The 72,089-nt window shown below is 45.2% G+C and overlaps 1 protein-coding gene across 2 annotated transcripts; it reads right to left on the bottom strand.

The window, feature by feature from the left end:
• Positions 1-29,428: 29,428 nt before the first annotated feature.
• Positions 29,429-69,245, bottom strand: n4bp1 (nedd4 binding protein 1). Of its 2 annotated transcripts, none has more exons than XM_056282145.1 (12): positions 68,759-69,245; positions 55,252-55,479; positions 54,142-54,309; positions 53,352-53,860; positions 52,735-53,092; positions 51,452-51,781; positions 49,947-50,173; positions 35,166-35,296; positions 34,776-34,872; positions 34,455-34,562; positions 33,482-33,583; positions 29,429-33,203 (listed from the first exon to the last, which is right to left on the bottom strand). In XM_056282145.1, exons 1-12 carry the CDS (start codon positions 69,068-69,070, stop codon positions 32,774-32,776), a joined length of 3,000 nt encoding a protein of 999 aa, XP_056138120.1. In that variant the 5' UTR covers positions 69,071-69,245; the 3' UTR covers positions 29,429-32,773. The 2 variants fall into 2 exon arrangements, with proteins under 2 accessions (XP_056138120.1, XP_056138121.1); XM_056282146.1 differs by having other exon boundaries at positions 29,429-33,200.
• Between the last annotated feature and the right edge of the window lie 2,844 nt (positions 69,246-72,089).

The raw sequence follows: 72,089 nt of genomic DNA, 5'->3' as shown, positions 1-72,089 counted from the left end.
TCCTGGTCCTGAACGAAAAAACAAAACAAAAAAAAACAACCTCAGACCACTGAAATTATCCTTGACTTCAGAACAAAACAATCAATTAAAGCACCTATCCTCATCAACAACCAATCAATTACAATAACCGACATCTTCAAGTTCCTTGGTGTGACAGGTTGGAGGGATGAATGGCGCATTCACAGTCTGTTGCAAATTAGCAATACAGTAGGTTCATGTTCATCGCTTGCTTTGTTCTGTTGTGCAATTTGAATGGTAATGGTGTTTAACTGTGATTTACAGAGTGGTCTTGATCTGGTAGTCTTAGATCGATTGCTTCTGTCTCCACCCACTACCAAGGGGAAGTCGCGGTGATTTCCTCATTCAAATAAAATACTAATCGAGGAAGCACCCGTCTTATCACTTTAGTGATTATTTCACACCTTTTTCAGGTATGTTGTGGATCATAAACAGTTAATGTGACTTTAGTAACTTGCTAACATGTTAAAAGTGTTCAGAGATTGTTATTGTGATATTCTGAGCAAATTAGAGCCGAATTTTGTCGCGCTTAGTTAAGTGTCTGTATGTGTGTGTGTGAGAGAACGCGCCCCCACACTGTAACAAAGCAACCTGTTGTTTTGCCGGGTGCAGACGCCGTTTTGTGCCAAGACTGTGGATTCATATGTTGTAATACATTTGCAGTATTATCCGTGTAACATGGTTGATGCACTTTAGTGCATTTTGGTGAATTTTATGAGAGTTACTGAGCTTCAACTGTTTTTGGTAAAATATGGTGTGTACTGTCTTACCTCTCTACTTACCTGTAGCTATGTTATTTTGTAAATTGGTACTTTTTTGTGAAGAATTGATTCCAATAAAATACTCATCCAGGAAGCACCCGTCTTATCACTTTAGTGATTATTTCACCCCTTTTTCGGGGGCGTACCATTTTGGAGGCACCGCTGGGATACGCTCTTCAGATGTCCGGTCCCCACAGCCTGGCGGTCAAATTCTGAGGCAACTAAATCCCCCCCACAATACAACACAGGCAGGCTGCAGTGAGGACATCGTTGCTGTTCGAGGGGAGTTGAAAGCTGGTGGCTGAGTACACGTTACCTGAGACCAGCCAGAGATCATTGGGTAAATTGAAGGCCATTCAGCTCAGAGTCAAATCCTGCACAGTAAAGGTTCCTACTGTCCTGTCAACATGATGACAGCCCTAGGAGAGCTACAGGAAGAGGTAATAGTAGAGTTACATACCCTGACTAGAGACACTTTGCTTGGAGTTTGTGATTTCCTTAACATATCAGGTGATCAAAGAGCTGATGTTGAAGGAAAGTCTTGTATATCACTAGTGATTCCTGTGATGAAATGCCTTGAAAGAGAAGAAGCAACGGAGTTAGAAGATGGAGGCATGGCAGCATTGCTGCTACTGAAAGACAAAATTGCAGATTTGACCACTGGCACAGGCAATGGAGCAGCACAAACTGAGGGAACGGTGGAAAGGACAGGGACAGAGCGAGAAATGGAGAAACAAAGAACTGTAAAGTCTCAGCGCCAGTTCCAACCTATGTTACAGGCATGTTAAGTGTGTTAACCAGGTGGCCATGACGATATATCCGGTATGTGTGTGTGTGTATATATCTGGTATGTGGGGAGTTCTTGGATTTTCAATAAAAAAAACTTTTGAGCTGAAACATGGTGTCAGAAGCGGTTTAGCTACCAAATAAACTAATAAATCCATGCCATGGCGAGTAATAGCATTCCCGCACCCGAGGGCATGTACATGTCTGGGGATTTTGCAAAGAATTGGGAAGTTTTTCGAGCAGAATTCGAGGATTTTTTTGCTAGCAACGGGTCTACCCGAGAAGCCGAAAGATGTGTAGGCAGCCTCGCTGAGACGGCTAATGGGTAACGAGTGCCATCATATTTACATGCACAAGCTCATGTTGACCCAGGATTAAAAGAAAGACTCAACTGCTATCTTGGATGCTTTGGGGGATTACTTTGAGCTGGTGAAAAATATAATCTACGAGAGGTACGTGTTTGGGTGTTGCGAACAAGAAATGGATGAACCAATAGACAGTTTTCTAATGAGGCTAAGGGAAAGAGCAGTGTCATACGAGTTCAGAGGGCTAAAAGATGAACTGATTTGAGACAGGCTCATGTGAGGTGTTGCAGGAGAGGACATCAGGAGGTGCTTGATGTGCGAACGAGACCTGACGCTAACCGCAGCAGTTGAAATTTGTCAGCTTGTGGAACTGCCAGAGAAACGCATGAAAATTATGGAGGGCCCACAAGTGCACACAGACAGTGTGAATGCCATGGACAAAACTCAAAGAAAATGGTTCGGGAGAGACCCATATTGGACCTGTAAATATTGTGGAAACAGTCACAAGCGGGGCAGAGAGCAATGCCCAGCATATGGTAAGACATGCCGAGCATGCGGCGTTTCAAATCACTTTGCTTTAGTATGTCAGGCTAGAAGCAAGTCCTACAAAATAAAAAAAGTGAATGTGCTTGAAGATGTTGAACAAGGGGAAAGGGACTCAGATTCTGATGATAGACTGTTCCTAGCCACTGAATGCATTAGCACTGTGAAATCCCAGGGGCTCAAATAGTTTGTGCATCTGCATCTGAATAAGAAAAGGCAGGCATGCCAGATAGACACAGGTGCCACTTGCAATGTTATGAGCAGCAAGATCACCCAGAACAGCGTTACACCCAAGCACAACCAAGCTGAAACTTTATTCTGGGCAAATTATGCCATCACAGAGGAGATTCCACACAGATTGTGTCATTCGAGGAAAAAACCACAGCCTCGTCTTTGAGATAATTGAAACCAAGAAAGAGCCTCGCCTCTCTGGGGCCACATGCGAACATCTGGGCCTCATGAGCTTCACAATCCCAGATGAGCTGAATAAAATAGAAGCAAGTCAGGGTGGGCCTCTTACAAAAGAACAGCTGTTAAAAGACTACAATGATGTCTTTAATGACCCAATCGAGTCAGTCCTGGGCGAAACACACTTTGAGCTGGACCCTAATGTAACTCCAGTACAATGCACACCATTTAGTTGTTCAAAAGCAGTGGAAATTAAAGGGTGGGGGTACCTGTTGCGAAAGGTGATCTCGTTGAGTCCTCTGTAGTCAATGCAAGGCCGCAGGGTTTTATCCTTCTTGACAACAAAGAAGAACCCAGTGCCAGTGGGAGAGGAGGAAAGCCGAATAATCCCTGCAGCCAGGGATTCCTCAATGTACTTTCTCATGGCCTGGGTTTCAGGAGCTAACAAGGAATACAGGCGACCCTTGGGTGGTGAAGTTCCCGGGAGCAGGTCAATGGTGCAGTCATAGACCCGATGCAGAGGCAATGATGTGGCACGGGCCTTGCTAAAAACCTCCTTAAGGTCATGGTAGCAGATGGGAACCCGGGAAAGGTCGGGAAACTCTGAATCCAGGCTGGGGGAGTTCTGGGAGGTGTTAGGAGGTTGAAGCTCTGACAGGAAAGGTTGAGAGGGTGAGAAACAGTTCTTCGCACAAGTCTTTCCCCATGAAATTACCTGCCCTGTTTTCCAGTCTATATGGGGGCTGTGGAGTGTGATCCAGGGGTATCCCAGGATAAGTGGGTGCTGAGGAGCTCGAAAGACATGAAAGCTGATTCTTTCAGTGTGAGAGTCGGGAAAAGACAGGTGCAGTGACTGAGTGCGATGGGTGACCTTAGATAATAGCCTGCCGTCCAGGGCACTGGCATCCACGGGCTGGTTGAGGAGGAAGGTTTTGAGGCCCAGCTTCCTGGCTAGATCAAAGTCCATTAAGTTGGCATCTGAGCCGGAATCAACTAGGACTAGATGCTTAAGAGAAAACGCAGGGGAGATGAGAGACACTAGAGGTTGCAAACGAGAGGGATTAGAAACAGTCAAAGTACGGCTCACCAGTGCCCTCACCTTCACTGGTGAGCCCGATCTTTTAACGGGCAGAAGGCGATGAAGTGGCCCAGTTGGCCACAGTAGATGCAGTGACCCTCTGAAACTCATCGCTGGCGTTCCTCTGGGGTCAGGCGGGTTCGACCAAGCTGCATAGGTTCCTCCGTGTTTGGGGGAGGCGCTGTGATAGCGTCAGCAGGAGGAGTGCATCGCCAGGAAGAAAAAGAAGAGCTGCTGACCTGTTGCCTCCGCTGGAGCGGCGGGGAACTGCAGGGTCTGGTTCTGCCTCTCTCTCTCTCATACAGACGCTTGTCAATCTTTATAGCCAGGGCTATAAGGGAATCCAGCTCTGCAGGTAGGTCCAGGGGGGCTAACTGGTCTTTGAGAGTGTCAGAAAGTCCATCAAGAAAAGCATCAAACAAGGCTGGCTGGTTCCAATCACTCTCTGCTGCTAGAGTGCGGACCTCTATGGTGTAATCAGAGACCCTCTTCTTACCCTGTCGCAGTCTCACCAGAGCTCAGGCGGCCTCCCGTCCTGGGGCTGTCTGCTGGACGATCTGGGTGAAGGTCTTTGAGAACAGCGACAGTGAATTGCAGACAGGTGATTTCCGACTCCACTCTGCCATCGCCCAGGCCTCCGCTCTCCCAGTCAGGTGAGAAATAATATATGCAATCTTTGAGCAGTCAGAGGGGAAGGCAGCAGCCTGAAGCTCAAAATGGAAATCACACTGGGTTAGAAAAGCTCTGCAGTCATGCTCTGGTCTGGAAAGATGGAGAGGCAGGGATGGAGTGGCGGGCGCTGGAGAAGCAGCATCGGACCCAGAACCAGGAGATGCCACCGGTGTCGATTCGTCAGAGCCCGGCGGGTTCTGCATCTTCCGCATTTGGTCAAAGATGGTTGAGCTGGGTTCCGAAAGCTGCCAAGAGGGACTCCTGACGGTCTGTCAGCTCCTTCACTTCATGGCGAAGAAGACTGATCTGTTCCTCTTGACTCTGGATCTTATGAACCTGTGCCCGGAGCACAGAGCGTACTGTATCTGAGTCCGCTGAGTCCATGTTATGGCCAGTTCATACTGTCAGTACTGAACCACAGGCTTGAACTCAAAACGCAGACTCAGTCTCAGTTAACAAAAATCAGTCCTTTTAATTGGAAAGAGGTCGGTACACAGGTGGTCAGATAACAAGGCAACAGTGTCCAAATCGGCAGGCGAAAGGTAGGGTCGAAAAGGCAAAAATCAGGTCAGGAAACTATAGGGCTAAAGAAACTCACACAAGGGAAAAAAATGCTGGAACGCTGTCACAAGGAACAAGATGAACTGGCACAGAAGGAAGAGAACACTAAGACTATATACTCTGGAGGAGGGGAGACAATGAGACACAGGTGCAACACATTAGGGCAGGGCAGGTAATCACACAGGAGGGAGACACGTGAGGGCAGGAAGTAAAGGACTATCCAGACGGGTCGTGACACTTCCAGTATCTGGGACATTCTCTTTTGGTAGTGTTCTGGTGCAGAAGATATGCTGAAGCATAGGCAATTGAAGCAGAACCTCCCGAAAGGTGTGAGAAACGTTGTGAGAAGGGTGGACTCCTTGGCTAAGGGAATTTGCCAAAACCCTGAGTTTGCGTCGATTTTTGAGAAAACTTTGCCGCCCTCTAGCTGCGCGAGTGTGTGCTCGACTGACGGAAGCATGTGTCTTTCCCTCTTGACTGAATGGTTTAGTTTCGTCAAGTCTACACAAATGCGCACATCATCTCTGCCCGGCTTTGGTACAGGAACCATGCAGGCACACCAATCTGTGGGTTGCTCAACCCTTGAAATCACACCCGGCTCTTCCACGTGAGTGAGCTCCTGTTTGACTCTGGGCATGAGAGGCAATGGAATATGTCGTGGAGTTGATATGGAAAATGGCTTGGCGTCTGCCCTAAACTCGATTTTGTACTCCCCCTACAGTTTACCTAACCCTTCAAATAATTTAGGAAACCACTGTTTCACCGACTCCGTAGAGTTTAGGCACACAGACTCTACCCTGGCCACTAAGCCTAGTGTCTGGATAGCTGGACATCCCAATAAGCTATGCTTCAGACCCGGAGGTACAAAGACGTCTTGCACTGTGCACTTACTGTCTGTTTTCAGTGTGGCAGTGAATTGTCCATTCACTGTAATGGGAGTCTGACCTGGTCCCTGCAGGACTTTTTGTTTTGTTTTCTCTAGGTTTTGAAATGGCCCATTCCGAAACACCTCATCTGGCAAAACTGTTACATTGTAGCAGGATGAGGAAAAAACACAGGAGACGAAGGAGAGTTTGCTGTTTATTCCTCAGCTCCAAAACCAAAACTACAGCAGGAACAACCCTGCACCAGCAAGCCCGGGAAAGTAAACCACGCCCCCAGCTCACAGTCCTGCTGGGTGAGAGGCATAGCCCCTAGTGTCCGCCACACAGCGCCCCCCCGAACACCCAGAAGGGACTCCTGGAAAGAAAATTAGTGTCTCACTGGAGGCTTAAGCAGCCTGCCATAACAGCTGTGCCATCCCTCAGTCGAAACAGTAGGTGAAACACAGTCCAAAGTCGGCTGAGAAGCAGAACGCTGAACCCGTGAAGACACTGCCGGGGTCCTGGAAGGAGGACGACCCCGACGGGGAACTGGGCCGGAAACACAACTTCGCCTGCCATCCTGTGCGCCGGTTTAAGCCTATCAAGCGTGACACGCTCCCTACGCCCACCCATATCCAGCACAAAACCCTTAGGACCTGTCTCAAGAACCCGAAATGGGCCAGCATATGGGGGCTGGAGGGGCGAGCGGTGAGCATCATGCCGTACAAAAACAAAACGAGCCGACATGAGCTCCGCAGGCACGAACGACCGCGGAAAACAATGGTGAACGGGGCCTGGAACTCGAGTGCTGTCGGACAAAAAAGGATAAACGGCCGGACGGGGTCGAGGAGCGGAACTCCCAGGCAAAAATTCCCCAGGGACGCGGAGTGGCTGCCGAGCACCAGCTCAGCGGGCGAAGCGTCGAGGTCCTCCTTAGGAGCCGAACGCAACCCGAGCATAACCCAAGGTAAACGATCCACCCAGTTACTATCCGAGAGCGCAGCACGCAGTGCTGCCTTGAGCGACTGGTGAAAACGTTCACACAAGCCGTTAGCCTGAGGGTGGTACGCGGTAGTGCGGTGTACCTACACACCCAAGGATCGCGCAAGTGCCGACCAGAGCTCTGACACGAACTGGGGGCCCCTGTCTGAGGTGATATCTGACGGAGCGCCGAAACGGGCGACCCAGGAGGAAAGAAAAGCGCGTGCAACATCCGAGGATGTTGTGGAGGACAGAGGGACAGCCTCTGGCCACCTGGTGGTCCGATCCACCATTGTGAGCAGGTGTGTAAAACCCTGTGAAGAAGGTAGAAGGCCCACCAGGTCCACATGCACGTGGTCGAAACGTCTGGCCGGGATCGGAAACGGTTCGAGGGGCGACTTAGTGTGCTGGTGGACCTTAGCGCGCTGGCACGCTACACATGCAGTGGCCCACCCCTTTACGTCCTTGCGGAGGCCAGGCCAGACGAACTTGGAACCGACCAACTTCACCGACGCCCGAACTCCAGGGTGCGAGAGGGGAGTGAATCGAATCGAAAACTCGACGGCGCCAGGCCACTGGAACAACGGGGCGGGGACGGCCGGTGGAGACATCGCAGAGGAGGGCAGGACTGCCTTCCTGCATCACAGCGTCCTCCAGCTTGAGGCCGGCATGCGTTGACCTAAGGGCAAGGACGTCCGGGTCGCTGGGCTGGTCGGCAGCCATAGCGGAGAAATCCACACCGAGGTGCACAGGACACACAAGCACACGCGACAGACAATCAGCAACAGGTTTGGACTTCCCGGCCACATGCTGAATGTCCGTTGTGAACTCGGAGATTGCCGCTAGGTGGCGCTGCTGACGAGCAGACCACGGCTCAGTCACCTTGGACATGGCGAAAGTCAGTGGTTTATGATCCACATAAGCCGTGAATGGGCGACCCTCCAGCAGGAAGCGGAAATGCCGGGTTGCAAGGTGCAGTGCCAGCAACTCCCGGTCAAAAACGCTGTACTTGCGCTCGCTATCTCGCAGTTTGCGGCTAAAAAATGCGAGTGGCTGCCACGCATTCGCCACGCGCTGTTCAACCACAGCCCCCACGGCTATGTCAGACGCATCGGTTGTTAAAGCTATGGACGCCTTGGGTGTGGGATGGGCGAGGAGGGCAGCGTTAGCCAGGGCGCACTTAGCTCCGTCAAAGGCCTGGACCCGCTCGGAGTCCAGTCGACAGGGTCGTTAGCCTTCTTAAGCTGCAGGGCTTCGTAAAGTGGCTGACGGAGGTGGGCAGCGCGAGGGAGGAAACGGTTATAGAAATTCACCATGCCCAAGAATTCCTGCAATGCCTTAACAGAGACCGGGCGGGGAAATTCCGCCACCGCTTGCACCTTAGAAGGCAACGGGACCGCACCTTAGAAGGCGACGGGACCGCGCCTTGCGGTGAAATACGGTAACCCAAAGAAGTCAATCACCGGCAGTCCAAACTGACACTTGGCCGGGTTGACTATCAGGCCGTGTTCGTCCAAACGACGGAAAACCTGTTTCAGGTGCGCCAGGTGCTGTTCAGCTGACGGACTGGCCACTAATATGTCGTCGAGATAAACGAACACGAAATCAAGGTCACGCAACACCGAGTCCATCAGCCTCTGAAAGGTTTGCGCAGCCCCCTTCAAGCCAAAAGGCATGCACATGAACTCAAAAAGCCCAAATGGGGTGATCACTGCTGTATTGGGCACATCCTCTGCGCGCACGGGAACCTGATGATAGCCGCGCACCAGGTCCACCTTAGAGAAAATAGTGGTACCCGCCAGGCGTATGGAAAAGTCGTGTATGTGCGGGATGGGATAGCGGTCATTGGCAGTGACGTTGTTCAGGCGGCGAAAGTCGCCGCAATGCCGCCACGACCCATCCGTCTTGGGCACCACGTGAAGCGGCGAGGCCCACGGGCTGTTGGAACGCCTCACTATACCCAGACGCTCCATGATGGCGAACTCCTCCTTGGCTGTAGCCTATTTTACTGTGTCGAGGCGCCGCGCGCGCGCGCAAAAACTGGCGGTCCCAGAGTGGGAATGAAATGTTCTACCCCGTGTTTAGTAACCGCGGTGGAAAAGGCAGGCGTAGTCACCGATGGAAAATCCGCCAGCAAACGCTGAAAAACATCCCCTAATGCTAAAAAGTTAGCGTGTGTTAACGGCCCGGCTCCCCCTGTCTCGCACGGAACAGTGGCGAAAGACACAGCATCAATTAAACGGCGGTTTGCAACATCAACCAGCAGACCATTAGCACACAGAAAATCCGCGCCGATAATAGGAACAGTAATGGCGGCCACTACAAAGTCCCACTCAAAATGGCGCCCGTGGAAACAAACAGTCACCAACCTTGTGCCAAACGTCGCAATGGACGAACCGTTAGCTGCACTTAACTGTGGGCCGCCGCCTTCGGTCGACCTGTCTGTCTTAGCAGGAGGGAGTAGGCTCTTTTGCGAGCCAGAGTCCACCAGAAACCGTCTTCCTGACATCGTGTCCTTAATGAAGAGCAGCTCACTACGTCCGCCAGCGTCCACAGCTGCTACTGAGCGCTGGCCCTGGAGTTTCCCGGCGCCTGAAACGTGCACGGAGGGACGCAGCGCCTCGCCTTGCCGCCGAACCGCTGGTGGAAGAAACAGAGGCCTCTCCCGCGCCGTCTCCGGGCAGTTACTCCAGCCACCAGCGCCGGGTCCGCATCCTCCGACGCCGGCTGCAGAGGCTCAGATGCCACACTCCGCACAGAGAACCGTCTGGTAGCCAGCAGGACCCGATCGGCCTCCTCAGCCAAACCTCGGCAGTCACCAGCGGCCAGACACGGGGAGTTAGCCAAAGCCGCGCGCACAGGAGACGGAAGCTGGCGCAGGAAAACGTGCGGGAAAAGGAATCCGCCTTCGTCCGAGCCTAGCAGCGACAGCATATTGTCCATGAGATCCACAGCCGTCCCGTCGCCCAAACCGGATAGGGAAAGGATTCTATCTGCCCTCTCTGCGGCAGATAGGCTGTACCTCCGGAGCAGAAGACGTCTGAGGGCCACGTATTTATCGTGTTGCGGAGGGGGGCGCAACAGCTGCATGGCCCGGCGTGTGGACTGCTGGTCCAGCGCAGCGACGACCAAATAATATCTGGAGTCGTCCGCGGAGATTCCACGCAAGTGGAACAGCGCCTCGACATGCTGGAACCACGAAGCCGGGTCGCTCTGCCAGAACTCTGGGAGTTTCACAGCCGCGGCGAGAACGGCCGGCTGTAAGAGTTGGGGCGGCGTGGTCGAAGCGGATTCACACTCATCTTCTGCTCCAAACATGTTCAATTCGGGGTCACCAATGTGGCAGGATGAGGAAAAAACACAGGAGACGAAGGCGAGTTTGCTGTTTATTCCTCAGCTCCAAAACCAAAACTACAGCAGGAACAACCCTGCACCAGCAAGCCCGGAAACGTAAACCACGCCCCCAGCTCACAGTCCTGCTGGGTGAGAGGCATCGCCCCTAGTGTCCGCCACAACATCTGTATTTATTTTGAATACTACTTGATAGTCATTTACTTTCAGTGTGGTTAGCCAGGGTGTATCTGTAGCTTCTGAGTTAATTGTGCCTAGGAATGATATATCCTCATTTGCTGTGTTGACTTCACTAATCGTCCCGGACCTGCACCCTTTTGCATAGTCCTCTTCTATTACATTGATTGCATGTTGCGTCTTTAACTAAGCACTGCGCTTTACTGTGTGCTGGTTTTCTACCACACCACTTGCACCGTGGGTGATTACCTGGCTTTGACTGGTATGTATGTTTGTCTTTCGTTCTAACTTGCGCTTTCTGCTGCCTTTGTTTACTTTTATTGAATTTCAGTTTCGTGTTAACACTGTCCACATTTGTAGCCTCTGCTTTGAAATTATTCTTCAACATGTCCTGTTGCTTTTTCACTATTTCACTTTGACGCACGCGTGTCACTGCTTTATCCAGTGTCAGCTCTGGGTCCATCTGAAGTTGCTCCGACAATCTTTTGTCGCGCAAGCCTACAGCTAATCTGTCCCGTATCATTTCGTTGTGCAGTTGACCATAGCCGCAATGCTCCGACAAACAATAAAGTGCTGTTATGAAACTATCAACAGTCTCTCCTTGTTCCTGTTGTCTCTGGTTGAACTTCGCTCGTTCGCATTTAACAATCCTTCTGACAACGAAATGTCAGTCTAGTTTTTCTTTGACACCGTCATATGCACTCGCCTCCTCCTCCGTCATGCGAAGTGAGGTCCTTACATCCTCCACCTCATAAACCAATAGAGTAGATTAAAGTGTTCACCTGGTTTCCCTCATTCATGCAAGTTGAACCTGGAAGTAGCACAGCAATGTGATGGACCATTGATGATAATAGTGGACATTTCATGTAATAACTTTTAATTTGCATTTTAGTGCGTAGTTTAGATAAATGGGCTAAATTGGAATTGTTGAAACATGTCTTACACTCGTATTCAGTTGCCCAGTAAAACACTGTTGCGAAGGTGAGTCCAGTGTTGGTCCTATGTCCAGGATCTCCACAATGAACACGGTAGCCACTTTTTTTGAAATGATAAATTTCAAAGACTTTTCAAGCACTTTTCAACGACAAATTATTTTTTTAAGCTGCCAACGGTTTAGTATATGGGTTTGAACATATACACGGAGTAATACGGCGGTGAGCCTATACTATAGGTAATACGACGAGAGGCCAGTAGGCGTGCTCTCAGGTGGATGTAGTGAGTGGAACTGAAGTCGGTTAGGATACGCATGCGCGGTTGTTGTTCTTTGTTCCTGAATAAAATGCACAAAAAAAAGACTACCCGCCAGTGTCCTCATCAGTATAAACCACAACATGGTATCAGAAGTGGCGGCTTTTGATGTTTAATCGCCGAAGAAGACGAGAGACCGAGAGAAGATAGTGGTGAGCTTGTTAAAAAGTCCCAGTGACTAAACGTAAACGTGTTAGGTCCGACGGCGCTAAAGTCAATAGTGTTTAGGGTTACGCTAACGTGGAAGAGAAAACAAAATGGAACAATTTAAGTCACCTTCTCCGTTAGCATTAATAGGCAACATATGTGAAAACTGGCGCAGATCGGAGCAAATATATAGGTTGTACATAACAGCAACTGAAATGTCGAAAAAGAAAAAGGAGGTGCAAGTGGCAATATTACTGCACACGCTAGGCGAAGAAGCGCTCGAGGTGTACAACACACTTGATATAGCCTGGGCCGAGCCTGAAGACGTGCAGGTGGACTACATATTGCAGGCTTTCAGAGACTACTGTACGCCAAAGAAAAACGTGGTATTTGAGAGGCACCAATTTTGGATGTACGCCATGCAATAACCAATGCACATTAACAAATTTGTCACAGAGCTAAAACACCGGAGTAAAGACTGTGAGTTCGGTATAACCGAAAATGACATGCTGAGAGACAAAATCATTTTCAGTGTTACAGATAAGCATCTGAAAAAGAAACTGCAGAGAGAACCTAACCTTAACGAAAGCCATTGATATTTGCAGGGCATCAGAGATAGCCAAGGAGCAAATCAGCATAATGGTGTGTGCAAAGGAGGAAGATGAGGCGCATGCAATAACAGAGGCAACAAGACCAATAAGGCAAAATGAAGCTAATGTCAACAAAACAGTGTTCAATGCTCATCATAAAAAGGAGAAATATGTCAACCAAACAAAAGTATGCAACATATGCGGAAAGACACATGGCCCAAATGCATGTCCAGCATATGGAATGAAGTGCAGAGCTTGTGGGAAGGGCAATCACTTTGCCAAGATGTGCAGAATGAAAGGAGTGCAAGCAGTGCAGACAGTGGATTCACTATTTGTGGGCAGTCTGGAGTGCACCCAGGTAAATGCACTGAGTAAAGCTAGTGATATGCCGTGGCGAGCTACTTTGTCAATTAGAGGAGTGCCCATTATCTTTAAACTAGACACGGGTGCTGACGCTAGTGTTCTCCCTCTAGAACAGGTCAGAAAACTCCCAGGCAAAGTACGCCTTAGTCCCACAAACACAGTATTAAGAGCTTATGGAGGTAACCAGATGAAGCCAGCTGGTAGCACCTACCTGAAATGCAGTACTGAGCGAGCAGAGTCCAAGCTCCAGTTCTATGTCATTAAGCAGTCAGCATCTCCAATTCTTGGAAGAGCAGCATGTTAGGAGTTGAACTTGGTCAGACGTGTTGATGAAATCAAGGCGAGCTCACCTGCAACCAAAGAAGAGCTGGTGAGGCAGTATCCAGAGGTGTTCCAGGGGTTTGGGGAGTTCCCTGGTGAGCATCATATTCACATTGACCCAGAAGTGACCCCCGTGATCCATGGCTGCAGAAATATCCTGTTTGCCATCATGGGCAAACTGAAAAAGACAGAGTCAGCTGGAAAAAGCTGATGTAATTACTCCAGTAACACAACCGACACAGTGGGTGAACAGCTTGGTAATAACTGAAAAGAAAAATGGCTCACTCAAACTTTGCCTTGATCCTCGAGAGCTGAACAAAGCCATCAGACGACAGCACTACTCCATACCGACACCTACAGATGTCCAAAGCAGACTGTTAGGCAAGAGAATATTTACAATACTCGATGAAAAAGACGGATACTGGCAAACTAAGCTGGACAGAGCATCGTCACTGTTATGCACCGTCAACATGCCATAGGGGCGTTACAGGTTCAAGCGTCTCCCATTCGGTATAAAATCAGCCAGCGAAGTCTTCCAACAGAAGAACAGTGAAACATTTGGTGACATTGACGGTGTACAGGTGATAGCCGATGATATGATCATCGCTGCAGGTGATGAGAAGGAACATGCCGAGATACTGCACAAGGAAATACAGAGAGCCAAAGAGATGAATGTTAAGTTCAATGCAGACAAATTGCAGTACAAAGTGACGGAGGTGAAGTACATGGGACACGTGATAAACCCTGAGGGAGTACGGCCAGACAGTGACAAAGTGAATGCTATTGTACACATGCCAGCACGAGAGGATAGAAAGGGTCTACAAAGGCTACTAGGTATTCCAAGATGGCGGCACGCTGGACGCAGCGGCTACTGCAGTTCCCTGTTCAGTGCTATGTTTTCTTTGTTATTCACACGTTAGTTTTAAGTTTACTTACAAGTGTAGGTCATGCACTCTTCTACAACTGTCAGGAACTTTTAAACCTCAGAACGGATTACTCTCTTCCCTCCACCATCACGGACAATTTCCCCATCCATATTATCCGCTCACCGGTCTCGCAGTGGAAACGCTGCCCCCGTCGGCAACGTAAATAGAAGAAAGGGAAACGTGGCGGGTACATGCTAAGCTAAGTAGCGCTCCCTTTAAAGTTTCCCTCGCCAGCATCTTCATGGCTAATGTCCGATCGTTAGCTAACAAAATGGACGAGATAAGACTCAGGCTGTCCTCTCAGAAAAGGCTGCAGAACTGCTGTCTGCTGATGTTTACGGAGACTTGGCTCAACAGCAACATAGCCGACTCGGCAGTCGAGCTAGCGGGCCGCACAGCCTTCCGTGCCGACAGGACAGCGGACTCCGGCAAGATCTGCGGAGGAGGTTTGAGTATTTATGTCAATAACTCTTGGTGCAACAATATAAAGATCGTTGAAAGGCATTGCTCTGCTGATCTCGAGCTCCTTATGATTCGGTGCAGGCCTTTTTACCTGCCCAGAGATCTAATGGCCATTACCATCGCCGCTGTATACATCCCCCCACATGCTAATGCTAAGATAGCATTTAAGCAGCTACAATGTGCCATCAGCAGACAACAGACCAAACACCCGGACAATGCCTTTATTATAGGTGGTGATTTTAATCAGGCTAACCTCAGGGCTGTATTGCCCAAATTCCATCAGCATGTCTCCTGCCCCACTAGGGGACAAAACACCCTGGACCATCTCTATACAAACATCAAGGACTCATACAAAGCTACTCCTTGCCCTCATCTGGGGCATTCTGACCACCTCTGCCTGTTCCTGGTCCCAGCCTACAAACCCCTAATAAAACGGGTCAAGCCAGCAGTAAAGACAATCACTGCCCAGCCAGAAGGAGCAGTCTCTGAACTCCAGGACTGTTTTGAAAACACAGACTGGAGTATTTTTGCACATTCAGCTACCCATTGCTCCCATATAGACATTAATGAACAGACATCTGCCATACTAGCCTACATTAACTTTTGCGCTGAGAGTGTCACAACAAAAAAATCAGTCTGCATCTTTCCAAACCAGAAACCCTGGATGACCAGTGAGGTCCGGCAGCTGCTGCAAGTCCGGGATGCAGCGTTCAAGTCAGGTAACTGTGAGGCCTACAGCGCAGCCAGATCCAACATCGAAAAGGGCATAAGAACAGCCAAACATAAATATTCCCTACGAATAGAGGACCACTTTCACAATAACTCTGATCCCCGGCGAATGTGGTAAGGCATTCAGTCCATCACAGACTACAAAAGCTCCAATAGCAGTCCCACTGTCCATGATGCTTCCCTGCCAGACAAGCTAAATCATTTCTATGCCCGCTTCGACGAGGAAAATACTGACCCAGCCACAAAAATCCCCAGCCACCCAGAAAACCAGGTGCTCACTCTATCAGTCGCAGAGGTCAGAGAATCACTGCGCAGAGTGAACACACGGAAGGCTGCCGGACTAGACAGCACACCGGGTTGGGCCTACCGGGAATGTGCCGACCAGCTGGCTGAGGTCTTCACACCTGTATTTAACCTCTCACTATCCCAATCTAAAGTCCCGGCATGCTTTAAGACCACCTCTATCATTCCTGTCTCCAAGAAACCAACATCCACATGTCTGAATGACTACCGACCCATAGCACTCACCCCCATTGCCATGAAGTGCTTTGAGAGACTGGTTCTGGCTCACATCAAAAACATTATCCCCCCCACATTCGACCCACATCAGTTCGCCTACCATCCCAAAAGGTCTACTGAGGATGCCATTGCCACTTCCCTGCACATTGCTCTGACCCACCTTGAACTTAAAAACACATACATCCGGATGCTGTTTATAGATTACAGCTCTGCCTTCAACACTATCATCCCCGCCAAACTAACCACCAAACTCCTCTCCCTTAGCCTCAACCCCTCCCTCTGTAACTGGATCCTGGACTTCCTGACCAACAGATCTCAGTCTGTTAGGTTAGGTGACCACTCCTCCTCCACCCTGACTCTCAGCACAGGTGCCCCTCAAGGCTGTGTTCTGAGCCCCCTCCTCTTCTCCCTCTTTACCCACGACTGCCAGCCAACTCACCCTTCAAATGTTATAGTTAAGTTTGCAGATGACACCACAGTCATTGGCCGTATCACCAACAATGACGAGATGGCCTACAGAGACTAGATTGAGCACCTCACATCATGGTGTACTACCAACAATCTTGTCCTTAATGTGCAGAAGACAAAGGAGCTGATTGTGGACTTCAGGAGGTCTAGAAGCTGCAGCCACTCCCCCATACACATCAATAGGGTGGAAATGGAGCGTGTTTCCAGCTTTAAATTCCTTGGAGTCCACATCAGCGAGGACCTTTCGTGGACATTAAACACCCAGGCCCTTGTGAAAAAGGCCCAACAATGCCTGCATTTCCTGAGGAGGCTGAGGAGCGCCCGTCTACCCGCCAAAATTCTCACCAACTTCTACCACTGCACCATAGAGAGCATACTGACCATCTGCATCTCAGTGTGGTATGGCAACTTCACCTCATTAGACCAGAAAGCTCTGCAGCGGATCGTCAAGGTGGCCCAGCATATCACCGGTACCCAGCTCCCAGCCATAAAATACATTTATCACAAACGCTGCCTTCGAAGGAGTCTGAGCATCAGCAGAGATCCCACCCACCCCAACCATGGACTGTCCCCCCCCCTGCGCTCTGGGAGGCGCTACAGGAGCCTCAGAGCCCGCACTACCAGGCTCAAAAACAGCTTCTTTCCACAAGCTGTTGCCCACCTGAACCTGGCTACCCACTGAATGTCTGTAGATATTTTAAATATTTTGTACTCCAGTTCTTTTTTAACTTATTTTTAGCTTTTGGTCTTCATGTGTGTATATCTGATATTGTGTTTATCACACACAGGGGAGCCCCCTGTGTGTGATATGTGGAGACAAAGCTGTCTAATAGCTTCCCATCCACCCCTGTATCCTGTATGTTTGAGTCATGTTTATCTGTTGTCTTGTTTCACCGCCGTTTATTGTAAAGCGACTTTGAGTGTTAGAAAAGCGCTATATAAATTTGATTTATTATTAATGAGTCAATGAAGCCCTCAAAACTGCTTCAGCACTTCGAGTCCAAGCACCCTGCACTTAAAGACAAACCCGTGGAGTTATTTGGGCGAAAACAACGCGAGCAAGCGGGACAGAAACAGGCGCTGAGAGCCACCACCTCTACACATGCTGCTGCTCTGAGTGCGTCGTACTTAGTGGCTAGTCGTGTTGCTAAGGCTACTTAATGGCTAGTCGTGTTGTTAAGGCTACTTAATGGCTAGTCGTATTGCTAAGGCTACTTAGTGGCTAGTCGTATTGCTAAGGCTAAGAAGCCTTTCACTATCGGCGAATAATTGATTCTGCCTGCTGCCAAGGACGTGCTGTGAAGTGTTGGGGGAAGCTGCAGCTAACAAGGTGGAAAAGGTTCCTCTTTCAGCTACCACAGTTTCAAGGAGAATTGATATTTTGTACTCCAGCTCTTTTTTAACTTATTTTTAGCTTTTGGTCTTCATGTGTGTATATCTTATATTGTATTTGCTGTGTTTGTCTGTGTCTGTCTTGCACTGTTTGGTGAAGCCACAGCCTTCATTTCATTTTTAACATGTGCCTGCACATTGTTTTTAATGACAATAAATTGAATTGAATTGAATTGAGGTATGACTAAATACCTGTCCCAATACATACCTAATTAAGCAGCAGTGACAGCACCCTTACGGCAGCTACTGAGGAAAGATATGCAATGGCTGTGATCACATGAACACGATGCTTCCATGACCAAACTCAAGACAGCACTAACCGAGGCTCCAGTTCTGAAATTCTTCGACCCAAAACAGTAGATAGTCCTCCAAGCTGATGCATCGAAAGAAGGGCTAGGTGCGTACCTGCTGCAGCAAGGACAGCCAGTGGCATATGCATCCAGAGCCCTAACACAGGCTGAGCTGTTATGGTCTGAGTGTTTCCCCCTCCTCTCTCTGAGTACCTGCAGGATGGGCTGCGACATGGAGGCGTGGCTGACCTACTTCTGGGCAGAGTGCAGCAAGGCACACCTGATCCCCATGTGCAATTACCCACCTCTCCTCCATAAAAGCCTCGTTTAGTCTTCACCATTTTGCCAGATAATTCCGTCTCATCGGTAGTGCCTGCATACCCTATCCAGAAGAAGTTTCCCGAGAAAGCGTTCTCGCCGTTTGTTTGTTTGTTTCTTGACCAAACTCTCCCCCTTGCCATTTCCAGATCCAGGACCTCGTTGCTTCAGCCGAGATCCCGGGAAGGTGCCAGCCTGCCTTCAGGCACTGTCTCCTGCCTCCTTGGGTCCGCGCGTTCGCCTAAGCCTTAACAGAATTATCTGGCCAAGATGGACCCAGCAGAGACAGAACATCTGAGAAGAGCCCTGGAGACCCAAGGCGCAGTGGTGGGTCAGCACGATTCCACCCTTCGACAAATCATGGACAATCTGCAGTGATTAACCACCGGTGTGACACAACTCACCAGCAGATTGGATACCGTCGCCAGCCAAGTCTCCACTGTCTCCCACACCTGGACCAGCACCTACCCCGACACCCCGGGAGCCCTACATTCCCATTCCTGTGAGGTATTCAGGTAACCTAGGGACATGTGCCCAGTTTCTCCACCAGTGTTCATTAGTTTTTAGTCAGCAACCAGCCACCTATTCAACTGATCAATCAAGAACTGCATTTATTATGAGCCTCCTGTCTGACCAAGCTGCAGCTTGGTCTCTAGCCTATCCACTCACTCACCCAGTATCTGTTCAGACTATAACACCTTCACTCAGGAAATGAGGAAGGTTTTTGACCACCTGGTTAAAGGCAAAGAGGCCACAGCACAAATGCTAACGCTAAAGCAAGGATCACAGCCAGCCTCACAATACGCCATCGAATTTCGCATTCTAGTCGCAGAAAGCGGCTGGAATGATACCGCCCTACAGGCTATTTTTCTCAAGCGCTTAGCAGAAGAGTTAAAAGATGAGCTGGCCTCTAGAGACGAACCCACTAGCCTAGAGGACTTGATAAGATTAGCCATCCGATTAGATAACAGGATGAGGGAAAGGCGTAGGGAAAGAGCCCTGGGACAGAGATCCCCTTCTGTCACCTACACGCTACCCAACCTGTTTGAATTCCCCTCATCTGCCCACTCCCCTTCACCTGGCCCTCTGGACTCATGTGCCAACCCTCCAAGTCCTCTGGCAGCAGAGGAACCCATGCAGCTGGGACGGGCCAAGCTGACACCGGAGGAAAGACAGCGATGACTCAGGAGCCACCTCTGAATCTACTGTGGTAGAAAGGGACACTTCCTCGCCCGGTGTCCGGAATGACCAAAAGGCCAGGCTCATCAGCAGTAGGGAGGACGCTGGTGAGCTGAACCTCCTCAACCTCCTCCCATAACCGAGTCCAAGTGAAAGGTATGATACACTGCCCTCCTCAGACATTCCCAGTCCAGGTGTTACTTGACTCTGGAGCTGATGACAACTTCATAGACGTTGAATGTGTTAAGTACCACAAGCTCCCAGTTTACGACCTGGACACCCCCAAGAAGGTATTGGCCATTGACGGAAAAATTATTGAGAATGTCACCCAGAAAACCCAGCCCATCAAGCTAACATTGTCTGGCAACCATCACGAATACATTAAACTCTTTATCATATCGTCACCTCTCACTCAATTGGTTCTCGGCCTGCCCTGGCTAAAGATGCACAACCCACACATAGACTGGCCCACCACGTCCATTCGCAGTTGGAGTAACTACTGCCACTGCCTGCTGTCAGCCACTCCTGAACAGCCTCCTCACACCGCAGAACCCACCGAGGACATAGACTTATCCAACGTCCCCCATGAATACCATGAGCTAAAAGAGGCTTTTAGTAAGGACCGTGCTCTCGCTCTCCCCCCACACCAACCATATGACTGTGCTATTGACCTGCTCCCTGGCTCACCATTACCCACCAAAAGACTATACAACCTCTCCAAACCAGAGAGAGAGGCTATGGAGAAATACATAAATTACTCCCTTGCTGCAGGCCTCATCCGTCCCTCCTCTTCCCTAGTAGAAGCCGGTTTTTTCTTTGTGGAGAAAAAGGACAAATCTTTGCGACCCTGCATTGATTACACAGGTCTAAACAGCATCACAGTCAAAAATAAGTATCCTCTCCCACTTCTAGATTCAGCATTCACACCACTTCACGAAGCAGTAATTTTTTCCAAACTGGACTTAAGAAATGCATACCACCTGGTCAGAATCCGAGAAGGAGACGAATGGAAAACTGCATTCAACAGACATCTGGGACATTTCGAATATCGAGTAATGCCTTTTAGTTTGACTAATGCCCCTGCTATTTTTCAGGCCCTAGTCAACGATGTACTCCGAGACATGTTGAACAGGTTTGTTTTCGTGTATCTTGATGATATCCTGATTTTCTCCCGCAGCCATGAAGAACACCTTAACCATGTGAGACAGGTGTTGAGTAGGCTACTCGAAAACAAACTGTTTGTCAAAGCTGAAAAATGCGACTTCCACACTACCACAGTAAGCTTTTTGGGGTATCTGGTTGAAAAGGGGCAACTCAGACCAGACCCAGAAAAGATCAGGGCTGTTGTAGAATGGCCAGTTCCAGCCACTCGCAAGCACCCCCAGAGATTCCTGGGCTTTGCAAACTTTTACAGGAGATTTATCTGTAACTATAGCAGCATCGCTGCCTCCCTTACCCAGCTAACCTCTGTCAAAAAGCCCTTTGTTTGGTCACCTGCTGCCCAGTCTGCTTTTGACAAACTAAGAAGCAGGTTCACAAGTGCTCCGGTAGATCCAGACCTCCAATTAATCATTGAGGTTGATGCCTCTGATTCAGGAGTCGGGGCCGTCCTCTCCCAGCGCTCCCCTGCAGACCACAAACTTCACCCATGCGCGTTCTTTTCCCACCGCCTAACCCCAGCAGAAGGAAACTATGATGTGGGTAACCGAGAGTTGCTAGCGGTGGTTCTGGCCCTCCAGGAATGGCGGCACTGGCTAGAGGGAGCGGCTCACCCATTCATCGTCTGGACAGACCATAAGAACCTATCCTACCTCCGAACTGCTTGCTAACTCAACTCACGCCAGGCCAGGTGGGCCCTCTTCCTCAGCAGGTTCAATTTTACCCTCACATACCGGCCTGGTTCACGAAATGTCAAACCAGATGCCCTCTCCAGGCAGTTCACCCCAGAGGGAGAGGGAACCCCTAATGAGACAATCCTTCTGTCAGCCTGCGTGGTCGGAGCGGCCAGGTGGGAAGTGGACGAACGTGTCCAGGAGGCCCAGCAAGGACAAGCTTTGCCGGGAGAGTGTCTGCCTGGACGACTGTATGTTCCATCGTCTGTGAAATCCCCTGTGCTCCAATGGGCCCACGCATCCAAGGTGGCGTGTCATCCCGGGGTCCATCGGACCATCTTCCTGCTTCAACAGCGCTTCTGGTGGCCGACCATGGCAGCTGACACCCGGGAGTTCATTGCCGCCTGTTCAGTGTGTGCTCGCAACAAGCCTTCTCACCGGGCACCAGCTGGACTCCTTCAACCCTTACCCATTCCCCATCGCCCCTGGTCACACATAGCGGTGGACTTTGTCACAGGCCTGCCCCCGTCAGAAGGGAATACCACTATCCTAACAATAGTTGACCGTTTTTCTAAGTCTGTACACTTTGTCCCTTTGCCCAAACTCCCATCAGCCTTAGAAACTGCTGACCTCCTCATACAGCATGTTTTCCACTTGCATGGCATTCCCCAAGACATCGTCTCAGACAGGGGCCCTCAGTTCACCTCCCAGGTATGGAAATCCTTTTGCCTAACCTTAGGTATCACTGCCAGCCTGACGTCGGGGTACCATCCACAATCTAACGGCCAGACAGAGCGAGCCAATCAGAGCCTGGAGTCCTCCATGCAGGGCGTGGCATCACGTCTTCCAGCCTCCTGGTCCACGCACCTGCCATGGGTGGAGTATTCCCACAACTCCCTGATCAGCTCCGCAACCGGTATGTCTCCATTTATGGTCACTAATGGCTTCCAACCACCACTATTCCCCAGCCAGGAAACAGAGGTGGCAGTCCCATCAGTCCAGGCCCACTTCCGCCGAGCTCATCGAGTGTGGCGTGAAGCCCGGTCCGCTCTACTCTGAACCGCTGCCCGGAACCAACGGATCGCTGACCGACACCGAACCCCTGCCCCGGAGTACAAGGTGGGCCAACAGGTCTGGCTTGCCTCTCGGGACCTCCCCCTCCAGACGGAGTCTCGAAAGATGGCTCCTAGGTACATTGGCCCTTACACCGTGGAGTGCATCGTGAACCCCAGTGCCATCAAACTGAGGCTACCCGCAGCACTCAAGGTACACCCCGTCTTCCATGTTTCCCTCTTGAAACCGATTACCGACAGTCCGCTGAACCCTCCGGCCGACCCCCCTCCTCTCCCCCGTCTCATCGATGGCCACCCGGCCTTCACTGTCAACTGCATCCTGAATATCCGCAGGCGGGGCCGCGGCTACCAACATCTGGTAGACTGGGAGGGGTACGGCCCCGAGGAGTGCTCTTGGATCTCACGCTCCCTGATCCTGACCTTTTTCTTCTTATTATTTATTTCTAGTTTTTCCCCTTATCCCACCCGATTAACCCAATGGCATATGGCCGGAACTCTTGTCGAATAACTCCCCTGGCTCACGTTTCCACAGGAAGGAGATAGCCATAACACCAGCTTCCTTCAAACTCGTGTCGGCTGCTCGCTATTTTACACGCTGAAGCCTCGCATGGATTGCATCACCTTCAAGCCGCGAAGGAGGCGTAGGGAGAATGCTTTCAGTTGCTTGGCTGCAGGCGCCCGGGTGGGCCAGAGGGGTCGCTGGAGAACAACGAGTTCCCGAACACTACACCGATCTACACCCACTATCCCTCGGGTAAGGGTGGCCGAATGAATGCCTTACCCCATGGACGCTCTGGCCGTGACCGGTTACAGCGAGTCTGGGATATGAACCTCCCAGCCACATGACGAGCGGGTTGCAAGAACGGCGGTTTATTCCACTCGGCCACCAGAGTGGCAGATCCTGACCTTTGGACTGATTTTTATAACAGATTCCCAGACAAGCCTGGTAGGACGCCAGGAGGCGTCCATGGGGGGGTACTGTTATGGTCTGAGTGTTTCCCCCTCCTCTCTCAGTACCTGCAGGATGGGCTGCGGCGTGGCTGACCTACTTCTGGGCTGAGTGCAGCAAGGCACACCTGATCCCCATGTGCAATTACCCACCTCTCCTCCATAAAAGCGTGGTTTAGTCTTCACCACTTTGCCAGATAACTCCGTCTCATCGGTAGTGCCTGCATACCCTATCCAGAAGAAGCTTCCCGAGAAAGCGTTCTCGCCGTTTGTTTGTTTGTTTCTTGACCAAACTCTCCCCCTTGCCATTTCCAGATCCAGAACCTCGTTGCTTCAACCCAGACCCCGGGAAGGCGCCAGCCTGTCTTCAGGCACCGTCTCCTGCCTCCTTGGGTCCGCACGTTCGCCTAACCCCTAACATGATCGCAACTATGTGCAGATGAAAAAGCATTGCTTGCAGTCGTGTTTGAAACACGAAAATTCCACCAATACGTGTATGGTGCACATGTGTTGGTGCAGTCAGACCACAAGCCTCTGGAGGCTATATTCATAAAGCCATTAGGACAGGCACCTGCCAGACTACAACGAATGCTGCTACAGCTTCAGCGTTACGATCTCCACATCAAGTACACGCCTGGAAAGGAAATGCTAATAGCAGACACTTTAAACATAAGAGGAGTCCATGACTACAGATGAAAAGGTAGTCTATGCCATGGAAGCAACTGAGGCTCTGGGAAGAGAGATACACGAGAGGCTTAAGATGGTAACTGAGGAGGACCGGACCTCGCAAAGCTACTAGACATTCACCACAGAGGGTGGCCAAAGCACAAAAAACAGATAGATGCTGAGCTTAAAGTCTATTGGCCAATCAGAGACACAATCACAGTAAATGGGGGGTCCTGATGACAGGAGACAGATTCATTATCCCGAAAAAGTTGAGATCAGACATGCTACAGAGACTGCACATAGCCCACCAAGGAGTACAACGGACCAAAGAACAGGCACGCAAGTATCTATATTGGCCAGGCATATTGGCTGATATAGAGCAAATGGTTGGGAGCTGCCCCACCTGTCAACAACACCTACCGAAGGATCAGAAGGAGCCACTAAAATGCCTTGCCAGAGCTACCATGGTACAAAGTAGGTGTGGACATTTTTGAGCTACAATGCAAATCTTTCCTCCTCACAGTAGATTATTTCTCAAAATATCCTGAGGTCCAACAAATGCGTGACAAAACAGCAAGCACAGTAATAGCATAGTTGAAGGCTGTGTTTTCCAGACATGGTGTTCCGAAGGAAGTGGTGAGTGACCACATGCCATTCGCTAGTGCTGAGATGAGTCAGTTTGCAAGTGATTGGGGCGTAACATGGACATTCTCAAGCCCAGGCTATCCACAGTCTAACGGGATGGCAGAACGCACAATAAAGACCATTAAACTCATGCTAAATAAGGCGGAGCAGACTAAGACAGACCCCCACCTGGCTCTGTTGACTTTAAGGAACACTCCTGTGACTGGACTTGCTTGAAATGCTGATGGCCCGGGTCCTAAGAAGCACATTGCCAGTAGCCAGTGCTGTGCTCAAACCGAGGCATCCGACAAGAGTCAAGCAGAGGCTACTTAACCTGCAACAAAGACAAGGAGAGTACTACAACCAACATGCAAGACCTCTCTCTGTGCTCGAACCAGGAATGGCTGTCAGTATAGAGACTCCACAAGGCTGGGAACCTGCCCTGGTAGAACAAAAGAGACAGGAGCCGAGGTCATATAATGTTGTGACGGCTGCAGGACAAAGGTACAGGAGGAATAGGAGGCACTTAAGAACAACTCGGAATGACACACATACTGAAATAGAGGACGGTAATGTTAGTGTCACCGAGCAGCCACCTCCAAGTGAGCCTGCAGAACCACATATACATGACGCGACAAGAAACGTGGAACAACCAGTCAACTGTTCAGACACACTGGTCCAACACACCAGAAGTGGCAGGCTGGTAAAGCAGCCTACCAAATTCAGTGATTTGCAAATGGGCTAGCATTAAAGGTTATTCTCCTACCGAGGGTCATGTGCTAGACACTTCTGACCCTGGTGACAGTGTACAAAGACTGGGTACAAAGAGTGTACAGAGTTCTTAAGAAAAAAAAGAAAATGTAATGAAAGTCTAGTATGAAGAATGAATGTATGAAGAATGTAACACTGTACTGATGTTAAGAATAGATATAGTAAGCATTCAAAACCAGACTTTTAAACAGTTCATAGTGGTCTTGTGGACAGTGTTATATCTCCATTTTGATATATCTCCAAACTGATAGATAGTGAAACAAACAAGTCTATATGTGATTGTTTTGTTTTTTGTTCTGTGGAAAAAGGGGGATGTAGTATATGGGTTTGAACATATACACGGAGTAATACGGTGGTGAGCCTATACTATAGGTAATACGACGAGAGGCCAGTAGGCGTGCTCTCAGGCGGATGTACGTAAGTAGAACTGAAGTCGGTTAGGGTAGGCATGCACGGTTGTTGTTCTTTGTTCCTGAATAAAGTTCATAAAAAGGACCACCCACCAGTCTCCTCATCAGTATAAACCACAACAAACGGGACGTAGCGCGTGGGAGGATCACGCTAACAGGCGCCCCACCGACCAGAGGAGGAACTAGTGCAGCGACCAGGACACATACCCACATCCGGCTTCCCACCCGCAGACACGGCCTGTACGGACGCCCGACCAAGCCCGATCCCCGTTTTGGTAGGCAACGGAATAGACCGCTACACTACCCGGACGAATTATATCAAAATTAAGGGCCAATAATTCACATAGATGTACCAGTCTAACCCAGCACAGCTCGGCATTACTCTTGGACTTGCTGGCCTGATTCTGGCAGTTGGAACCGCTGACCGCTGCTGTGTGGACACCACAACATGGCTGTATTGCAGAGCTAACAGCTACTTTGGAAAAGTCTCCCCTGGAGTTTTTGTAAACATCGAACAACTGATCTACAGTTCGGCATTACTCTTGGGCCAAACACTTAACTGTAAGACTACCGAATCATATTAGTAACGCGTTTTAATACTTAGTTACAGCTAAAAATAATGCATTACTGTAACGCGTTACAAAGGCACGTTAATTACCCCTAACAATGAAAATAAGCTAGCTAGCAGCTACATTAGCACAGTTCAACTTTGTGGATATAGTTAGCCAACATGTTGTAGTGTTTTTATTCTACGTTAAGTACATTGAGAGAGCCACGAAACCGGAGTCAAATTCCATGTTTGTGCAAACCTGGCCAATAAACATGATTCTGAAGAAAGCTAAACACGGCACATATAACAAATACGTAACATTGATTTAGACTAATAAAAAGTGTTAAACATGAATAGATTTGCTGCATATCGTCACCTTCTTAAAACAATTGCCTAAGTCATATTTTCAAGTTTTTCAAAAAACAGAATAAACTGACAAATTTTGTTTCAGTTTATTCCATGTCTAGTTGGTACCGCTCCACCTTTAGCACCAGCTCAGACTCCTTCCCTGCCAGAATAAACTGACAAATTTTGTTTCAGCTTCAGTTTATTCTGTTTTTTTTTTTTTGAAAAACTTTAAAATATAACTTGGGCCATTATTTTAAGAAGGTGACGATATAAAAATGTAACATAGCTTACCATTTGTACGTCCTCTGCATGCTTGTATTTTTATCTTTTTGCATGGATTTTGAGAGGATTCACCCATTGTCTTCAGATTAACATATTTTTTTGCAGACGCTGCATTTTGCCAAGTATATATATCATTTGGGACTTCTAGTAGCCATTTGTCGTTTGGGTTGAGAAAACAGGTCGCCTGGCAGCCTGTCCAGGGTGTCTCCCCGCCTGACGCCCAATGACTGCTGAGATAGGCTCAGCATCCCCGCGACCGTGAGAGCAGGATAAGCGGTTCGGATAATGGATGAATGGATGGAAAACATAAGTCATTGAACCGGAATTCACCAGGCATGTTGGGCAGTGCTCGAAGTAGGGGGGGAAAGCGCTCCCGTTACTTTTGACGGGAGGGAGGGGTGCACGCACCTTGGGCCTAGCCTTGATACGAGACACAAAAAAATACTAAATGCAGTGCACAATGTTGATGTTTTCCCCGGTAAACAACCAACAGAACCCAGCGCAATTAGCTATAAGCTATCACGAAATGTAAGTTGTAGTCCCTTAATGCTACATACATAGAGAACGTATGTACAAATAATTAAATTTAGATCTGAACTCATTGCATAATTAATTATTTCAACAGTGAGCACACACATTCATTCATTATTTTCTCCCGATAGCTGGTTGCGCCACGGCCGCCACCGCCAGCTGTGTATCACCCAAGTTCAAGTTCTTTATTGTCATATACAAAAATACCATACCTTCAAATGCAGTGAAATGCATATGCCCTGGCTCTCACAGCCATTAAAACTGTAAACAAGGAAATAAATAAATAATAACAAATAAGATAAATACGAAACCAGAAATCCCACAAAATAATAAATCAATAAAAGTTATGTAAGGCGCCTACGGTTCATTATTCTGACCGCCGGGGGGTAAAAACGGTATTTTTTACTGTTCTGAACCGGCGGTGGGGGGGCGGGGCGGGGCAATGCGGGTTATCTAGGGCAGGGATCCCCAACCTTTTTTGCACCGCGGACCGCTTTAATATTGTAACGTGCATGGATAAGTAGACACGTTGGTCATTGACTAACGGGTCAGACCCTTCAGTCGACTGGTTAACGTTGTCGCTTGCGGTGTGGGAGACACGGGTTCGCGTCCCAGCTGTGGCGACGGTCTCCCAAACTGCCCCCCGAATTCGCTACAATATTGACAATATTCTGGCGGACCGGGGGCTGAGCGGGGTGGGTTAATAACGACCGGAATATGGCTTATAAATCAATAGTATCATGAAATTTAAAATAACGTTTGGATATTAAACACACAGCGCATATTTTACTCGCATTAACATAACATGCATATAACAACGTTGCAACTCACCAATTTCATCAATTCTCCTTGAAACTGTGGTAGCTGAAAGAGGAACCTTTGCCACCTTGTTAGCTGCAGCTTCCCCCAACACTTCACAGCACGTCCTTGGCAGCAGGCAGAATCAATTCTTCGCCGATAGTGAAAGGCTTCTTAGCCTTAGCAATACGACTAGCCACTAAGTACGACGCTCTCAGAGCAGCAGCATGTGTAGAGGTGGTGGCTCTCAGTACCTGCTTCTGTCCCGCTTGCTCGCGTTGTTTTCGCCCAAATAACTCCACGGGTTTGTCTTTAAGTGCAGGGCGCTTGGACTCGAAGTGCCGAAGCAGTTTTGAGGGCTTCATTGACTCATTAATAATAAATCAAATTTATATAGCGCTTTTCTAACACTCAAAGTCGCTTTACAATAAACGGCGGTGAAACAAGACAACAGATAAAACGTGACACAAACATACAGGATACAGGGGTGGATGGAGGGAAGCTATTAGCCAGCTTTGTCTTCACATATCACACACGGGGTGCTCGGAGCATGCCAGTCACCGGTCGCAATGAAGCCGTATTTTCGGTACGACTCGTCGTAATTCCTGTAGAAGGAAGCTTTTTTCTTTTTTTTTTGCCGTCTCTGCGTTATCATCGTCATTAGACCCTTTATCTCCCATACCTCTTCCGGAGAAACTCAAGCGACCTTCATTTTTTTACCGGTACCCATGGTACCTAACTAGCTGCTAGCGAGTTGACTGAAAGCGTCTCTGAGTTATGACGTTAGTTACAATTGGTCTGCCGAATGCCACGTGAACGAGTGATACAATTACATCATTGTACACGCTTCAAGTATCCGTTTCAAATTAAAAGCCCTCTAGCATTACACGATCCAAATGGCTGGACTGGGCTTTATTTGAATATTGTATATCATATTGTTTCCTTGCGGCCTGGTAGCAAATGCTTTGCGGCCCAGTGCCGGTCCGTGGCTCGGTGATTGGGGACCCCTGATCTAGGGCACTTTCAAGTACTTTCCAGATCCGTGGCAACCCTGAATGACGCTAGTGAGTAAATGATAAAACTGATATGCACAATGGCAAAAACTGTGAAAATAAGACCCAGGTTGTAATAAACCAGATAATCTTTAATGAGTGTCTGCTGAGCGGCCATGTATTAAATGCTTGTGTTTTGTTTTTGTTTTTTTGGTGAAGATGTTTTTGGCATTTTAAGTCTTTGATATGCAAGACAGTAGAGAGAGAAAGGAAAGAGAAAGAAGGGAGGATATGCAACCCAGGTTCAGTTAACCCGAGAGGCTGTGATCGGGCCTGAGCCTACACGGCATGTGCTTAACTGGCTGAGCCACCAGGATGCCCCTTAAAGGTTTAAGCTTTCACTGTGCCAGAAAAACTCAAAATAAAAAATATTTCAAAATATATTTTTCACAAATTTCCGTTTTTGAAAATTCTTTTCCTTATTTAAAACTAAATGTCAAATAACAAACCTTTTTTTAGCTCTCTAGCTACTGGATCATGGCGTGACCCTCCTGCAGACTTATGTTACGGAACAAATGAAAGAAGTTTAAAAGGAAAGTTTATAAAGAAACAATTGTGGCTGATAACCCAGTCTTAGTTTTACAAGACTGGTCTTACATTCCATCTATGATACATGAGTAACATTGTGAAAACGAGGTTGGTAATACAGCCTGCTGTTGAAAGAGGGATTAGTACGAGTGTGGGTTAAAATTAATCACATACTTTGCTTTGAAGAAAAGTACGGAAAATAACTGCTGGTCTTGGTTGCTCGCAAAAATTTGGCCATGCACATTGTCTAAAAATGTTGCGCATCTAAAATGGCAAAAAGACCTCAATCGAGCATACAGGAGGATTTCAAAGCGACAGATACCATACTTCACGGACATGCACCAAAAGATAATAGGGAACAGCATTGGTTGCCGTTTTCTGAAGATCTTCCACATACTTGAAACCATTAGTGCACTTTAGAGAAGAACTGCTTATATTTACAAAAAGGGAAGAGATTTACTTACAAAATTCAGTAAATGTGAAAAAAATCCTCCAGCAACATTACAACAGTAACATGACAATGCGCTTTTGACACATAAAATGTCCAGAACAATATTCTATTTTACAATGAAAACAAGTATTTGTATATTACAAAAATAAGGGAACATCAAGGCCCAATCCCAATCCCCCCCTGGACCTACTCCTTCATTTTGCACGTGGCCACGTATGGCAGGGTGTCCCATTTCTTTTGGGGATCAAGGGGTAGCTGTCATCTAGCCTTCCAAATGACCCTCCAATCGGAGCGTTACAAGGACAGTCTTGCGTGAGCGCACTAGACTGTCCGTGTGCTAAACTCCTCACAGTTGAGCATTTTTCCTGCACACAATCATTGGAAAAGGAACGGCTGTAAAACAAATAAAATTTTTGAAATCAATTTTTTCCATGATCTTGGGCTCAAAGTTAGTGATACATCTTGGGAATACCACTGTTGCTATGTGACTCTTCATCCAAATGGAGAAATGGATCCAGGGCTGAAATATTCTCCTGATTTTTCCTGGTGTGGTCTTCAGGAGAGCAATCAAATTTGGTTTATAGACTTTTTACATTTGTATTGTTTTGTGGGTGAAAAACATCTCCACAAAAAAAAAAAAAAAAAAAAAACTGCTAGAAAGTACACACCCATCATCATGCTCAAACCCAATATTTTTTTCTAAGTTGACAGGAATCTATGGTAATATAAGAATCCATCATCATCATCAGTTCTGTAACCTATGGAGGTCGTAGGAGCACAGCTGATGCCTCAACAAGTCTCTTCCACCGTTCCCTATCCATTGCAGCTCTCCCTGCCTCCACTATGCTCATCTGTAGCCATTCTCTGATGTTGTTTACTGGGTTTTTCCTCGGTATCCCTCTCTTCCTAGTTCCTTCTACCAGGCCATGCAGGATGTCCTTTGCAGTGTCCTTTCCATTCGGCAAACGTGCCCAAACCAGTTTAATTTCTTTTTTTTCTACCATTGTAAGTAAATTATCATGGTCACCAATAGCTTTCTTAGCTCTGTTCAGCACTTCAATGTTGGTGACGTGCTGTGTATGGGATTTGCAGCATTCTTCTGTATGCTCCAAGTTCAAAGGTTTGTATTTTTTTCTCCATAGCTTTTGTTAGGGTCCAGGATTCTGCTGCACCATATAGAAGAGTTGCTATTATGATGGTGCGGAGCAGTTGCATTTTTGACGTCATTCCAAGGTTTTTATCTTTCCAGATCGTGTTGAGCTTGGTCATTGCGCTTGTTGTAAGGGCGATTCTGCTCCTAATTTCTTTTTCCGATCTCCCGTCTTTGTTAATCACAGAACCGAGATATTTGAAAGATGTGACTTCAAGTTTTTCGCTGCCAACAGTGATTTCCGTGTTCTGCTCTTCAATCTCTTCAGTCTCCCTCCTCAGGTGATCTTTTGTTGTCCTGATTTTGCTTTTTTGAGTACTGATCAACATACCCATGCCCTTAGCCGCCTTGTCCAGTCTTCTGGTTATTTCAGCTAGTTCAAGATAAGAATAAGAATGAGAATAATAAGAATCCAGGTCATTTAAATTCCAAAATCGATTTCATTATTGATTTACAGCAACCATTTTAGGACTACTTGCCTGAAATGAATCAAATTCTTTATTTATCAGTGATGACATAAAATGGGTGACCGAAGAGTGTGTCTTTGCTCCTTTTGATGCAAATTAACTATAACTCAAAGATTATCTAATTTGACAACACACTGACTACTTGACTGAAATGGTAGTGTATAGGAACAGCATCTGGATGTGGCTGGGCAGCATTTTGCTAGCCAGTATGTTCAATAAGTTTATATTGGAAAAAGTGGACTGCCATAATGAAGGATAAAAAAAAGCAAAACCTGTCAAAACTTTCAAATTTTGCAGCCAACAGGCTCAGAGCCAGAGGTGGAGAGCCCTTGGAGATGGATGAGAATATTGTACAGACAAACAAGCTCTCCGTGATGGACTCGCAGTCAAAAAACAAGGTCTGCATTATTGTGAAGGAAACCGGACGGTTTTGTCAGTTTAGTTTACATAATTCAGAAGATTTAGCCCTAGTTTTTAACCTGGGTCAGAAGTTAAGTTTTTTTTTTATTATTATTTTTGCAATTAAAGGACAATATAATTTCTGCAAAGGAAAATTTCTGTGGGCACCAGTGTTGTTAAGCCAAATCAAATAGAGAGAAGGGGAAGAAGAGAAGACAGAATGGATTATGCTCATAGCAGCTTTTTTGATGATCAAATTCTTCAATACAAAAGAAAAGTTTTCTGCCTTTCCCTCGACAAAATATTTCCACTGGCAGGCTCGTACAATGGATCTTAAAATAAATTACTCTGAAGTGTATATGTATATAATCTTGGACATATGTGCACGCAGATATACAGTGTATGTGTGCTGCTTCCAATTGCCATGCCACAGCACTTTATCCCAGTAGCAGCCCCGACAGTGCGTTCAGGTCTCTCATGTAAGGGTTTTCGCTCAGGATCCGGTCAATGCGCTGCTTCTGGTCTGGAAAAATATCATACAGCTTCCTCTTCAACTCGGATGTCTCCCCTTGGGAGCGCTGTGGTGGGGGGGTGGGAGAGGGAGAGGGGGAGCGGCGGGGCGGGTGCCATTCAGGTGGCCCTGAGTGAGGCCAGTGCGGAGGAGGGGGTCTAATGGCAACAGGTGGTATGTTGAATGGGGGCTGAGGAAGAAGGGAAGAAGAGGGCCAGGGCGAAGAGGCAGGGGTTCGTGGAGTAGAATGGACAGCCTGGACATAGACAGATTGCTGCTGTTGTTGTTGCTGCTGGTGCTGGGCAGGAGGGCGCAGATCTGGAGGTCTTATTGGGGGAGGAGTTATGGAAGTTCTTCTGACAATTAAAAAGATGAGAAAATGACAGAGTCAAAGACCAAATTAGAGGGGAGAAAGCAGTGGAGATAAAGTGGGACCATGAGAGAAAGCCATCTATCGCTGATGCAGTTCCCGGTTAAGCTTGTTCTACCATTGTTTATTTACTCTTACAAGTAGCCAAGTAAAATGTGCAGGGGGCACTACAATACAATGAAAAGCAAAAGGATCAGAGCTTATTTTTCAGTGCACCAACCACACACATACATGCATATGGAAACATGCATGTACATAACTTACATGTTGTCTTTACGCAAGAAGACTTCTAGGTGGGGCCCATGTTTCCCGAGCGGGTCATCGGGGATCATGAAATGGTCCTCCACAAATGTAAACTGGAGCAACCTGTAGGATGGAGGAGAAAAAAGTTGTTAAAATACACCAAAATCATCTAGAAAAAAAAAACAAAACAAACTGTGACATTGGTGCAAGCATGTGTGAATTTTATAGTGCCCTGCCTCAGGACAGTATTTATTTATTTATTTTTTACATGGTGATGATGGCTCGGGCTGGGCCGGTGACGTTTGGACACTGCTTGGCATCCTCCATCATATTGTTCATGTATCTTATATCCATCCATTATCCAAACCGCTTATCCTGCTGTCAGGGTCGCAGGGATACTGGAGCCTATCCCAGCAGTCATTGGGCGGCAGGCAGGGAGACACCCTGGACAGGCCGCCAGACCATAATTCCATTATAATTCTGTTATCCTCTTTCAATGTTGTATTCTGTAAATTGTGTACACACAACATCCACTGCATGTTGTCCATCTTGGGAGAGAGAGCCCTCCACGGCTGCTTTCTCTGAGGTTTCTTCCTATTTTTTTCTCCCTGTTAAAGGTTTTTTTTTTTTTAGGGAGTTGTTCCTTATCTGATGCGAGGGTCTAACGCCAGGATGTTGCGTTGCTGTAAAGTCCCTTGAGGCAAATTTGTAATTTGTGATATTGGGCTATACAAATAAAACTGACAATTTGTCAAATTTAAGAAAAATTATAGTTGTACTGAAAATAAAACATTTAAACTATTTTGGCTGTATTAAATACGAAGTTCTTCAGCATCATACTGTTTCTCCTTTTTAATGCTCAAGTTTACCTTAAACAAAAAAAGTATATTGCAAGCAAAACGTCACCTCAAATAACTTTGCTTGGTCTAAATAGTTTGGTCATTGTGTGCAAGTGAAGGAATGTGTGAGCAGCATATGCAGAATGCCTCATCACCTTTCTTGAATGATCCTCCGCCAGGCATCAGAGGTGCGGATAAAGTCCCTCAGGTTGTCATTGGTGACGATGACACCATCTGTTTTTTCCGCTAGGTGGAGCAGGAACCTGAGAGACAAAGAGAGGACAGTAAGAGTTTTTCACTATTGTTTACCAACAACTGACGGACCTTGGTTCCAATTCTCACTGTCCCAATTCACAATAAAAAAACTTTAAAAGGTGGGCAGATTGATCACTTTCCGGATTGACAAATGAATAGAGTGATTGATGACACCGGCTTGGTGTGTCCTGGTGTGTGTGCGTGTGTATACACGTGTATACCTGTCATCGTGTGAAGATATTCTCTGGCCACAGACTTCTCTAGAAGGAGTAAACGAGAGCAGTCTCAGGTCCTCCAGCTGTTTCAGAAAATGTTGTTCTGGGAAAAAAAAAAAAAGGGGGAAAGAACAGTCAACAGAAGGCAGTTTCTCTTTTGGCACTGCACATACAGACTCATAAACATATAAATACCCCTCTGCACACACCCACACACATGTGCCAACATGGCCCTTACACCAGTCTCTCTATCACAAGTAAGCTCACACACCAACCAATAAATAACAAGTGCCTCTGTGGACAGGTGTGTGCACTGCACGCGCACATACGCGCGCACACACACACACACACAAACAAAGTTACTGATACTTATGGGTAATCACACAGCATGCATACCTGCAGTGAGTCTGTCTCTCTTCTGACGCCACTGAGGAACAAAGACTGTGATCTCTCTGTGGCCCCGCCTCCAAAACGACTCCACAGCCAGCGCGATACCACGACAGGAGAAGAACCGATGAAGACCGTGACTAGAAGCGGTGGGGTAAGCAGAAAAGGAGAGTGAGACCAGTTAGGATCATTACAAAGGAGTTGCACAGTACTGTGTCCAGATGAGACTCAGTGAAGGCCATGACTTCAGAGAGGTGGTCAACATGCAGTAAAACATGGGAGAGGGGTAAGGATATTGAACATAGGTTCAGATAAATAGTTATTGCAGGATTTCACAGTCAGTACACATGCCTTGTGAAATGTGAAGAACCAATGCAGGCCCTGACTAGAGGAGAGAGAGGAAGGAGTGGATGACGGAGGGATGGGGCGAGAGGGATAATGAGAAGAGATACAAATGGAGACGTTAAGACAGATGGCAAAGTAAAATAGTGAGGGGGACTACAACTGTGTGTCTACTAGGAAACTCCATTTACTGCTGTTATTTCAATTTAATTTCAATGGCAACGATATACAGAAGTGCTGTGCTCTGAAAAAAGTTTTCAGGTAGTTGCACAGCAACAGTAGTAGACACAACAAACACTTCCTGCTAGTGTCAATTTTGTGCTCCTAGATAGAAAAAAAAACAAACAAAAAACAACAACAATATACAGACACCCACATACATCAGATGCTGTGTCATACCATCAGCCAATCAAGATTGCCAGCAGTGACATGCACGCACAAGTACATCCACGTCAGCTGAAAAACAAGTACACCAGATGAGCAGCTAGGGCAAAAAAACCCACAAGACAACACAATCGGCAACAAAAGCAGATTAGAAACTCTCTGGGAGCCACTGGGCTCCCCAAACAGGAAGTTTTAGCTGTTAACCGCTATGGGCCATAACTCAAAGTCAAGGTTTCTTTAAAGCCAGTATCACAAATTAAAAAAAATATAAGTAAATAGAATAGGAACTCATATACCTTAAAATAAACAATCAAAACACAATACAATACATAACACTACTGCTACTCTAGAGAATACTAATGACAACCTGAGGTCAACATCAACATATGTTTTTGTTAATTGTTCAGTGGCCTTATTTTTTTCCCAGGATATTTTTGTTTGTGGCAAACCCACTGCATTCCCTTCAGTGCATCAATTTTATTTTCCTATTTGCCAATACCTCTTTTGAGGCAGTGTTGCCCATCACCATCAGCAAAACATCTGCCTGTGTACCATCACTGCGTATACAAAGAGGGAAACTACCATTTAAAATTGATAACCAATTGAGACCCAAGCTAATTTTACTGATTATCAAGGGCAACAAAACAACTAGTATGCCACTGTTGACAAGGATGTGATAATGTTGTGAATGTTGCTGTGATGGCCTGGCGACCTGTCCAGGGTGTCTCCCTGCCTGACGCCCAATGACAGCTGGGATAGGCTCCAGCATCCCCGCAACCCTGAGAGCAGGATAAGCAGTTTGGATAATGGATGGATGGAATGTTGCAATGCATATGGTAATATTCACAGACACTCTGGGAATTTTACTCAAGCCATAAAAAAAAATAATAATAATAAAAAAAGATAAATATGTCCCTTTATCATGCTGTATGTCACACAACCTCATCTTCGTCTACTTGAGAACTTCACTGTCACTGCAAGCGCACAACATTTTAAATTTGATGGGAAACAGTTCTAGGAGAATTGTCAGAAGATAAATCATGAAACAAAAATGGGAAAACCTACTGTTGTAATTGGGGCTGCTATGCAATGCTGTCTGCAAGCGTCAGTTTTTCAGGATTAAGGTGAGGAAAATGTTTCGGTTTAGTTTCAGGATGATTAAAAAAAGAACCACAAAATAATCTGGAGAAATCCAATACATTTGAAGCTCAGACAACAGGGGGAAACATCATTAAACCAGAGGCCATTGTTGCCCACAAAGTCTAAGTGGGGTAACACAAACACTTTAATAAACAGGGAATCTACCAAAACATGTCTCCCTTGTGACACTTACGAGAAAAGATGTTCACTCGTTTATATGGTGCATTCTGGGAATTTTCAAGGGAGCTGAACTTGCAGGGTACTGGAACAATTTTGACATCGATACACCTTAGAAAATGCCCAACTCCCTTGGCAGTTCACTACCTACTGAACCAGGGAGTGGTTTGAGACACAACCTTGCACTTCATTGCGCACACACACACACACACACACACACACACACACACACACACACACACACACACACACACACAGTTGGACGCACATATGAAACAAGAGGTTTCCAACTCGTGATTAGGGCTGCTATGCAAACTTAGGGGAAGTTCCATAGACCAATGAAAGAGAAAGTGAAGAATGACAGCACAGCAGAAAGCAGGAAGTGATGATACAATCAGTAAACTCACCATAGAAACCTGGAAATCATGTGACAATGAAATATTTTTGACTGCAATAAAATTACTTAGCAAACATGGAAATGAGCCTACCCTGAGATAGATCTGCCAAACCTCAAATCTACTGTAAATGCAGGAGTCTGTAGTTGTGCTGAGAGCATCATCAGGCACATTTGTGATAAGTTACGTCAAGATGTTGGGGGAAAAAATCAGCATGATAGTTTGCAGATGTTATATGTGGCCATGTGGTGAAATGGAAACGGATGATCCGCTGTGGCGACCCCTAACGGGAGCAGCCGAAAGTAGTAGTAGATATGTGGCCATGTGGTGAGAAACAGTTCCTGTTTAACACCACCCTTACAAGTTGGCTGATATGGATTTTATTAGATATATGTAAACTCAAACTCAAGCTGCAAAAATCAGTGGGCTAAATGAACAACACCAGTAGATCGGTGTTTTTATTTAGAAATATCAACATATCCACATGTTCTGGGGTAGTCTTGTATCGAGTCTTGTTAGCCCAGCTGCTGAAAGGAACTAATTTGATGAGACTATTAGTATAATTAATTGTTAGTATACAAAAGTATAATTAATTTAAGTAAGATTGGTGTGGTTACACAATGACCTTTGATACACAAATTACACATGTGGGCTGATTGTTTATTGGCACCCCTGCCAAGTAGTTTCACCTTTTATGGCACAAAGTCAAAGGGGACGCCTCATTAGACACTGAAGTGAATACTGTGTCAAAGGACCAGTGTGTGTGGACACAATGCTCGCAGTGCATGCACAGATCTGTTCATAAAAAAGTGCAAACAAACCAAGGAAACTTTTGGCAAGTCCATATTTTCTCTTACTTTGGATTTGTTCGCTGGTACGATCAAAATTGAAGAGGTGTAGACCTGCCATACACAAACATGTACACCAGTCCTGTCCTTTTTGTCTGTTCTTAGAAATTCCTTTAAGTATCTCTCAAATGAGTGCATACGCAAATAAGGGAAAAGATCACGCAAATGTATCTAATACAAATAAAACTTCCCCACACTGCGCTCTTGCATATGTGACTGAATACAAACCTTCGTTATATTCTTTTATGCCTTTTGTGTCACTTCTGAGAGCAGCACTTTGATTTCTATACTTGTAAAGTTCTTATATTTCTTAATCCTTTTATAGCAGCATATATATATCTATATACAGATATATACAGTGCATCCAGAAAGTATTCACACCCCTTCACTTTCCCCGCATTTTGTTATGTTACAGCCTTATTCCAAAATGGATTAAATTCCTTTTTTTCCTCATCAATCTACACACAATACCCCATAATGACAAAGTGGAAAAAGGTTTTGTAGAAATTTTTGCAAATTTATTAAAAATAAAAAACTGAAATATTGTATGTACATAAGTATTCACACCCTTTGCTATGACACTCAAAATTGAGCTCAGGTTCATCCTGTTTCCACAGATCATCCTTGAGATGTTTCTACATCTTGATTGGAGTCCACCCGTAGTAAATTCAATTGATTGGACACGATTTGGAAAGGCACACACCTGTCTTTATAAGGTCCCACTGTTGACAGTGCATGTCAGAGCAGAAACCAAGCCATGAAGTCAAAGGAATTGTCTGTGGACCTCCGAGAATGAATTGTATCGAGGCACAGAGCTGGGGAAGGGTACAAAAAATTTTCTACAGCTTTGAAGGTCCCGAAGAGCACAGTGGTCTCCATCATTCGTAAATGGAAGAAGTTTGGATCCACCAGGACTCTTCCTAGAGCTGGCCGCCCAGCCAAACTGAGCAATCGGGGGAGAAGGGCCTTGGTCAGGGAGGTGACCAAGAACCCAATGGTCACTCTGACAGAGCTCTAGCATTCCTCTGTGGAGATGGGAGAACCTTCCAGAAGCACAACCATCTCTGCAGCACTCCACCAATCAGGCCTTTATGGTAGAGTGGCCAGACGGAAGCCTCTGCTCAGTAAAAAGCACATGAAAGCCCTCTTGGAGTTTGCCAGAAAGCACCTAAAGGACTCTCAGACCATGAGAAACAAGATTCTCTGGTCTGATGAAACCAAGATTGAACTCTGGCCTGAATGCCAAACGTCACGTCTGGAGGAAACCAGGCACCTCTCATCACCTTGCTAGTACCATCCCTACAGTGAAGCATGGTGGTAGCAGCATCATGCTGTGGGGATGTTCTTCAGCGGCAGGAACTGGGAGACTAGTCAGGATCGAGGGAAAGATGAATGGAGCAAAGTACAGAGAGATCCTTGATGAAAACCTGCTCCAGAGCACTCAGGACCTCAGACTGGGGCAAAGGTTTACCTTTCGACACGACAACGACGCTAAGCACACAGCCAAGACAACGAAGGAGTGGCTTCAGGACAAGTCTGTGAATGTCCTTGAGTGGCCCAGCCAGAGCCCAGACTTGAACCCCATTGAACATCCCTGGAAAGACCTGAAAATAGCTGTGCAGCGACGCTCCCCATCTAAACCTACAGAGCTCGAGAAGATCTGCAGAGAATGGGAGAAATACCCCAAATATAGGTGTGCCAAGCTTGTAGCTTCATACCCAAGAGGACTTGAGGCTGTAAACGCTGCCAAGGGTGCCTCAACCAAGTACTGAGTAAAGGGTGTGAATACTTATGTACATGCAATATTTCAGTTTTTTATTTTTAATAAATGTGCAAAAATTTCTACAAAACCTTTTTCACTTTGTCATTATGGGGTATTGTATGTAGACTGATGAGAAAAAAATGAATTTAATCCATTTTGGAATAAGGCTGTAACATAACAAAATGCAGAGAAAGTGAAGGGGTGTGAATACTTTCCGGATGCACTGTATATATATTATAGCATATATTTATAGTCTCGATGTAAAGGTAACCCTTGATCAACAGTTTAAATTCCAAATATTTTTTTCTACTTTTGCACGACACTCATATTTACAATTACCCACTTAGCAGATGCTTTTATCTACGGTGACTTACAATTAAATAAATTTGAATGTTACCAACTGACATTGTACAGTTTTTTTTTTGTTTTTGGGGATTTTTTTTTTTTACACTTTTTTCTCCCCAATTGTAGCCGGCCAATTACCCCACTCTTTCGAGCCATCCCAATCACTGCTCCACCCCCTCTGCCGATCTGGGGAGGGTTGCAGACTACCACATGTCTCCTCCAATACATGTGGAGTCGCCAGCTACTTCTTGTCAGCTGACAGTGCGGAGTTTCGCCAGGGGGGACGTAGCGCATGGGAGGCTCACGCTATTCCCCCCAGTTCTCCCTCCTCCCTGAACAGCCGCCCTGACCAACCAGAGTAGGCGCTATTGCAGTGACCAGGACACATACCCACATCCGGCTTCACACCTGCAGACACGGCCAATTGTGTCTGTAGGGACGCCCGACCACGCAGGAGGTAACACGGGGACTCGAACTGCCGAGCCCCGTGTTGGTAGGCAACGAAATAGACCATCATGCCACCTGGATGCCCGTACAGTGTTATACAATAATCATATCACAACAAAGACTGCATGTCAAATCAAGTGCATATAGTGTAGCTGCGCCTTAGAGCATCAAGTGGCAGGAAATAGGAGAATCAAAGTACTAAGTAGATTTACATTGCCATGAGTCAGAAAACAGCACAATTATGTTTTCATGTGCAAGTAGAAAATAACTCAATAGTAGAAACCCAATAGTAATGGTGTTTAGGTAAATATGGGCAAAATAGTAATAACTGGTACCAGTTGCAAAGTGTGACCAGACACCATTTTAAGGATTAAGAAAGGCTTTAAAAAGGAGCATTTTTAGGCTTTTCGTGAAGAAAGCAAGGAAGTCAGTCGTACACTATATGTGGGACATCTGGCCATTACACCTACAGAAGCTTTTATGACATCCCATTCTAAATCCATAGGCATTAATATAGGGTTATTTTCCTCTTTGCAGCTATAACAGCTTCCACTTTCTGGGAAGGCTTTCCACAAAATTTTGGAGTGTCTGTGGGAATTGTTTGCCCATTCATCCAGAAGAGCATTTGTGAGGTCAGGCACTGATGTTGGACATGAAGACCAGGCTCGCAATTGCCGTTCTAGTTCACCCCAAAGGTGATCAATGGGGTTGAGGTCAGGGCTCTGTGCAGGCTAGTCAAGTTCTTCCACACAAAACTCACCCAACCATGTCTTAATGGACCTTGCTTTGTGCACTGGGGCACAGTCATGCTGGAACAGAAAAGGGCCCTCCCCAGACTGTTTCCACAAAGTTGGAAGCATAGAATTGTCCAAAATGTCTTGGTATGCTGAAGCATTAAGATTTTCCTTCACTGGAACTAAGGGGCCTAGCCCAACCCCTGAAAAACAACCCCATACCATTATCCCTCCTCCACCAATCTTTACAGTTGGCACAATGCAGTCAGGCAGGTAACGTTCTCCTGGCATTCACCAAACCCAGACTTGTCCGTCAGACTGCCAGACAGAGAAGCGTGATTCACACAGAGCATGTTTCCACTGCTCCAGAGTCCAGTGGCAGCGTGCTTTACACCACTCTATCCGACACTTGGCATTGTGCTTAGTGACATAAGGCTTGCATGCAGCTGCTTGGCCATGGAAACCAATTACATGAAGCTCCTGGCGCACAGTTTTTGTGCTGATGTTAATGCCAGAGGAAGTTTGGAACGCTGAGTTACTGAGTCAACACAGCGTTGGTGACTTTTACGCACTATGCGCCTCAGCACTTGTTGTCCCTGCTGTGATTTTACGTGGTCTGCCACTTTGTGGCTGAGTTGCTGTTGTTCCTAAATGCTTCCATTTTTCAATAATTCCACTTACAGTTGACCGTGGAATATCTAGCAGGGAAGAAATGTCACGAACTGACTTATTGCAAAGGTGGCATCATATGACAGTAACACGCTTGAATACACCGAGCTCTTTGTGAGGTCAGGCACTGCACTCTTCAGAACAACCCATTCTTTCACTAATGTTTGTAAATGCAGAGTGCATGGCTAGCTGCTTGGTTTTATACACCTGTGGCAACGGGTCTGAATGAAACACCTGAATTCAAAGATTAAGAGGTGTGTCCCAATACTTTTGTCCATATAGCGTAGCTCTAATGGAGACCATGAGTTTGTTCCATGCCTTCTGGGCCCAGAGCTTGCTACTTTGATGGAGGGCACAGATAATAGCCTACCAGATGCAGAACAAAGAAGTCGAGCAGGAATATACATATCAATATGGGTTTGCAGGTAAATTAGTGCAGATGTGCACATTGAGGTAGGTTTAAAACCAAGCTAGCAGCATCATTCTGAATTTTGATTACATGGCCTGAGGGATCATCGAGGAGTGCACTTCAGTAGTCTAACTGTGAGAGGACTAGAGCATGGCCCAACATGTTTTAATCTGTAACAATTTAGCAGATATTATAAAAAACAAAGTGGCAAGAACAGGAGACGGCCATACTGTGGTCAGAGAATGATGGTCCGTTATCAACCATCACCTCGAGGTTTCTCGCAGAACTGGACGATGTGATCAATGTATTGAGTCTGTAGGATATGTCAGTGGAGATAGAGGAATTGGCAGTAATGACCAGTGAGCTCTGTTTCAGATAAATTGAGCTGGAGGTGCCATTCCTCATCCAAGCAGATTATGTCAATAAGACAAGCAGCAACCCTTACTGACACCTCAGTTTCATCCGGTAGAAAGGAAAGGCTGAGTTGGGTTTCATACATACTGGAATAGTAGGAAAAGCTCTGTGCAGATTATTGAGCTAAGAGAGGTAGTAAAGAGAGTAAAAAAGGAGTGGACCAAGCACTGAGCCTTGAGGCAAACCTGTTTTGACTCATATAGGGGTGCAAATTGACTCCTCAATGATGCGTGGTACAATCTACCTGTCAGGTGTGATTTGAACCACTTTAGCACTGTAAGAACAATGTCCAGGTCAGATAATGTCGACAATAAAATCTGGGATTGACTGTCTCAAATGTGTCTAAGACGTCAAGGAGGATGACTATGGAGGATTTTTTCAAAGTGCATCACTGACTGCAAGAAGAGTCGATTGTGCTGACAGAAACAGCTGATTGCATGCCACTCAATCAAGCATTTGGCAAGGAAAGGGAGCAACAAGATTGTCTGATAGTTCTGAGCTAATGTAGGATTGAGTGATTTTTTTTTTCTTCTTCAAAAGTGCGGTGACCCAGGCAAGCTTAAAATCTGAAGAGAACACCCCTGATAAGAGAGAAGTTAAAAATGTGGATCAGATAAGAGAGGGTAGAGGGGTTAATACATGAGAGGAGGGGTGAGGGAAGGATCAGTGGTACATGTTGTGCTAGAAGAAGTTTAGAAATTAAGAGTTTCAGAGGGCGTCCAGGTAGTATAGCGGTCTATTCCATTGCCTACCTTCCATTGCCTACCAACATGGGGATCACCAGTTCGAATCCCCGTTACCTCCAGCTTGGTTGGGTGTCCCTACAGACACAATTGGCCGTGTCTGCGGATGGGAAGCCGGATGTGGGTATATTTCCTGATCACTGCACTAGCGCCTCCACTGGTCGGTCGGGGCGCCTGTTCGGGGGGTAGGGGGAACTGGAGGGAATAGTGTGAGCCTACATCCCCCTGGTGAAACTCCTCACTGTCAGGTGAAAAGAAGCGGCTGGTGTAGCGGTCTAAGCATCGGCTTTGTGTCAATGCAGTTGCCCACTGGGGACCGGGGTTCGTGCCCTGGTCTCGTCAGAACCAACTATGGCCAGACTCGATGAAGCAGCAATAATTGGCAACGCTGTCTTTGGGAGCGGGGCGGAGTCGGCTTGTGTTCATCATATGAATGCGTCTCTGTGTGTGTTGGAAAAACCAGTGGTTCGGCCTGGATTCGCCTTGTCACGGCAGTGGTGAGGCGTCTCCTTCGAGACTGCTGGCTGGAGAGATGCATTTGGCAAACGCATGCAGTACGAGGATGGGTGTTTGAACTAAAACAGGGATCGATTGACCACTAAATTGGGAGAAAAAGGGAAAAATCAGAAATAAATTTATAAAGAAACGAAGCGGCTGGCGGCTCCACATGTATCGCAGGAAACTTGTGGTAGTCTGCAGCCCTTCCCGGATCGGCAGAGGGGGTGGAGCAGTGACTGGGACAGCTCAGAAGAGTGGGGTAATTGGCCGGATACAAGTGGGGAGAAAAAGGGGAAAAAAAAGAAAAAAGAAATGACAGTTTCAGAGAAGGGGAGGAAGCAGGTCATAGTCAAGTCTCAGGGCAAGTGAAAGGCGGCAAGGGAGGGGGAGTGAACTGACCACAGATGACTGACACTTTCTCCTCAAAATGGGAGGGCAAAGCCTTTTGGAGTAAGGGGTGTGTGGGTGACACAGAGGAGGGAGGAAGAGGTGAGGAACAGCTTGCAGAGGTTGGAGACAATGGCTGTCTTATGTGGCCTTTTTTGTAGCACTAATTATGCTGTTTTAGGGTTTACTGGCACACACAATAAACAAGCGTGAGAAGAAATTTGGGTGGTGAATAGCGTTCTGTTAATCCGATATCGATTCATCTTAACTTTCTTCCTTCAAGATGTGTGTAAGAGAAAGTTAAGAGAACGTTCTCACAGCCCAATATCCAATAAACACAATCATCACAATATTTCAGTTAAAAGGATTTGGTAGGTCTATCATATACCAGTGCTCTGGAGAAATGGTCGACCGATGAATTGGTCGGCCTTAATCAGGCTGATATCTGGCATTTTGAGATAATCGGCATCGGCCAATGCCTGCGCTCAGACGAGGCTGATAAACAAAAAATGTTTGCAGACACATCTGCAGGCAGCCTTGTTAGTTTGGCTGCTGTGGAATGATGTTAGCGCTCCCCCTTGTGTCAATTTCGCCATTCTATGGGCAGACGTCAGTAGGTGCTGTGGAACAGTAGGAAATGTGCCAATGCTGGATGTAATGTTATCCGAGAGAAAACGATAAGACTTAAATTCCTAGCTTTCAGAGCCCAATATATTTTAATTGGCCACACTTAATAACATACAATGGTCACTGTCTGTATATTTAGATTGATTCTGGTCTTTAAGTGAGAAAATGTGAATAACATTAGTTAAGAATTGTAACAGCAGCAAGCCTTCAACTAGCTTACAAGGCTCAAACTACTCTATGGGCGTCCCCAGCCCATACTCCTACTCCCAACGAGCCGGAGTTGTAAAACATTTATCAGATTTGTCATCTGGGATGGGTGTGGAATGGTAAGCAAGCCTTTTATTGTTGGTTAGCCTATGGTCTGCTGTTGTTAAGCACCTTACAACAACAAACATTTTCTTCCATCAATGGTGCTCATATATGTCATCATGCCAGTGCAAGGTTTGCCAGCAGTAGACTAACATTAATAGCCAGCTAGCAGAATTATTCTCAAGTGGGCAAGCCAGCAGCACTTACTGTCAGCTGAGGCTGAGGATGAAGACAGGGTTGATGAAGCTCTCCTCATCTCAAGTCAACAATCTGCTATCGCAAGTAATTGATTTGATAATTATAAGATACCCAATATTAGTTACAGTCAGTTGCATTTGCTAATGGGCTAGAGATAGCCTCAATTCAACAAGTGGGCTTATGTTAACAGGAGTCATTGAAAAACCCATATCGGTCGACAACTACTTGAGAGTCACAGCATGACAGATACTAGTTCTGATAAGAAGGGAAGCGGAGAGAGGTGTAGGGGAGAAGGGGGAGAGGGAAAAAGAGATCATGAAAGGCAGTGAATGTAAAAACAAGAGGTCATGAGTGGGTCACCCAGGAAAAGATTTGCAGGAAGGGGTTTCAAAGAGCTAAACATGTTCCACTTCATGTGTGAGTGTGTGTGTTTAACTAGCTACCCCCCCCAACTTAAAATGATACTGAAACTACTGTACAAAAGCAAGTTACTGGAAAAGCCAATTTCTTCTTAGAAACACCTCCACAATACATAATCACTTCTCACTATCATGGCAATAATACTGTTCTCACTGTGACTACCAAAGACACAAGACTGTAATGAGTAATAGCCAGAGGTGCACATAACTGCTGCGCAGGCGTGGTCAAAATAAATGATGCGCAGCAGATAATATGAAAAGAGGTGCTTTTTGTTTTTTGTGGATTTCCCCCCTTTTTTTTCTCCCCAATTGTACGTGGCCAATTACCCCACTCTTCCGAGCCGTCCCGGTTGCTGCTCCACCCCCTCTGTCGATCCGGGGAGGGCTGCAGACTACCACATGCCTCCTCCGATACATGTGGAGTCGTCAGCTGCTTCTTTTCACCTGACAGTGAGGAGTTTCACCAGGGGGACGTAACACGTGGGAGAATCACGCTATTCCCCCCAGACCCCCCCCCCGAACAGGTGCCCCGACCGACCAGAGGAGGCACTAGTGCAGTGACCAGGACACATACCCACATCCGGCTTCCCAGAAATGGCCAATTGTGTCTGTAGGGATGCCCGACCAAGCCGGGAAAAGAGGCACTTTTGCATACCAACATTTTCGGGACACAATTACTGAAACAAAACGATTTTCTCCATATATCACTGGTAAGAAAGTCATTACAACAAATGTGCCAATTTTAATGATCAGTTGTTAATGGTGCAACTTTTAGCCTTCGTTCTTGATTAAGTGGATGTGTTTTTTTCCTAAGTTAGCAAGATTAAATGTTAAACCTTGAGCACCAACAAATAATTAGTTTACATTAAAAGTAGCTTAACGTTAAATTTTTTTCTCTGGTTTTGGGATTTTCGTTTATTCACCAAAATGTCCAAGAAGCAAGCTACATTAAGTAATTACTTTAGTGTTACACCACCAAAGAAATGCCTGACTGAACCTGTCCATAAAAAAATGTGTATTCGCAGAAAAGTGGCTGCAGGAAGTAGCCTGGCTCCAAACAGATGATGACCGCAAAGATGTGGTACAAAATATGCCGTGAAAATCCCAATTTTGCGGATAAAAGCAGCACCTTTTATATAGGGACAAAAAATTTCGGTCATCCAGTTCTTGAAAAGCACGAGAAGAGTACAGAGCACATGAACATAGTGCAAACTATTGATAACAGGTGCAGCCAGGATCAGAAATCCACTCGCCCTCTTGACACATGGCAGGACAAACTGAATGAAGAACAGTGTCAAGCACTGTGTAATAATTTTTCTGTTGGCCTTTCACAAAGTGAAACATGCACATCCGATGCATTCATATGAGGAGGATATTGTGTTTTTCAAGAGGCTTGGGTTTAATGTCGGGAGTGCATATCATTCACAACAAGGGGGACCTGCATCGTGTAGAGTAGCGTTTCCCAACCCAGTCCTCAAGGAGCCCCTATCCTGCAGATTTTCACTGTAACCCTGCATAGGTAGCCCTGCTTGTACTAACTCAACCAATCATCTCACAGCACTTAATTATGCAAGGTGTGCAACGTCTGCCATAATTCATTGCTGATTGGTTAAATAACTACAAAAAGGTACCTATTCAGGGTTGCAAAGAACATCTGCAGGATAGGGGTTCCTTGAGGACTGGGTTGGAAAACACTGATGTAGAGCATCGCACAGACAATCATGTTAAAACTGAGTGAAAAACTAAAGGCAGTTGAATTTTGGGGCATGCTCTTTGATGGATCAGAAGACTTAACACAACACAAGTGGAGCAGGAAATTGTGTACGTTGTGTCTGTGTCTATCTATGGAGAGTTTACCTCAGATTTCCTTGGATTAATTAATTTGGGTGTGAACCGAGTGGCACAGGACATAGTGAACGGACTGGAGCAGCTCTTCCATACTTGTGGTTTAGGGGATCAGTGGAAGACGAAGTTGGTCTCGGTGTGTGCAGATGGAGCAGCAGTCAATGTTGGAGTTTACAATGGGGTCGTTCCCAAATTGTGTCAGATGGTGGCGATCGGGGATTCCCTTGTGTATATTCTGTGTACTGCCCACACCCTCAAGAACTGCATAAAGTCAGCTGATTGCATGGTACCATACTGTGAGACATTTGTTTCGTTGTCAAGTTGCTGAGCTTTAATTTACAGACAGGGGGCGCAAAAAGAACAGAACAACTAAAGACATGTGATGAGAATGGCATTGCCTTTGTGAAACTAGGAAAGTTTCACAACATTAGATGGTCTGCATGGAGGCAAGAGACTCTGTTGAAAATATGGAGGCTATTACCTGCCATTCAAATTCAAGTGGCTACAAGTGATGACAGTGACCAAAAACATATCTGCAGAGCGTTTTCAGTGTTTCCTTATCAACATGCTTGACACTGGAAACATTTTACACTTCACCTCCCTCAGCTTTCAGCAAGATAAAGTGACTATTGGTGAATGCAAAGATGAGCTCATGGTAGCTGCAGGACAGCTGACACTATTGCTTGACAGTGAAGGTCTAATTTATGAGTTTGAAAGCAGATATGACTCCCTTAAGTCATGTGATCAATTTTTAATTTTTGATCTTTCAACTTGGCCCCAAGAAATGCAAGACCGCCACAGTTTTGGCAACACAACACTTGCTAACATCTTACAGAAAAATGAGGCCAGCTTGTCTGTTGACAGAGACTCCACTGTAAGAGAATGGATGCGTTTAAAGCAAGCAGGAAAACGTTTGGCAGCCTCCTCTGCGTATGACTTGGTCAACACAGTGAAGATAAATAATCCAGACAGTTATTCCAACATTCATAAAGTCCTTCTGTTGTCCCTTAAACTGCCCTTGAGCAGTGCTGCATGTGAAAGGGGATTTTCACATCTCAATATAATAAAAAGCAAGTACAGATCCCGCCTGTCAGACTCTCTCCTCTCATCCCTGTTTCACATCCACTTGTCTGAGATGACAACAGAGACTTATGACTCAAAGCCAGCTGTTGACTTATGGACGCAAACAGCTAATCGCAGACTCAGCCAGGGAGAAAGAAGTAGGCCTACATCTTCATCTGCCATGTTTGAAAGAGAGGAAGACAGTGAGGAGAACAGTAAGGAGGGTAGTGACGACGACAGCTTGCAGGATAACTGTGCCGCGTAAAGAGTGAGTACCGAGCAACATCTCCAGGTGTTCCCTTGAGAACCAGACCAAAAAAGTTATGTGCACCCCTGGTAATAGCACTGTATGAGAGTGTCATGGTCCACCCATGCATGAGGTGCAATTTACAGACCTGTAAAAAGTGAGGACTGCATACTGCAACAGGTTTGATGGTTTAGTGGCGAGTGTGAGAATGTGCGTGTAGGTTAACTGATGATCATGGGATTTGTAATGCATTGTGAGAAAGAGAGAAACATTGTGATACATGTCTATAATGTGGGTATGGGAACTGACGCCTTAAGAAAAAAGACTTTAATTCTTCTCTTGATAGCTGTGTCTGCCCTACATGTTGCTGTGTGTGTTTATAAACTCACGCCATAGCCACGTTGCTTCCATCTATGATAATATGTCTTAACTCAGGGCACCCTGGCTCGTTTGGCAGCGTCAAAGTGTACGGTGTCTTCAGTGACTGTTGGAAACGGGCCAGACCTGTTATTGGAGGGTTATTGGCTGGAGGAACCCTGGCACTTGACCCATGGCACCCCATGTGACCAATCGTCTGGTAGGAAGAGGCCGAAGGGCGGGAAATGTGTTCATGTGACTGAGAAGGGAGAAAAAGAGAATAAGTTAATTTGAAGTGCAACAGGTTTATCCATCATCTACACCCACTTAATCCAATTCAGGTTCGTGGGTTGCAAAAGGTTTAAATTTATAATAGCTCATGTCCACAAAGAACTAAATTCACAGGTAAACAGCTGCACAATGAGCTGATGAATATCAATAACTAACTTATGAAATTTACAAATAACTGATAAGGACACAAATTTCATACAATTGGTTTGTATGAAGCAAATAACTATTTCGGTCATAAAGCTAATTTTTTTTTTTTGTCCCCCATTTTCTCCCCAATTGTAACTGGCCAATTACCCCCCCTTCTGAGCCATCCAAGTCGTTGCTCCACCCCTTCCAATACATGTGGAGTCGCCAGCCACTTCTTTTCACCTGACAGTGAGGAGTTTCATCAGGGGGACGTAGCATGTGGGAGGATCACACTATTCCCCCCAGTTCCCTCTCCCAGGCGCCCCAACCGACCAGAGGAGGCACTAGTGCAGCGACCAAGACGCATACCCACATCCAGCTTCCCACCCGCAGACAAGGCCAATGTGTCTGTAGGGACACCCAACAAGGTAACACAGGGATTCGAACCGGCGATCCCCATGTTGGTAGACAATGGAATAGACCGCCACGCCACCCGAATGCCCCATAAAGTTAAATTATAGGAGCAAATTATTTCTATGACCTAAGACAATATGAATTCATTATTTTCCTTTTTTCGTTAATTCCTTTTCATTTATATTTTGCTATGATCTAAATTCTTAAACAATAGCATGTTTCTTAACACAACTATAAGATGTGATTTATTAGCAAGGATAGTATCAAATGGGCAAATAGTTTCATGGGCACAGTTAAATACCACTTTGCTTTACTTCGAACAAGACAATTTTTTTTTAAAAAGCAGGCAAACAATACCATTGATGTAGTGAAAAGGCAGATAAATACCACTGTCAATGCAGTGCACATTTGTGAAATGTTATAAAATCGGTGTTAGGTGTGAGTGTGTCGGCCCTGTGATGGACTGGCAGCCTGTCCAGGGTGTCTCCCCACCTGTTGTCAAATGACTGCTGGGATAGGCTCCAGCATCCCATGACCACAATTGGGAAGTGCTTTCAGTAGCAGTCGCAGCTAGAAAAGCGCTATATAAAATGCAACTTGATTGATTGATTGATTGATTGATTGATTGATAAGCGGCTTGGATAATGGCTGGATGGATATAAAATATTCCAGTATTTTCTCAGAAATAAATGATTATGATACTTACACTGGGTGAAGATGATGAGGTGGTGGTGGTTAGCCACTGGGGTGCGCTACGGAGTGCTGTCACACTCTCGACTTTGAACGGTCCTCCCAAAGTATGAGTCCCTCCCCTTGAAAGGTAATCCTTTTGTGAAACCCCTCCCCGAGCCAAGTAGTCTGTTCTTGATCCAGAGTGGGCATCCAAATGTTCCATGGCCATTGTCTTTGATGTCCTACTGCCTGGTGCTGCGGTTTCTGTGGCAATGGGATCATCATCATCATCATCATCGATAGTGATAACCTCATAGTTCCCCGCCCCTCCCTGAGCACTGGAGCTCCTTTTGATGGTGATCGCCTGAAATGACATTTGATATAGCCCTTTTATTTTGGGGCAAAAGGATATGCATGCATGCACATGTACATCAGGTAGGAAATGAGAAATGCGGTGAATGACAAGTGGTGACAGAAATGAGATGATATAAAACTGAAATAAGACGAGACATTACATAGCATTGGGTGAGGTCAGGTGAAAGGTCATACAGAAATTAAATGCCACTGACCAATCACAAGCGCTGCCCCTTTCCACAACCACAACTGAGCAACTGCTGCTAGCCTAATAACATCAGTCAGCTCTCCTGAGCACTGTGTGCTTAACTTGAACTTGTCTGTTTCTGGTGCTGAGATTAATGTGCCCCTGTCACAAGACTGTACTAGGTTTTGTTATAGTGCAGCCAGCAACATACGTACTGACATTGCAACATTGGAGGACAGTAAAATGAGACTGCAAAAGTATTGAATGTGGGCAGAGTTTAGGATTGGTCGAAAATATATAGGGTAATCTATGGGATAGGTGAAACATAAAAATAGGTTGAGACGGTACCATGAGATGAGAAAATAACAGAATTGCAGAATCCAGTGTGACACATGATCACTCACATTGAAATATGGCAGTTAAACTCATGTTACATGATAAAGTGAGACAAACGTGATGAAAGATGGCAAAAAAAGCAAAATAAGTGAGGCCAGATATAAGAGATGACAATGTGGATGAGGTTGACTAAAAGAGAAACAAGAATTTAGGAGTTTACTTTTTTTTTTTAAAGTACTTCAGTGGTATATTCATCTGAAATTCATCTTGCAAGCCTATGTAGCTCTGATTTACATAGTTACAACCAGAATATAAAGCTAAAAAAAAAGCTATTGGAAATGGGCAATGTACCAAAGGATGGCAGTGGCTTGACATCAATGTCATCTTAAGAACCCTGCCTCATTCATCCACCCTACTGACGTTCCCATAATGCATAGTACCTGTTGAGTGCTGGTCTCACTGCCACTGCATTGCCTCCGGTGGCCCAAGCTGTTAGTACTGCCTCCATAACTAGGGTTGATGTTCTCTTTGGACCTCAGGTCACACACTGCTCTGTTTGGCCCCCGTTCCTTCTCTCTGCTTCGAGAGACCGTAGAAGGGATGGACGATGAGGATGACGTGGAGGGAGTTTCTGAGGAGCGTGCACAATTCAGTCTTCCCCTTTTTTCTCCACCACTCGTCTCCTGTTCACAGCGCTTAGTTTCCTCAACAATCTTCTCCAAGACTAGGAAGGTGTCCTCTGTCTGTCCTGTCTCCTTGACAACTCGTTCCACCACTTCCTGTTGATAGCCCATTGTTCTAAAGAATAGGAATATAAACACATCTAAATTGTGCATTGTGTTTGCCAAAAGCCCAGATAAACTGTTAATAAATCAACATGCTAGAGTACACAAGGAAAATATAACAATCTAAAAACCTGTAAAAAATAGAATGTACAAACTAACTCCAACTACCCAATTACTAAAACTTAAAACCTCATGTTTAGCAGTTCCTACATTGTGCCATAGTATTAAAAAACAACTCTTTTGGAGATTTTTCACAACATTATAACCGTCACCTGAAGAAATTGACCAAGCAGCGGAGGTTGGTTTCTGGGCTCACTGCCTCACTGTCATCTGAAGTGCCTTCATTTGAGTCCAGCAGGATTGGGTTCACTATTGTGTTTGCTTTCAAAGAGGAGGACAAGGAGGAAGAAGCAGAAGGGGTCTTGGATCTACCACTCCTACTGGCCCCCCGGCCCTCTATCTCTTTCTTCTCTCGCTCCCGCTCTCTGTCCAGTGACTCATCCCTTCGCTCCAGAGAGTACTGTCTCTTTGTGTCCCGAGTCTCACTCTCAGAGGACCGCCGCTTGTGTGAAGGCCGATTGCCGTTCAAAAAGACCGCCTCAGGGCCCAAGCCTGTTCCACCCCCAGCCCTATTTCCTCCAGCCCCAGCCCCTCTGTCCTCAAAGCTGGTGTCCAGGATACGGTTAGAAAGCTCTGTTACAGGGGTGCTACTCTGGGAGCGATCTTGATCAGTCTCCAGCCCGGGATATGTTCCCATGTTATGATGAGCCTGTGTGTTAGCCTGTGTGTAGGAACAGAAAATCAATCAAATCAGTTCTGTGACTATGTAAATTATACACTGGTGTGCTGGATAGATCTTTTACTTCCCAATTAAAAAAAACCCCAAAAACAAACCAATATTCTGTAATTCAGGGAATAAGCCAAATGTTTGATAACACACTGACCAAGTGCCAAGTGTCTCCTCCAGTTAAAAAAGGGATCAGACTTTGAGATAATGGTATCTGCAGCACACCATCGTTATGCAGCTCTATTCTGGGTAGCATTTTAAGTCTTTATACCAACCCAGGTGTGTGTACTAGTGGGGCTTTGTGCCAAACCCAGTAACTCTTCCTTCAGGGCACTGGGCAGCAGTAGAAGTTCCATGGTGTACTTATCATCTCTCTCCTCGACGAAGGACTTGAATGCACGCTTCACTGCTGGTTCCCTGTCACTTGGCAGACTTCTTTTCTCCTACATTTTACACACACAGAAATATTTTGGTTGTGATTCACCCCCTTTATATTTCCTTATTTTATGATTTCCTATGTTTACTTTAGCAAGTTTTAACAGGAAGACTTCGATTTACTTTTATCTCCTTAATTATGGATATGATTTTGCAAATGAACTCTCATTGCTCCAAATTATTTTTATCCAACCAATATTAGTTCATTTTATCATATGTTGTATGTAGACAAATGCTGAACTTTGCTGAAGAATTAGTTTTACATGCTTCTGTTGTAATGATAAACTTAAGGTGCTGTCCAATAATTCGCTATACAAAAACGTTTTATGCATCAGACCAAGGTAATTCTGATTTCTTAAGTAGCAATAGATGCTACAACTATTACAGCAATATAAAAGTGCTTCATCTCTTTGCATGTTGTTCAATTATGAGAACATGACTGGTGCTTTATTTCTTGTCCCAGCTGCAATAGAAAAATAAGATATTGAGGTACTGATTATTTATTCTTATTCAAGAAACCTCACTTTTATTAAAGGAAAACAATGATGTTTTCAACATTATTTCTCTATATATGTTGTAGGCATAACACTCCATTAAGTTATGTGACCGGCAGTTGTCGGTGCGTCTCAAATACTGTGGAAATTTTGTGAAAACGTGTCAGTCTGTTAATGGGTGTATTTCCATGGCATTCGCTACAACAGCCGTATGTAGCGCTGTCATTCACATTCACTTACACAATGTAGCCTATTTTGATGTAGCCCACAGAAAGTAGCGGCAAACTGGGACTTGAGGGTTGCAGTTTTCACATTCACCATTCTTGGATTGTCCACCAATGCTGTGACTGGCACGTAAAACAATGGGGATTGGGCAAGGGAGAGGGTGTCGTGCTTGAAGCCAGTTTCGTAGCATAGTATTTAAGCACATTCACACAAACCTCAACAATCCTCTACCTGGAATAATGCCACAAACTGCTGAACTCTGCTCTGGGCCATCACCACCGGTTCAGCTTGGCCCAAAAGACGTAGATGGCCTGGCTCTATCACCAAAACCTCGGCACTGGTATCACGGAGGAGTCTGTCAAGGAAGAGGCCGCGCGCACCAGCAAAGATGCAATGCATGTCTACTGGGTAGCGCTCCTCCTTCTGCAACTCTGGGTCACACAGGCCCCTCACATACTCCTGAGTGATAACGGGGAAGAGAACAGTAAAACACTTTTGGTAAGCAACATCATCATCAATTACACCCACAGCACAACAGCCAGTGTAACAACAATAACAGCTCTATAGGTAATGCTCCTCTCTACAACTCAGGGTTGAACATGCTCACTGCTCTCACACAGAAGGGGAGGGGGAAAAAAGTGTGCATATGAAAGGTGAGACTTTTTTCTCTGAGGGCAAAATCTTGTTTTTCTTTCCTTCCTGCACAGGGAGATCAGATGTTAGTTGCAGAAGAGTACCCTGGAGCTGGCAAGGATTTAGCAGCTTGCTGAAAGACACTTTATCAAGGTGGAGGTTTGCCGACATAGTGGTTTGCACCTAATTCGTCGTCTTGAATGGCCATCACTTTACTCTCTACACCACAGAGCTGCCTATTATCAATTTTCTTCAGCTACATCATAACAAAAACAGAAGTTAACTGATCAGAGCCAAGTTCCTCTTTAAGCCATGCTCCTCGGCTCACCACCATAAAGAGGCGATTATAATTTGCATGGATTACCACCCCTCATCTGCCTCACATCCCCATGGTTTTCACCTCTCTCTCTCATCTATAGTCTCCAATGTGCAGCTGAAGTGACAATCTAGAATCAGAATCATGTTTATTGGGCATGTACTGTAGGTTTGCACTACATGGAATTTGACTACGGTTTTGTGGTTCTCTCAGTGTACTTAACATAGAACAACAACACTCCAACACAACAAGAAGCAAAGACTGGAAGACCAAAGGGGTCACAGCATTAATGGGAGACCTTGGAAAGTAGTTCGGACAGCATTAACCCTTTCTTGTGCGTGTTTGAGCAGGCATAGAGGGGAGAACTGAACTGTCACATTTGTTCATTCACTCAATGACTAATTAGACACACACAAAGCAAAACATTTTAAATAATAATGAAAAATAATCCTTTACTACAAAGAGGGGAAAAAAGGACAGTAAACATCATCTGGGCCTCCACTGACATGCATGGCTGAATTCAGAGAGCTCTGGCTGACTTAAAGACAGAGGACGGCAAGAATTTCAAAAGTCCCTATAAAGGATACATAGCAGTTCAAATGACTCAGTAGCTTCCATGCTGCTAAAGAGTCAATTTGCTTCTGAGAAAAATGCAAAAATAGGCAAACACATCACTTGATATTCAAAGTAGTGATGACATTTTTAAGTCACAACACACTTCTCAATGCCCATTAGGTAAAAGTTGAAGCCAGCTGAAATCCATTGCATAGTTGATGTGAAAAGCATTATTTTAGGACTACTACAGGAATTTGATAGATAGTTTGGTTCGTAAAGCACCTGTAGAAAGCTTATAGGCCTTTCAGGCTACTTGAACACTTAGATTTTCTAATTTTCAAAATCATAAAGAACTGGCACAAGGACAAATGTGAGCTGATTAGCTGGGCTGTTAAGACAGCTTCAAATGTTTATCATTTCTAAGCAAAAGCTCAGGGCCAAAGTTCTTTCAGATTGACAACTCTGGTGTAACATGTCTTGTTATGAGTCAGCTTGTGACTAAATGACACTGACAATTACCCCATAAAGATCTGACAACAAATGTCATACAGGATACCCGAGTTATTCTGAACCAACAATTTTCACTGGTGGGCTGCGGAGGACTGCCCAAATATTAGTGAGACCAACAAATATGCTCAATAACTAAATGGCCCTGGTGATTTGTGTTAATAAACTTCATTAGAATACATGACACTCTTGGGAAAAAAAAATTAACGGCATATGACTCAAACATCTTCAGAGACAAATGTATCTGTCCCTGTTAGATTCGGTTTCTGAAGGAGAGAAGCAAGGACGCATTCATATAGTGGATTATAACAATGGATTGGTTTTTGAAGAGAAAATGTGATGGAGGTGAGACTTTTGCTACAGTTTGGGTATTGAAGCCAGTGGTTAGACAATACAACCCTGAATACATTAAATTAGTATTCACAATGTCAGGTAGTGATGCAGAGCGAAAAGCACAATGTGTTGAATGTGAAGTCCTCTCAAATGAAGCATTAAAACCAGAAAAGCTGCAAACACATACAGAAAAAATCCTTGGGTGTGTTGGAGAACCAAGAGAATATTTCCAAAGGAAACGAGATGGGCTTCAAACACAACAGAAAACCACAAGTATGTTAACAACACAATCAAAAGTTGTTCTGAAAGCCAGTTATCCAAGTGGTTGCCTGAATATCTCATAGCAAGAAAGTGTTTACAATCGCAGTTGATCTCATCTTGCCTAGCCCCATTGATATATACCGAGGGTTTACTGAGGAGGCAGTGGCTAAACTTGCCTACTTCAACATTTGATCAGTTTGAACAGCTGAATATTTCAATGCAAGGAAGAAACAGCAAAGTGTTTTTAGTTTAAGACAAAATTGAAGGGTTCAAGCTAAAAAAAATAAAGTCATCCTTTGGAAAAAAGAGAGTCAGAGAGGGATGAATGAATATGTTCCCACGGCTGAAAGATACTTTGGAAGGTTCCCCCTCATGTCATCATTTCCAGTGTTGTCACCCGGCATGTGACTCACTTGTCAAAGATTTCAGATTGCCTTCAGAGAACCCCTGGGATGGAAATCCCTGGGTTTTGGATGCATTCTCAGTGGATTCTGCATCAGAAGGCATGGCCCTGTCCACCAACACATACCTGTGTGAGTCAGGGTTTACCATAGCAACCATCACAAAATCAAAGGCTACAAAAAACTAGAGTTAAAACTTTATCATAACTCAACCACAAATGTCACAAGATTTGTAGTTGTGTTTTACTACCTGTATGTGTATATTAACATTTGCAAACGTGTAAAAATGGAGTTGAAAAAAATAAATCGAAATCGTAGTTGTATATCAACATCTATAAATGTGTGAAACAGATTTGTAGTTGAACACAAAGCCAATTTCTACATGTAAATTGCTGTACACAAATATTGTCCTACATGCAACTCTTGAAATAAGAGCACCGTTTTATATCATACGTGCTCTGCCCTCCAATGGCCTTCACTTATTGGTTTACCCCCTTTGAGGATCTGCCTCGGCACCTGAGATCTTTTCCCTCACCACCCAATCAGGTGGTAGGAGCCACACAGTGCCTGTCCACCTATAAAATCCCAGCATCCCTGCAGCTCGTCTCCCTTTTTCACTCTGTCATCTTGAGTACAAAGCTGCGGTTTTTTTATGTCACTCTCCATTGTTACAGTCATATCTTCGCTGACCAGGACCTGCTCCTACTGCTCCGCTGAGATAATTTTGCTACACAGCCACCAGGCCTGTTTGTTTTGCCTCGACTGGAGTCACCTGGAGGAAGCCAAGACCTGCCCTGCCTGCCTCGCTCTCCCCCGGGGAGGAGCATGAGAACAGACAGAAGTATGCTGACTCCTTTCACCTCTCCTGCACTCGCGAGCAAGGGGGCGGTGGCCCGTTCTAAATCCTGGGCCAACTATGACGAAGAAGACAACCGTCGTATCTTCGAGGAAGAGGAACGGACCTCTCTCTTCCTCGACTCCGAGCCACTGGCGGTTCACCAGTACTCTCTACGACTTGCCCAGCCTGTTTTCTTCGGCCGTCGAGAGGATGACCTGACCTCTTCCTTCATCTCCTCCCTCCACTTCTACTCAAAACGACTTCCCAGTCAGCCTTTGTGCCCAGCCACGCAGTAAGCCTCACCTTTTTGTGCTATGTCCTAAGATGGTGCCCATCTTCCACTATGCACAGTGTGAGTGGGCCTCCCCGTTTGGTACCAAGACTCTGGGTAGACATGTTAGTGCATCAAGTGTGGCCTCCCGGTCTGTTGTACGCTTTTCCACCCCTGCAGCTGATGATGCAGTTGCTTCACAGAATTCGGACGCAACATCTGTCGATGACAGTTGTGGCCCCAGAGAGCCTGGGCGCCAGGTGGTTTCCAGACCTGGTACAGCTGACAGTGGCTGGTCTCGGACCTACCAATGGCCCGCCTTATGGTTTGGAAGTTGAGAGGACGAGCTTGAGCAACCTGGGCCTTCCCTAAGGCAGTGGTCAAAACTATTCACAATCCACATACCCCTTCCGCCTCCAGGGCTTATTCTACGCGCTGGTGGGTTTTTACAGCCTAGTGTGAGGCCAGGGACCTAAATCCACATTCCTGCCCTTTGCAGGAAGTTTTGCAATTCTTACAGGACCTGTTTGATGGTGGCTGTGCCGCTTCCACTTTGGGGGTATTTGCAGCAGCGATGACAGCGGGCCATAATGGGTTTGGCTGCTCCACAATCAGTAGCCACCCCTTGGTCAAGCACTTCCTGATGGTGGTTCGAGGCTGAGGTCCCCTACTCGACGCCTTGTCCCTCAATGGGACCTGCAGACGGTTCTGAATGGGTTGGCTGGCCCATTGTTTGAGCCATTTGGCCAAGCGGACTTGAAGTTGTTAGCCATCAAGACGGCCAATCTTTTGGCTCTTACTTTGGCAAAGAGGACAGGGGATCTTTGTACCTTGTCAATACAGCCCTTCTGCATTATCTTTCAGTGACGACAAGGGGTCGGCAGAATTGCGTCCCAACCCGTCCTTCCAGCCGAAGGTCTTCACCTCATCATTCAGGTCAAGACTCATCATCCATCTGAGAGCATTCTTTCCTCCTCCTCACACTAACAAGGAGGACTGCTTCCACACCCTGTGTCAGGTTAGGGCACTTTGGTGTTATGTAGAGCACTTGGGAAATCCGACCGACTCTTCGTCTGCCATGGCAGTCAGGCTCAGTGGGCTCCCCTGTCGGCGCAACAGCTCGTACACTGGATTTGTGATGCAATCTGCAGGAGTTATGAATGCTATAGGCCACCCCGCCCGTGTGCCCCAGGGTGCACTCTACAAGAGCCATTGCATCTTCTATGGCACTTTTCAGCGGAGTGCCAGCCAGTGGAAGACATCTGCTTGGTGGCTTCCTAGTGCAGTCCTGGTGGCTTCCTTTGTGCAGTCATATCTCAGGGTTATGACTGCTGACTCAGTACCCCGTGTGGTGCTCAGTGCAGGGTCTAGAGCGGCCTTGTCTTCAGTCGGCTGACAAGTCGGCTGTGTCAGGCCCTCAGCAGGCTGGTGCAGTGCAGTATGAGGCCCTCAGGTGGGGCAATGCTCGACCATTGGACTGCTGTTATAGTGCAGTGTGTTACGAGACCCCCAGAGGGGGCAGTACTCGACCACTGCACTACTGCTGTATGAGGTGTTGTCTTGGTTGGTGTTTGACTAGTGTTAGTTGGGCCCACCTGGGAGTACATTCATCCCCAACGGCCTTCGCCTTAGGTGTAAACCAATAGCGAAGCCCGTTAGAGGGCACAGCACATACTATGTAGGAATAGTAGTTACCCTGGAAGTAACCCCAGTTCTATTGAGTACGTGTGTAGCCCTCCAACCTCTAACCCAGCTGGCCCCTGTCTTTATTGTTAAGTTCAAAGGGAGACGAGCTGCAGAGACACTGGGGTTTTATAGGTGGACAGGCACTGTGTGGCTCCTACCACCTGATTGGGTGGTGAGGGAAATTATCTGTCTCAGGGGTCAAGGTGGAGCCTTGAATAGGTAAGCCAACAGCAAAGCCTGTTAGAGGGCTACACACATACTCAGGACTGGCATTACATCCAGGGTAACTACTATTTCTCCATTCAACTCTCCACCTTCACTTATGGGATTTTTGACAGAGGCTTCGTGCATCCAGTGTGATCAGCCAACCAGAATGGATGATTTCACTTCCTATTTGACAAGCCAATCGGGGAGCTCTGTGATGTTTGCAGAGGGATGGGTTGCCAGTTTTGAGGTCCAAAGCCTGACCGTACCAGAAATATTATATATCCTCAACAGGTGGCGTATTTAACCAGCGGGTAATAGTTTGCACTGTGATATTGTACACTTAAGTGTACCATTCTTTCAAGGAGAAGATGACTAATCACTTGCAGAGACATTCAGAAGAACTAGTGACTGTTAAAAACCATGTTGCTGAGGCTTTGCATTCTGTTTCATGAGGTAAGGTACACTGTGCGTTTTTGAATGTCAAGGGTTAGGGCTGATCAAGGCGTAGTGAACGTGGACATTGCAGGAAGCATGTTTGAAGTTCGTGGCTGTGACAGGGGAAGTTTCATCTAGGGCTGGGCAATATGACCTAAAATTCATATCGCGGTATAAATTGAATCCCTTCACGGTAACGGTATATATCGCGATATAAACTTAAGTGTAAAAATTATAATGGAAGTGTTTCTGAATGGGTTATATAGTACCTTAGCAAAGCTAAATTGATAAAAAAATAAATAAAAAAACAACAAACAAACAAAAACAGATATAATGCAATTTTGATAACATTTATTGTGCAGATCTCAAAACTAAAACTCAGCACTCTATGGTGCAAAATAGTGCAAACGAACACAAATAACATTAGTGATATTTTAAATAAAAACAGTACAACAGGCTGTTTTCTATAATGCAAAATAGTGACAATGTTGTCAACAATTGCTCACTTCTTCAAGAACACAAAAATAAAGTGGATATTGTAACCAGTACTTCAAGTAAAAGAGGTTTTCTATAATGCAAATTGTAAAAAAAAAGTGAAAAGGCTGCCAACAATAATTTCTCACTTCAAGAACACAATAATAAACTAGATATTGTAAACAGTACTTCAAGTACAACAGGTTGTTTTCTGTAATGCAAAATAGTCCAAAAGTTACCAAACACTAATTTTTCTACATCTTAAAGAACACAAAAATAAAATAGATACTCTAAATAACACTACTTCAAGTACAACAGGCTTTTGTTCTATAGTGCAAAAGTGTTACTCAACACCAAATTTCTCAAGTTGCAGATATTTTTTAAGAAAGAAATACTTAAAGTACACTTAGCATCTTTTCAGTTAATAAAAAAAACAGCATATTTCAAATTAAAATCAAGCTGCAAACACAAAACTAAACTTTGGTGTTTACTCCAGTTCACTTGCTTCGTGAGGCTGATATAAGGCTCCATGGTGCGACTCGACCACAAGTCCATAGTAGTTGCGAAATACTTTAATTCACGGAGGTCTTTTTCAACTTTCTCTCGGAGCTGGCCATACAGTTTGGGCATTTCTGTCTCATTAAAGTACTTGCGGCTCGGAACTACGTATCATGGATCAAGGGTTTTAATCATGTCTTGAAACCCGCTGCGTTCCACTGTTTGGAAAGGGACCATGTCTTTGCATAAGTGTATCGTAATGGCTTTTGTAATGTCAGTCCAACGCTTACTCTTTTTATCATAGGGAGTACTCTTCGAAAAAGCTTGCGCAATAGAGGTCTGCGGTTGGGTAGTAGGGCAAACTTTTTTCTTCCCCCCTGTGTTCGGAGACTGACTGGGCGTTTGAGTCAAGCCCATCCTCTGGCTCTCCTCATACTCGAGGACATGTTTTGTTTTTAGATGGTAGAACAAATTGCTCGTGTTACCTTTGTTTGCAGGCACTGTCATTCGACACATCTTGCAAATGACATTTTTCTGTTCACTATCCGACTTTTTAAATCCGAACCAAGTCCAAATCACTGACATAGCACTGATTTTTTTAACCAGCTCCTCCTGCTCCGTGGTCTCTGTGCTTGAAGCCATTGTCACACTGAGGCAGATACGATGATGTCATCAACAAGCGTTATCGCGATTGGTCGGTAGAGTCCAAATCTCTACCGTAGGCCAAATTTATATCATTTATACAGTCTACCTCATATACCGCGCACCCCTAGTTTCATCTCACGGAAAAGTGTCCACAACCAAAGGTGATTATTGGTGTGGGAAGGCAAGCAAACCAATGTAAACAATATCAATGCTTATCATTCATTATTACACCACATAAACATGTAACATTGACAGATTGATTTGTGCTTTCTGAATAGAACATGTCTGGTGTGATGTGTAGAATGCAGTATCAAACATCTATTATGATGTGCTGCACAGCTTAGAGGAGGAAGGTGTGCTTGAACCAGCAAACAGTATCTACCTGTTCTGTGCCCAGTATGTTTCCCTGTCCTGCATCCAGGCCGATCTGGAATCTTTCACACATGGCTGGAATGATTACTCACTGCAGACAGAGCAAAATCTCACCCCAAACCAGCCGTGGGAAACTCAACACGCTTGGAGCCCTGATGACCCTCCTGACAATAGACAGGTAATTTAGATAATTTCCTTTAGCCATTATTTTTACAGCTGGAACTGAAATTTTCACTAATCTCCCATCATTCAACACCCATCCACTACAATATACAACAATCTTGCTTTTTAAATAAATACATTTTAATTTCTTTCAAAAAATATGTAACTAAATGAAAATAAATATGTATATTGGACACATATGCAACTAGGCAGTCAATAACCTTTGAAAATATTTTGGTCAAAATGGCTCATTTCAGGACCTGCACGTGACTGACTTAGAGCACACGGAAATGGGTCAAACTGAAATCCATGTGTCTGAACTGGAGGTATAGCCAATGCCCTATACATGAATAAGAACTGGAAATGCTCACCCAAGTTTAAAATCCTATTGCTGCTTCAGTGTGTTTTGGGGGCAGATATTTACAGGACTGTTTGTCCAGTATGTACATGATGTGATTCAATCAAGGCAGTAGCCATAAGACAGAGGGTCTTTTATTTCTTGAAATGTTGATAACATTTTGATGAAAATAGATAAAAAGAGAGCTTTTAAAGCTCCACCATAATAAAGCAACGAAACTGTGGTCACTTAACCTCTTCCATCAAACCACATGCCAAAAACCTTAGTGTGACATTTGACGTTGCATTGAGATTTAACAAACAGATTTGCTGTGGTGACGTCCAGTTTTACCACCTGAGTTATCTCTAAAATCAGGACCTTTCTATAATTTTCCAACCTACAGAAAGTCATAAATTCCTTCCTTTCAGATAGATAGGCATCTGACTGCAGCCAATCTAAATCACATAGATGAGAGTCTTTAGCCATATTGTTATTGTTTTTAATCCTCCCTTGTGTTTTACATTTTATGAGTATATATATGTATATTTATGGTTTTTCCTTGGTTTCACGCTTTTAGCCACATGACTTTGTAAAGCACTTTGGAACAAACATGTCTTGTGATTTTAAAACACAAAATAAATAAAGTTGACTTGAGTGATAACATAGATTTTATTCAATAATCATATTACCAATTAGCCTTCTTCAGTATGCTGTCAAATTGAAGGAGGTTGAATTACCTTCACTGACGAAAAGCAGATGTATTGAAATTATATTAGTAACTCACCAAACAGTACCAGGATCTTAATTTAGTTGCAGTGCTTGTGAAATTAACTGAAAAACTATGGTAAGTCTTCAATTTCTCCAACCTTTAAAGAGATAGTCTCTTTACAGGAAGGGCTAGCTGCTTACAGACAGATCAAATTTGATTTATCCCCTCTAAACATCACCGTCAACAGGAGAGGTAATGTACAGACTGTAGATCAATGGCAGAGTGCTTCCTTATCTAAAAATGAAGTCGCTTGGAAGTTGTGAGGTTTGTCAAAGAGGAAGTCAAGAGATGTTGTATCTAATGTTGCCCTCTTCTCTGGTTGTAATCACAATTATTTAGCCCAAATTCATATAAATAATTTGGGCTTTGGGCAAGGGTATGAGCGTTAATCTAAACCCCATCAAAAAAAAAAAGGAAAAAAAAAGAGAATTATCATGATGCTGCCCTCTGCTAGTTGCGTTCGCAGGCTCAACTAGAAAGACTCACCTGTTATTAAATAAATTACCTTAACCAGAATAATAAAACTTTATTAGGATCCAGTCTCCATATGAAACAATTCTCCTTTTTAGATTGTAACTGCTCATGACCTGATAAAATCAAACAACGTTTTACATTATTTTCATTAACTCAATTGTATGTTAGACTTTATACACTCATCCAAAGAAATGGTCCTGGTACCGTTCATGTTGTTTACTATACTTATAAATTATTGTTTTTCCTAAATGGAAAGACCAACATGGAATTTCTCCTGGAAACCTCCAAAGTTGTATTGGTTATGATTTTTAACTGAATTTAAAGAAAGTTCTGGAAATACAAAGCAAATGCTTGGCACGGTCTCGGCTACTATTAAAACTGGCAACCCTTCCCTCTGCGCGGATCACAGTACCCCCCCCCCATTGGCTAGTCAAATAGGAAGTAAAATCCTCCATTCTGATTGGCTGATCACACCAGACGCGCGAAGTCTCTGTCAAAAATCCGTAAACGCAGCTGGAGATGGATGTAGTAGAACAGTACTCGTATTTCAAGAGTTGCATGTAGAACGGCATTTGTACACAGCGATTAGAAATTGGCTTTGTGTTCAACTACAAATCCATTTCACACATTTACAGATGTTGATACACAACTACGATTTAGATTTTTTTTCAACTATTTTTACACATTTGCAAATGTTAATATACACATGAAATAAGCCTTGTGACATTTGTGGGTTGAGTTATGATAGTGCTTTTTCTCCATAAAAAAAAAAAAAATGAAAGCCACTTTGAATGATCTCTATGCATCAGTCCCATCTCATCCTGGCTTCATCTTGATGTGATCATTTGTCAGAAGCCCAGGTATCTCAATTTGGGTAAGCGGGGCGTTTAATTCAGTGAAAATGTACATCCCAGACAATTAAAAAACTGCAGTGTCCCCCCTGAATCGCAATTTAGAAGGGCAACCGATACTGTGAAGAAAGAGGTCTGATGTAATGATTTCTACGTCTGACTGTTTGAATTTGAATGATTTGAATGTTTAATCAGGGAAGCATGTTCATGTTTTATACTTTTGTAACACATGGGCTTAAAATAAATGTATTTTGTTATACATTTTCTTTGAACTAATTGCAGTTTGCATATTTTATTGTAGACAGAGGGGTCGGAGCCTTATGATATCCCCCACTTCTCCTCCCCCCCTCCCGCCAGTCATGCCTCCAATAGCCACACTTTCTCTTTCATCCCCTTCTCTGTTGAGGAGGTTTGTAAGGACTTAAAGGACCTCGACCCTAGAAAATCAGCTCGCCCCAACAATCTCCCCCTCTACTTCTTACGCCCGGCTGCAGATATTATAGCTGAATCAGTGTCTTATTATGTTTTTAATCTCTACTCAAAACAGTGTCATTCCTGATGTTTGGAAAACAGCCAATGTTTCCTCTTATTGAAAGGTGATGATCCCATGGTGTTGAATAACTACAGACCCATTTCCAAGCCCTCTATTTTAGCTAAGGTCTTTGAAAGGCTGGTGAATGACCAGATCAACGAATACACATGCTTAACCAAATTGTATCTACTACTTTAACATTTTATCTATTTTATCACCAGCTTGGTTTTGTGAAGCAGCACAGTACAGTAACTGCTACCATGAAAGTAGTAAATTATATTACAGAAGCCTTTGATACCAATAACTATTGTACTGCCATTTTTATTGATTTGTCCGAGGCATTTGAATGCCAGAGATTATCATATATAGGCCTGTCAGACCAAGCTGTTGGTTGGTTCTCAAATTACCTCTCCAACCGTAAGCAATATGTGCAGCTCAGTGGTCTTTCCTCTTGCTTTCTTAATGTCAACAAAGGTGTCTTTATGCATGCTCAATAATCCAGGTAACAAAATTAAAGAAAGTGGAATCAGTTCATTTGGACACATCATTAATTGAGAGAAATGTTTCATCGCTCATCTAAATGACCGCTTCAGTCTAAACTGACTGCAGGTATCCCCACCCTTATAAACAATAGAGGACACTTAGATGAGTGATGAAACGTTTCTCTCAATAAACATTGTGTCCAGTCACGAAAGGTGTGACACAGGGTTCAGTTTTAGGACCCACCCTTTTCACAATTTATGTAAATGACATGGGTCAAAATATTAATGCATCTGTACAACTTTACCCTGATAATAGTATTGTTGTGCGAGCATTGTTGCCCTGAAATTTGAACGTTTGCAGTCTGCATTCGATACTATTCGGTCACACCTGTTCCACCTCAGACTAGTGTTAAATGCAGACAAAACCAAGGCCATGTTCTTCCCTGCATCACATCTGCACAAGGTACCTCTATTCAAACTGTGACCACCTACAAATAATTAGGCATCACAATTGATGAAAGCCTTTCTTTTAAATTTCACATCTATCACCTTTTAAGGAAATTAAAATTGGGCTTCTTCTTTAGGAACAAATCCTGTTTCCTTTAATGCTAGGAAACGGCTTATTGCTGCCACTTTCTTGCCTCTCCTGGAGTAAGGGGATGTTCTGTACATGAATGCCTCAGCTCACTCTCCATCTGTTGGACGCGGTCTATCACGGAGCTCTGAGATTCATAACCAGTTGTAAACCCCTCACACACCATTGTACTCTGTATTCTTTAGTCTGCACATTAGCCATGTGCAGAACTTTGCACTGGTATAACTTCATTTATGGATCCATCCTTGGATTGCTCCCCACTTATTTATCCACTTACATGTCACGTAAACAGTGCTGCCATAGCCTATGCTCCCAGGGCATCATCACTCTCTCCATCCCCTCTGTCATACAGAATTTGGTAAAAAAGGCATTCTCCTACTCTGCCCCATTGACCTGGACCTACAGTAGGAACTGAAGCGGTCCGGCATGATTCCCCCAGGGGATTTTAAACTACTTTTACAAAATCTAGATAGAACGTCTGTGGGGGTTGCTCTTGTACATGGCATTTAAACTCTGACTACCACTTAATTTCGTCATTTGTGTTCTGTCTTGTCTATGTATTGAATGTCCTGTCTGTCTGTCTAACTTTGTGTTGTATTGCTGCTGTTGTCTTGACCAGGTTTCTTGAGAATAAGACCTCGTGTCTCAATGAGGTTACCTGTCTTAAATAAAGGTTAAATAGAAAATAAAATAAACAATGAAATTTCCAATATCGAATCGCAAAACTTACATAAGATTGTGATATTTGAAAAATCGCAATTTGCACCGAATCCACCACCGTATGTGAGTTCTGACCGTATTGACACATACCTGTGTGGGCCTTAGCATCAAAGCGTTGAGAACAGACGACATGGATGAACAGTATTGTCTTTAACCAGTGACATGTTGTTAACTAACTGCTGTGCGCGTAACAAGCGAAAAACAGGTCGCTGGCTATCAGAAATGGCCGGACTCTTGACTTAACAGTATTTCACACATGTTGCTGTGCTCTAATCAACAGTTCTGGTTGATTAGCTTCGTTTACTACCAAAGACAGCCTTGGCTTGGCGAAGAAAAAAAACTGCAAAGTGGAGAACGTCATGTATAGACGTGTGTGTACATCACCTTTGCTTTGGACACGTCGTCTCTCTTTCCTTTGAGTTGCAGCCATATCTGTCGTGATGTTTTGCTCCCATGTGCCTGTCCTGTGTGGTCCAAAAGGCCGATAATGGTGAAAGCTACCTTGAAAACCTGTTCAACTCGGGGCTTGGCGTTTTTCAGTTCCTCCTGTTTATCTTCGAGGACCGTAAACTCGTCCACAGTGAGGGCCTCCTGTTGTTGCCTGCCGGCCAACGGAAGAGATGTGCTGACGGGCTGATCGGGGCAGGTTAGCTCGGCGGCTCCTTTCATTCCGAGGAGGGGCCGCGTTGTTGACATTCTGTTTGGAAATATGTCCGTCGCTCTTCACAACGGACGCTTCGCTAATTTAGCCATTCGGCGCTCTAAGAGTAATTTGCCTTTATCCGCTGGCTCCTTTGAAACGTGCGGCAGTGAGCTACGTTGTTTTATAATGCCAGAGGATTGGCGTTCAACGATATAACCGCGCTAACTCGGCCCGGGCGGTGGAAAGTCCCAGGATTTACGTCATCAAAAGACGACGAGTTCGTCTGACAGCGTAACCAGCGTCTGTTGTGATCGCTGTTGAAAACAATGTGTTTACAAGGGGTTTACATTCTTTTGACATCATTCGTTGCACCTCCAAAATGAGATGACTACCCGTAACAATTTTAATTAAAGTCTTAAAATCTTCCTTGTCCCATGTTGAAATTGAAGTAATGGTGGCAATAAACCTACAGACTACTGGAAAAATTGTCAAAAACAGCATTTAGTCCTTGTCTGATATTAGGGATATACTTTTTGGGAAATTACTCAAGCAAATTAAGTGTGACGCCAAATAAATTGGCCTTGTGTTGATTATGTGGTAGCATAATAGAACCTGACCCATGGCAGAATTTATTAATCTCATTTTTAATTTTTCAATGTATATGGCCTTTACATAACCCAAACAAATATATAATGTACAATGAAAAATGTCAGGTGCATGAAGAATGATTCAGCTTGGCTGCTGAATCTGACATGTTGCCTTACTTAAAAAAAATATGTTTTGACTTAATCTATCCCACATTTTTTCTCAATAAATCTAAAGATACTGTGTAAGAAAGAACTTCTGTGTTTTATTTTCAATTTCAGTTGTCCCTTAAAATGCTCTTCCTCTATACATGTAACTTGGTGCATACAACAGATGTTAATGTCCTATTCATGAAGAATGTGTATGTATGGGACAATAGTTTTAGGGGATAGTCAGTCTTAGCAAGAATATGTAATGTGCTCCAAAATATAGCAAAGAATAAGGGTAGCTATAGGTATATTCAGTTATACTAAGATCAACTGTAATCAAACAAAATAAAAACTTTCAGTCCGCAATCTTATTCAAAAGACGTAACTGTGAACTCCCATGACTTGCACTGCATCTTTATTCGATACACCTAAAAAAAAAACACTTTAAAGGAATATGTCGAAACACGTGTTCACAAAAATATGGTCGAGTGCACATCCAAATGTAAGTTCAACAGGTGCCAGATAAAAGAACTTATAAGAAAGATATTTGCATCCTGGAACTGGGTTTGCCTGAAGAAGACCATTCTGGTAAAAACGTTGAAATAAAACAAGGGCAGTCTTATTCCTCTTTCAATTATTATCAACGTTGATAGAGACCTCGTTTTGCAATCATTGTAAAGCAATGTCCAAAACAACAGAACCACCTTTTTAAAAATATAATTTCCTGTCTTTTACTGGCTTTGAAAAAATGACCTGTTCCATCAAAAAAGTTGAATCAGTTCATCTGGACGCATTTATTGAGAGAAACGTTTCATCACTCATCTAACAGGCTTGACCAGGTGTCTGCACCCATCTACATGCCAGTGGCCACTCTTTCAAGGACGAGGATGTGCACATCCTTGATAGGGACGAACGCTGGTTTGAACGGGGAGTCAAAGAGGCCATCTATGTGAAGAGGGAATGACCATCCCTGGACCAGGGGGCTAAGAGTACATATTTTACAATGCTGTGATTGCAACCATACGCCCATTTCACGCCGCGGCCATCTTGGATTTTTAAAAAACCAAGTGGTGGGAATTTAGCCACGCCCCCTTCTTACTCAATCGGAAATCAATGCAGCCGGGGCCAGCAGCAAACATGGTTTGGACTACCAACCTCGAGCACCTACCGTCATTTACCACAATATGAAAACTAAGCTGGATCTTTTCTTTTTCGAGTACTTTCTGCCTATCCTGTGCCAGTGAGGAGAGACACGCACACAGGGCTGAATTCAAAGAAGCTGTTTAATCACAATAAAATAAAAAATAAGATACATTTCAATTTTATACGGTACATTCAATATTTATACATTAGATTGTCCCATCTACAATATTTTCATTCTTTGTCCTTTAACTTAACAAAACTGTTGGTTCATTTTAAACTAAAATATGTTTGGTCAACTGTCATTTTGTTGTAGCAATAAACTGGAACTCGCTACCAACTCAAATCATCAATTGTTTACTAAACTAAGACAGTGATTGCTCATCTCAAGGTGTGGGCTAAAAATGGGACTGTACTGAAATGAAGTTAAATATGCTTCAATCTATCTAAGGTTTGTGTGCACTATTTTCTTGTCAGCTGAATTTAACAAAGGTTTAAAACAGTGGTCCCTGAAAATTTGTTAGGAGAGCACACACAGTCCACAGTTGGTTGACTGTTCCACTTAGTGAAAGGGGTATGACTCCATCAAAAATGTGGTACTCCTTTATGCGTCTTATTGACCGTTCGATGTGTATTCTCAAGCCAGCAATACTCTGTGTGTCTGTGAGCTCATCACAGCTAAACTGTCCACTTGGGCCTAAAAATGCAGGGATGACAAGTTTTACATCTATTTCATCGAGCAGGTCTTTGATAAGGAAGCCCTTATCGGCCATGACCTCATCACCTGACTCTAAGAGGTCCAGAACACCTGACCTCTTAGTTATCTCCTTATCAGAAATACATCCTGTGAATAGATTACTTACCAAGGCTAACTGACCCTGAGGGAGTGATCCCAATTAGGGCTTTCAGTGTAGTGTTACTTTTATAATGGGAGTATGTCATGGTGTTCAAAACCTTCGAACTAGCTGTCTCGATGCGGATCTCTGTGCAGTCTAGCATCACTCTTGTGTTTGGGTAGAATTCCCTGAATACTGGTGGCATTAGCTCGTCTACTGCTGCTCTACTAGGCCATATTGGGAGGGTCCCTAACATAAAGAGCAAATAGTTGGCCCACGTCGTACAGTCCCTGCTGACTGTGGCCAGCGACACATTGAATCGTACAGATAAATCCAGAGCAAAAAAGCCCTGCCTCACACGG

Source organism: Lampris incognitus, chromosome 6 (genome assembly GCF_029633865.1).
Source record: "Lampris incognitus isolate fLamInc1 chromosome 6, fLamInc1.hap2, whole genome shotgun sequence".
Taxonomy (NCBI): domain Eukaryota; kingdom Metazoa; phylum Chordata; class Actinopteri; order Lampriformes; family Lampridae; genus Lampris; species Lampris incognitus.
This window is presented reverse-complemented; position numbering and strand designations above follow the sequence as displayed.

What these genes read in the sequence shown, in the direction of transcription:
- n4bp1 (XM_056282145.1), bottom strand. Translation starts at nt 69,070, where the DNA reads ATGTCAACAACGCGGCCCCTCCTCGGAATGAAAGGAGCCGCCGAGCTA. An exon ending in AGTTTGTGGCATTATTCCAG is followed by an intron (nt 54,310 to 55,251) that starts GTAGAGGATTGT and finishes TGTAAAATGTAG; the next exon opens with GAGAAAAGAAGTCTGCCAAG. An exon ending in GGAAGCAACGTGGCTATGGC is followed by an intron (nt 35,297 to 49,946) that starts GTGAGTTTATAA and finishes CACCGCTTCTAG; the next exon opens with TCACGGTCTTCATCGGTTCT.